The 72,089-nt window shown below is 35.6% G+C and overlaps 5 protein-coding genes across 5 annotated transcripts; 4 read left to right on the top strand and 1 right to left on the bottom strand.

The window, feature by feature from the left end:
- The first annotated feature begins 919 nt into the window (after positions 1–919).
- On the top strand, positions 920–1,879 carry LOC114098443 (olfactory receptor 52Z1P). Its single transcript, XM_027942688.2, has one exon. The coding sequence runs from the start codon at positions 920–922 to the stop codon at positions 1,877–1,879; it is 960 nt and encodes a 319-aa protein (XP_027798489.2).
- Positions 1,880–8,669: 6,790 nt separating this feature from the next.
- Positions 8,670–9,608, top strand: LOC114098505 (olfactory receptor 52A1). Its single transcript, XM_027942756.2, has one exon. The coding sequence runs from the start codon at positions 8,670–8,672 to the stop codon at positions 9,606–9,608; it is 939 nt and encodes a 312-aa protein (XP_027798557.2).
- Positions 9,609–20,707: 11,099 nt separating this feature from the next.
- On the top strand, positions 20,708–21,655 carry LOC114098565 (olfactory receptor 52A5-like). The gene has a single exon (XM_027942810.1). It carries the CDS (start codon positions 20,708–20,710, stop codon positions 21,653–21,655), a length of 948 nt encoding a protein of 315 aa, XP_027798611.1.
- A 14,285-nt stretch (positions 21,656–35,940) lies between these two features.
- Positions 35,941–36,894, top strand: LOC114098566 (olfactory receptor 51L1-like). Its single transcript, XM_027942811.2, has one exon. The coding sequence runs from the start codon at positions 35,941–35,943 to the stop codon at positions 36,892–36,894; it is 954 nt and encodes a 317-aa protein (XP_027798612.2).
- Positions 36,895–36,907: 13 nt separating this feature from the next.
- LOC114098568 (olfactory receptor 52A1-like) lies at positions 36,908–44,852 on the bottom strand. The gene is made up of 3 exons (XM_027942812.2): positions 43,927–44,852; positions 37,888–37,973; positions 36,908–36,996 (listed from the first exon to the last, which is right to left on the bottom strand). Exons 1-3 carry the CDS (start codon positions 44,850–44,852, stop codon positions 36,908–36,910), a joined length of 1,101 nt encoding a protein of 366 aa, XP_027798613.1.
- Between the last annotated feature and the right edge of the window lie 27,237 nt (positions 44,853–72,089).

A 72,089-nucleotide genomic window follows, 5' to 3' on the forward strand; every position in this document is an offset into this window, starting at 1 on the left:
TTTGGAGCTAATAATCAGCCATTTTTCTTCCTTCTTTTGTTTAAGGACTGCATTTGCTTTCTAATGTGAAAATACTGAATTATTTGCTGCGATGGTGCACTTAGTCATATAAAGAACATTGTCTAATTTTTAATCAGTGACCTAAGTGTAATAGAATTTAATGCTTTTTCTTTATCACATACTAGGCACCTACATGTAAGAACCCAACTCAGCTTGGTATTGCAAATCTTTTAGATTTGTAATGTCTCATTCAGTTTTGAGGAATGGATTGATTAGCAGACAGGGATTAGTGTAATTCACTGTGTGTTATCAATGACTGGCATAATGTTTATCATCAAGACAGTGGTCAATCAATGTAAAAGAGGGCATATATGCTATATTGCTTGAAATCTGTGTTGTCAACCTAATTTACTTTTTTACAAGCAGCAAACTCCATTTCATATCTATTTTTCTCAGGGATATGAAAAAATTGATTCTATATTTTTATATTTTGTTTTATTTTTAAAGGCAGTAGACAATAGTGGTTAAAATTAAAGCTTTTAGATTTACCTGATCTGACAGAATCCAGTAGGAGCTATGGTAAAAGGATAAAAGAATGAGGAGCACCTTTTTCATATGTATCTGTGTTATGGATTATTGCAGAGGTGTTTTCAAAAGGCCATTATAAAGACTTAAGTTTATGAATGTGTAATACTATGTCATGTTGGGCAGTTATTAAATGATAATTATTTTCTGAGATGCAAGAATTAATTAGGTTAGAGGAGAAATAGAATTTTATGATAGGCAATCCATCTTACTGTCATTTCATGCAGATGAAAATACTGGGAAAAGTTAGATCAGATGACATTCAGCCTAAGGTGGTGCTCCTGAATCCTTAACCTTGCATTCTCCTTCATTCAAGGGAAACTGAACAGCACAGATGGATTCTTCCCTTTACAACCACACCAGCCCCCAGGATATGTGGTATGTTCTGACTGGAATCCCAGGACTGGAAGATGTGCATACCTGGATCTCCATCCCTATCTGTTCCATGTACATTGTGGCTGTAGTAGGGAACCTCTTCCTGCTCTTCCTGATTATAACTGAGCGCAGTCTCCATGAGCCCATGTATCGCTTCCTCTCTATGCTGGCCTTAGCAGACATCCTTCTCTCCACAGCCACAGCTCCCAAAATGCTGGCTATCTTCTGGTTCCATTCCACAGATATATCCTTTGGTAGCTGTGTGGCCCAGATGTTCTTCATACACTTCATCTTTGTGGCAGAATCTGCTATCCTCCTGGCTATGGCTTTCGATCGTTATGTGGCCATCTGTTACCCACTGAGATATACCACAGTCCTTACCTCCTCAGTCATTGGTAAGATTGGCATTGCGGCTATGGTCAGGAGCTTTTTCATCTGCTGTCCATTCATCTTCCTGGTATACCGACTTTTATATTGTGGGAAAAACATCATTCCTCATTCCTACTGTGAGCACATGGGCATTGCCAGATTGGCATGTGACAATATCAATGTCAACATAATATATGGCCTGACTGTGGCCGTACTCTCTACAGGGATGGATATAGTTTTCATCATTATGTCCTACATAATGATACTTTGCACAGTGTTTCAGATCCCTTCCTGGGCTGCCAGATTTAAGGCCCTTAACACATGTGGTTCCCACATCTGCGTCATCCTTATGTTCTATACACCAGCATTCTTTTCATTTTTTGCCCATCGCTTTGGAGGCAAAACCATCCCTCGCCACATCCACATCCTAGTGGCCAACCTCTATGTGGTGGTGCCCCCTATGCTCAATCCTATCATCTATGGGGTGAAGACCAAACAAATTCAAGAGCGAGTGGTTTTGCTTTTCTCCTCTATGAGTACATGTTGTTAAAATGATAAATAGCGTGCAATACAGTATATTTCCAAATAAAATGTTTTCTTTCTTAAAAATATCTTTCTGTGAGGAACAGAAATAAAAGAAATCTATGAAAACACCACAAAATCTTAAAAAGGATAGTATCTGTCAAAAATTTACACTAAGTTACTGAAGGTAGTCAAATATTTTGAAAACTACTTTTTCAACATTTCTAGAAATCTTACCATCATGCATTTCAACTTATCCTAAGGACACAAAGAGAAACTGTTAAACTGGAAATATTTGGGGTGGAGCAAATACAGATGAAAATACTGGGAAAAGTTAGATCAGATGACATTCAGCCTAAGGTGGTGCTCCTGAATCCTTAACCTTGCACTGTCCTTCATTCAAGGGAAACTGAGCAGCACAGATGGATTCTTCCCTTTACAATCACACCAGCCCCCAAGATGTGTGGTATGTCCTGACTTGACTATTCCTATGTAGATCTAGGAAATGGAAGTGGAAAGTCATTGAATATTGTTATAGTTAATATGAATTTTTGCTGAAATGTAAACCACTTCTACTGCTAGAAACAAATACATCGACCAAAGACAGGAAAGCACCATATTATAATTATTTTGCTATGACATATTTCTTGAATTAAAATATTATGTCTAAATGAGACATTGTCTGATTCATGGATATCTTAGTTTATTCTATGGCATAAACATAAAATATATACACTGAATGAATACATAATGTTGAATATAAAATAATGAATAACATTAAATTAACCCACATGGGAACACATGAACGATTTAAAAGCTATTTTCTCCTACTCATTGGGGATGTTAGGCCAAAATCATCAAAGGAACATCCTGGTATCTAACAGAGGGTTTATTAAACAAGTAAATGGTTTCCATACCTAGGAACAACAAAAAATATTTAGAAAAACTAAAAATAAAATCCAATAGAATACTATCTAGAATGTTGCAAAGAAAATTGCATTTAAAGAGGATATAATCACACCAGAAAGGTTAAACTTGTTTAAAGTAATTTTTTTATCATAATAATAGTTATTTTATAATTGCCTAATGCCATTGGACACTGTTTGGGTAGAGATATATCTGACTTATGCAGGTATCATTCTAAAACACTTATATTCTATTAGCTTGTCTCCAGACTATACCCAATTCCTTCAGAACAATTTACATTTAAAAAAAAAAAAAACATTTATTGGTTCTTTTTAGTTATACACGACAGTAGAAATCATTTTGATACAATTGTACAAGCATGGCATACATCTTATTCTAGTTAGGACCCCCTTCTTATTGATGTACATGAAGGTGGATTCATTATGGTATATTCATATAAGTACATAGAAAAAATATTTTGGATTCATTCTCTGTTTTTCCTTTTTCTATCCTCTTCCCTTTCCTTCATTCCCTTGTGTCTAATCTACTGAATATCTTTTCTTCAATACATATTTTTACAAACTCTTCTCTAAGGCCTAAGACATTCTCTCGGAGTTACATATATATATAGATATAGACATATCTATCTATCTATCTATCTATCTATCTATCTATCTATCTATCCACACACTCTCTCCCTATAGGCACACTTATTTTATTTACAAACACACAAATATACAACAAAAAATGAAGAAAAGCTGTAAATGGACTTTTCTATATTATTTCCATTGCTAGAGCAGACTAAAACAGAAAGACTATTAATTTTTACCACTCATACTTTCCTCTACCTTTGCACGCTGCTCAGATATATTTTTAATATAAAAATATTTGGGTTTCACACCACATTTAAATTCAAAGTAGTTGATTTTTTCTTCTACTATGCTTTAGGCATTCTGCCATGAAACTTATACTCCTTCACAACAATTTTAAAAGGTTATTTATATTTAAATGTGAGTAACTGTACCTGAATTTCATAGGCATTGAATCTACAGGTAAATTCCTCAAGTTCTTAGAGCAAGTGTCAATAGAAACTAAGGTCTATATATTTTAAATATTAATATTTTGGTATTCAAAGCATCACTGAGTTATAACTTTAGAAAATATGAAGAGAATTTTTTATTTTCTTTTGTCTCCTTGACGACTAAACCTCTTTCAGCTAGACACCACCCCCCAAAATTAGAACACCATAAAACTTGGGGAGATTTAAGAAAATGAACATACTCTCCCACATAGAATTAACAAAAGTAAAAACAAAATATTCTAAGATCCTGAGATTGATAAAGTGAGAACAGAAACACACATGAGTAAGAAGCTGGACAGTATTGCCAAAATCTGAGAATCAGAGAGTCAGAATAAAGTTTACTTCTGTGACTTTGCTCTGCCCTCAGTGACCTAAAAAATGATAAAACTCTGTGACAAAGACCACAAAGACTTCAAAACAACTCATCTCCCTAAGTTTCTTTCCATTTTTTATATCTGATATTAATACAAGTCTTGGTTTTTAATTGATCTTCTCCACAAATCTCCCCATCAAAGTTTGCTTCCGAGACAACTCAATCTATAAGGAGCACAAAACTAACAAAAATAGCAGAATTACAACAAAATGCAAAATTGTAAAATGTAAATTAGGAAAACAAACATACATTTAGAAATGAATACAAAATTAGGTGGGGGGGATAGTTAGGAAAAACAAAGAATAAGGAAAGCGCATTTAGCTCAAATTTGTCTTTGCATAAATTATAGGTGAAAGAGAGAAAGGAGATAATTAGATAACAAAGGAAGTAAACATTTCTTGTTTTTTTAGATATAAATAGTAGTGTAAGATGATATTTCATAAACATGTTGAATCTCTTAGCAAAATTAATCAGTGAAGTAGAATTCATCATTACTATAATCTTTTCAGGAACATAAGGTCCTGGTGTTGAGTCATGCTCTTCTATGTAATAAAACACTGTGGAATAAATGAATATATTTCTGATGTCCTACTTCAGAGAATAAATCATTATTAATAATTTTTACAATATTTTTATTTTATTTGCTTATTTTTATGCCATGTTAAGGATTGAACCCAGTACCTCATACATGCTAGGCAAGCGCTCTGCCATTGAGCTACAGCCCCAGTCCCCATTTTTACAATATTTTTGAATGACATTTTCTCTTTTTAAAGAGGAGAGAAATAAGTTTAATGGATTTTACTCTGCTAAAGATTTAGGATGTCATATGGGTCTATGCTTCAGAATGAATGCATACCCATGAATTCTAGGGAAACAAATTAAGATTGATGCTCCTTTAAAGAATGAGCAAAATCATTGTATTGTCTTGAGCAACTAATAAAAAATGAGCAGTACATTAATGAAAACATTATTAAAATGGATAGGTATTGGTCCATGAGTGAAGGTGTTTTGAAATTTTACATATAAACTGGAATTAATTGATTGATTGATTTTTGCCTACTCTGGAGCTAAATGGTCAGTGACAGTTTTTCAAACAATGAAGTCATGAACTGAAATTTGGGTAGGACATGCTGGCCTACCCAAAAGAAGGAAAAAAATCTGAGCTGGAAATACTGTTAAGGGGATTAGTAAAATGAAAGTAATAACTAAATTATTTTGAGCAGGTGGAATTACTAGCAAGTTTGTGAAGTTTAAGAGGGAAAAGACTCAGGATAGAACTTTTAGGGTTCCAAATTTTAACTAAAGTAAAAAGAACAGAAGAAGAGGCAGGAACCAAACTAGCCTAAATTATTTGTTGATGATTTAAGAAGTTCAGGATTGGCACAAATGCCAACCTGTTTTTATGATCAATTCCATTCAATCTAAACCAATACCATTCTTATTCTTTCTTCACAGAGGAAATTCTGGAAAGACCTTTATATTGTCATCCTTCTCTCTTACACTTGCTGAAATCCACTGTGAATGTCATCCACAAGACCATTCTTACTAAATTTACAAATGTCACCACATTACCTCAAGTGCTCCTTAGTTAGCTAAATGTAGGATAATGTAGAAACTTAGAAATTGTCAAGGAGAAAGATACCATGTGCATTCATCTCTTAAATTTCACAGAAGCTTTCATGATAAATGACGTGCCAACTTGTAGCCCCACAGAAATAATAATGTGAAGATTGTGCCATTTGTTTGTTTGCATCCACAGAACATGGCATGATTTCCTCACAATTAGGAAGTATATCACAACTGCTTTTTGAAAGAAGAGAAGAAAGAAAAGTAGCAAAGAAAAAGGGGTAAAAGGGAGGGATGAATAAAAAAGTAGTGACGTGTAATAATTTGCTTAGAGTTCTACATGGTAGAACTTAGAAATGTCTGTTCTGGTAATGTTATTGAATTTACAAAAAAAGTTTCAGTAAAATAAAATTGAAAAGAATAAGACTTAAGACAAAGAGAGAAATACATGATAAAAGGTAATTAAGTATAAATATACTTTTCTTTCTAGAAAGAATGAGAAGAACTTTGCTTTAATGAAAGGAAATATCACAAGGATTTGTAAAGATAGAATGGAATTGGCATAGGAATATGTAAGCATTTAAGAGGACTTTGGATTTTTTTTTTTTAAGTAAGGACAGCTGAAAAGGAACTTTGTTTAAAGGAATAAAACTTTTACATGTCAATTTCTTTGCACTTAACCTATTGGGAATGAAATAAGAAGAAAATGAGGTGATTTCTGCAAGTGTAGAAATAATTGCAGGTATACTGAGTGTGCATGAACCCAAGAGGACTGACTTAAAATTCACTAGCTCTCTCAAGGCTTCAACTAGGGATGAGGAAATCCCTCAGGCCATGTTTATACCTCCACCATCTTCAACATACACTTGGTAGAGAACAGTATACTCAGTATCCAGGAGCTTTCTTCTACAATTCAATCTCAAGAAATTTATACTGTGCCTCAGAATGCTAAAGAACTTGCTATGAGTTTTGTAGGAGGATGGACACACAGCCATGGTCTCAGACAGATGTAGAGACAGAGAAATGTATCTGTATTGCAGAGACAAAAGAAAAGTGTGAGAAACCATCCCAGAGATGTCTACAATATGATACTGGCAGATGACCCTGGCATTGAATGGTTTAGAGTTCATGACAATAACTGTTTTCTGTCACGCAGAGCACAAAACACAAAACTCAAGGGAATGAGATGAATCCATGGAGGAGAAAAAATGACGAGCAATGAGTAACAGTAATATGAAGAACTGACAATACTCTGCAGGTACCTGGTAAGAGTACAGCCATCTCACAACAAGTAGAGAGGAAGCCTCACTATCCTCAAGCTATCTCATACTATTTTGTTACCAGTGTTTCCAATTACAATAGCTCCATTTAACAAATAGGTACTTATATGCTCCCTTGCCCACCACCCCTCTATCTGTACTTGTCAGGAAATGCTCACACATTGCCTCTTTATTTTTGAATAAGTCAGAGACACTGTTATTGCTCCAGGAGAATTCATATTCCAAATGATTATCCTTGGAGAAGAAAAAGGTTGTTCAAATTGAAAAGCTGACTGTACAAAATGTTGTCATAGATTTAAGAATTGCAAAACTGTGGAAATCACTGTATTGACTGAACTGTCTAGTTTCTCCCAAATGCATGTTCTCTGATGAACTCACTTTTGACCAGAGAATCAGCACCATTAACCACATATGCTTTATGAATTTCTGGCATATTGTGATATTTAGCATAGGAATAAGTGATGATTCATGGGTCTGCTAGCATAGTGAGTCATTTTGGAAAGTCTAGGGGAAAAAGAAGAAAGAACCTAAATCTATTTTCATGAAATCCTAAGTATTTTTTCAATATATAACTTGAGATTTTCTTGATTCATGCATAATTTTTAAAGTGGCATTTTTGAGATTTTTTTTTTCTCGAGATAGGGTCTTGCTAAGTTGACAAAGCTGGCTTTGAACTTACAATCCTCCTGTATCACCTTCCAAAATTGCTGGACTTATAAGCATGTGCCGCAATGTAATGAGAACTTTCATATAAGATGTCAGGGGTCAAGTTTGGAGAAAATTCAGTCATCAGACTAAATAAGTCCTTAAATTTTCTTCAGTTATTCTATAGACCTCTTCTGAATCATTTCTGTTATCTCAAAGTCTGTCTTCCTTGTCTAGGATATTATTTGATTCCTTTTTTAAGAAATCTACTTTTTATCCCTTTATTTTCAATTAATTTCTTTTAACTGAGATCACGAGATAATACAAATTTTCCAGATGATGTAAAATCATTATAGTATATTAATATATTGTGCTTTTGAATTTTAAATATATCTATTTCTAGTCTCTTCTGCAGACTTCCTTTTACACTAATATTCTGGCCAGAATCTTAGAATTTACTAGACCAAAATGACTATTCCTCACCTGAAGGCAATTGAGAATAGAGCTCTGGAGGAGTAGCTGAAAACTGGGATAAGTAGGGACTCACCAAACTCTGATTAAATGTACATTTCCAATCAAAATAAATAAATCTATATTTTTTTCTTTCTTTTTCTTTCCTTTGTGTGTGCATGTTGGGTGGGGGGTGTCCAGAGTTCTGTCAGGGAAATAACAGACAGTTCAGTAGTTTAATCCCATAACCAGGTGATTTTGCTGATCCTAAAGCAATAGTCCTGCCAGGCTTCTAACCTCTTATTCTGGCACAGTACCCATAAATGCCCTTACTGAAAACAGTGATATGTCTCTATAGAGGTCAGTTCTCTTCAGTAATAGGTGGATGATATGATCTTAGAGTCCTATCATAAGTAGAGAGAATCAAAATGATGAATTTTGATAAAAGCAGAAAGTAGAGTGCAATAGCACTGACCAAGAAACTTCTTTTGTTTCCATCAGGAGGCTCAAGAGCACAATGTTCCTCTCCAACGTGACAGTCTTCATGCCCTCTGTCTTGACACTAATTGGGATCCCAGGCCTAGAGACTGTGCAGAGCTGGATTGGGATCCCATTCGGTGCCATGTATATCCTGGCCATGATTGGAAATTCTTTGCTTCTGTTTATCATCAAATCAGAGCCCAGCCTCCATGAGCCCATGTACATTTTTATAGGCATGCTAGGAGTCACAGATATTGTACTTGTTAGCAGCATTATGCCCAAGATGCTTGGAATCTTCTGGTTTCATGCACAAGAAATCTATTTTGACTCCTGCTTGCTTCAAATGTGGCTCATCCATACATTTGAGTGTATAGAGTCAGGCATCCTTCTAGCCATGGCCCTGGACCGGTATGTGGCCATCTGTTATCCACTGAGACATACCACCATCTTTACTCACAAGCTGGTTGCTCAACTAGGAACTGTTGTAGTACTCAGGGCTGCCATTCTTGTAGCCCCATGCCTAGTATTGATAAAGTATCGGTTTCAATTTTATCACACGAGAGTCATCTCCCACACGTACTGTGAGCATATGGCCATTGTGAAACTAGCTGCAGGAAATATCAAGATCAACAAAATCTATGGTTTGTTTGTGGCCTTCACTGTTTCAGGGTTTGACCTCACATTCATCACTTTTTCCTACAGCCAGATATTTGTCACAGTTTTTCATTTGCCCCAGAAGGAGGCTAGGTTGAAAGCCTTCAATACCTGCATAGCTCACATCTGTGTCTTTCTCCAGCTGTACTTCCTGGCCTTCTTCTCTTTCTTCACACATAGGTTTGGTTCTCACATCCCCCCTTATATCCATATTCTCTTTTCTAGCATGTACCTGCTGGTCCCTCCATTTCTAAATCCACTGGTCTATGGTGTAAAGACCAAGCAGATCCGTGTTAGTGTGGTAAAAATGTGCTTTCCATAAAATCTACCTTTATTGACACCTGCATCCTTTCCTTTTTGTTCACTAGTAAAAGTCTCTCAAAACAAAACAACAAAATGCCATGTTATTGAGATACTTGAGTTTTTCCCAGTTAGGTGGTATTTAAAAAGATTGCTGTACTCTAAGTCAACCTGGGTTGTGAATCCTACTTAAGGAATGAGAGTGAGACAAGCAAAAAGAACAAAATAGTTGATATTTGAAATATTTTAAAAATTTTGTCCCTGGTTGAGTTCTTCTCCTAAAAGTTATTCTCTGGAATGATTGAAATGAATTATGTATCTGTCACCAAATTTAAATGCACACAAGGCTTATTGTTCTAGAGTGTGCAGGCACTCATTAATAACAAGTTATTCATTCACTTCTATTTACTCTCCAAGTAATATGTAAAAATTGAGGAAGTATATTTTAAATGTTTACTTTAAAAAAAATTATAGATCTCATGAGATAAAGTATAAAATTCAAATATTTTCCCAGGGTCATATGGACGTTACAGGCACAAAGACCATGGGAATGATGTGTTGCATTTTACACCTCTCTCTTTCTATTTCTCTCCATAGATATATATGTATGTGTATATATGTTTGTGTTTTGTGTTTGTGTGTGTGTGTGTGTGTGTGTATATATATATATATACACACATTTGGAGGTGTACTGGAAATTTAACCCAGGGAAGCTTTACCATAGAGCCTTTGTCATGTTTTATTTTTTGACAGATCTTCTTAATTTGCTTGCTTACTAACTCTCTGGGGCTGGCCTCAAACTTGTGATCCTCCTGCCTCATCCTCCAGAATTCTGGGATTACAGGTGTGCACCACTGCACCTGGATATACATCAATATTTTCTCTGCTATTGACTTAATTAATTTCTCTAATTTTATTGCTAAAATTTTCTGAGTTTATAATTGGGTATTTATGGGAGAAAGAAGGAAAAGAAGGTAGGAAGGGATGGAATGAGGAAAAGATAGGAAGGGGAGGAGATAGAGTTGTTTTTAGTTAAGTATTGTGATTCTTAGGAAATGACAAATGAATGGCCAAGAAAATGAAGGTATACTAAATCAGGTAGATAACTGAAGATTTCAAATACAGACTGTAGTTTAAGTTAACTGCACAGACTTTTCAGACATTTCAAATTTTTCTTTGCAAGATACAATGTGGGGAGACTTGGAAAATATGATTAAGAAAAAATAGCCACTTATGTTGTGCAAAGTTGTTGGTCTTTTTTCAGATATAATGTGTCAGTGGAAGTTTTATCTCTATAACACTCATACATGTATGTATCTACTGCATATGTGACAGCATACCCTCTCAGCAGATGTAAAATATTATGCTTTTATGTTGAAAAGATTATGGAAAATACTGATGTCCATAAATTGATCTGCCAGTTTGAAATCATTGTATGTGTAAGAAATATTGTACTGTATGTCATAGAGCTCATGGACACTCTGGCTGGTTTTATGCATTTGACTATTTTATTGGACATATGTTGCTATTGAGGATTACATTCCAAAATACAAAAACTATCTTTGGGAAATCTGTGAGAATAAAAATTGAAATTTATTGGAGCTCCTTGGATTGGATTATCAACAGGGGCAGTTTTTTTTAGATAGTATAATTTCTTAAAAATAGAACTAATATAGCATTAGGATTAATGTTGTCATGAGGATTCAGAGAATTTTTAAGTAAAAGTTCAAGTAAAAAGTAGCTGAGGATTTGTAGGCATAGAGTCAAATTTGAGAATATTATTCAATATATATAAAACAAGAAAGAAAAAATTTTCTTCATGAAATTAAAAAATAATTATGGAGCATTTCCTGTAATATAGATCTATTAAATAGAAGAATGCAAATCACTTTTTATTCAGTGCATTCGCTAGCTTAAGTGCAGCTAGAAGTTATACTATATCAGTGATTCAAATATTCATCTGGAAAACCCATTTTAGCTAATGGGTGATATATAAAAATAGGAAGTAGAGCAGATTTGGATAGTCCACAATAGTTCTAAGCATACTTTAAAAAATTATTTTTTGTAGTTGTAAATGGACAGTATATCTTTATTTTCTTTATTTTTATATGGTGCTGAGTATCGAACACAGTGCCTCACACGTGATAGACAGTGCTTTGCCACATAACTATAGCCCCAGCCCCAGTTCTAAGCATATTTGGAGAAGTTTTGAAATTGAACTAGCTCTAACAATCATCCTTAAAAATGAGGAAATATAAGAGTTATATAAAAAGTACAGTGAAACTACAAAACATTTGTTTGTCAAAAAAATATCTAGTCTAGATTCCGATTATTGAAATGTTTCAGAATGACTTAAAATTGCCAGGACTAGTTTCAAACTGACTTAAAAATTTTAAAAAAGAGTGAAAAAAGGGTTACTGCAAGGAAAAGAGGGTAACCACGACTTTATATCAACTCATGAAATGAATCAAGACAATTATAAAATAAATTATTAGACATAAACTGAGAGGGAAGAATGTATTTTATAAACAATATTTTTCAATAGGAATCCTAAAATTGAAGCCCAAATTTATTTCATCAGTTTCAAAACTGACTTAAAAAAGTGTTTGCATGGATTTTCAATAACGCTGATGACTATCAATGTTTCTAACCTTCAACAATCTAATAGCTGAAATACGATTCTCATATAATTGGCATTTAACAAAGAACAAGCTATTCATATTGTGGGTTTTTTTTCTTTTCTTTTTAGGCCTCTTTCATTCAATACTGTCTTCTTTCCCTTCACTCATTTTAAAATCTGTGTCCCTTTTTTTCTTCTTCATTTATAAATCTGATGAATAAAACTCTATTTATTATTTTCAAGAGTCATTCTTCAAGACTGCACAACAGGCCTTCCATCAGGCTAATGGTGTTTCCTAGTAAGGATTCACATGGTGGTTTTCTAACTAGTAGGGGCAGAATTGATTCTTTTCCCTTGTATTGTTGGCTTTCAGGTGAGGGAGCAATAAAGCTTTGACCCTCCTATGTTTCTGCTGCCTTTCATCTAAATTGACAGTTTTGAAAGAATACCTTGTAAGTTTCGTGTATCCCCACCTTTCTTTACTTATATAATGTTCTAAGAAATACAAAGCTAATCCAATGTAGAAATTTTTAAAATTATTGCTTTCTTCTGCAGAGGAGGGAAGGGACATTTTGAAGGGACATTTTGTTTAAGGAAAATCTCTTTCTCCTGAAAGAATAATGAAAAGAATATGTCAGAATATAAGCTTAAGATCTGCATATTTTTATGACATTACACAGTTATAAAAGGTAGTACAACTAAAAAAAAATCAATAAAAATATATAATTCTAAAAAAAGCTAAACATTTGTTATGTTTGCTTTTCATCAGGATATTGACTGGAAATATGCAAATTATTTGGTGATTATTATAGGCTTAAAGAAATGAGAAATATTGAGGATAATTAAAAATAATTTCCATACTATTGAAGAATTGCTTTTATAAAAAACTTTGGGACCAAAACGAACTTTAGGGATTTGAATTTTTTCAATGGAGTTGTATGGATTCATTATTTTTAATAGATATGAAAACATAAATCTAGTTCTATAGCTGTATGTATGTGTTAATTTCTGCATGTGTTTCCTACTTCTGTCCACTGATAGGAACCAAAAGTAGTGAACAAACAATGGTGATGAACAACATTCCTTTCACAACCTTGGGTTGTTAGTAAGTTTGTTTGCTAAGTGATGAGGACTCATTATTTTAATTGATGTGTAAACATAGATCTAGTTCTATAGTTGCATGTATGTGTTTATTTCTCTGTGTGTTGTTTAACTCTCTCCAATGATAGAAACCAAACGTAGTGACAAACAGTGGCATGAGCAGCATTCCTTGCTCATCTTGGGTTGTCAGTAAGTTTGTTTGCTAAAAGAGATGAGGACTCCTTGGAAAAAGAACTACTTCTCTGGCTTGGGCTAGAAAAATAAAAAAGTAATTTGAAAATAAAGCAGTTGGCCAGAAAGTAAGGGGTGCCCAAAGTATGATGGGGACCTGTTTAAATATTAGGGGACAGACAGATAAGGATGGTAGGAACATGAGGTCAAGAGATTAATTTTATAAAATGGGCCCACTGTGCTGACCCCCACATGCTTTTTTGCTTTTTTTTTTGCCAAAAAGCAATTTATCTATGGCCATGCCTGGACTGAATGGACAGCATATGTCACATTTCTCAGAAAATTACCTGTTTTCTGCAAGGAAATTCAGGCAAGAAATAATGTTGGCAAGAGGAACCCAAGTTACTTGGAAGTGAGAGACCTTTTTGACCCTTTTCACATACCAGATTCTGGAAGATAAGGAACTCCTCCTACTTTTTAAAACCTGCAAAAAATGCTTAAGAATCAAATTAGACTTGATCTGCCTGGGCCAAGTGACATAGAGTTGCCATGGCAGTGGGGGTTGGAAAATCTGATGTCACCCTGCTGTCAGTTAACAGTCAAGAAGTGTACCTGGGCAGGACTCTCTGGAAACTTCCCTGGGATCCCCCAAAAAACTGGAGTGCCAGAGAGGCACATTGTCTCTCTCCTCTCTGAGAAAATCCACTTTCCTCCCTTGAGAGTGTCCCTTTTCCCTTTTCTTTCAATAAACATATTCTTGTTACTCTGAGCAATGTGTCTAAAGTCTTTCTGACTTCATCACAAGAATCAGGATTTTTTTATGTTGATATTTCGGATATTTCTTATTTGTAAGTCTTTTAAAAATATTTTTCAGGCTACTTTTTTCCTTCTTAATAAAAAGCAACCAACAGCAATACTCTGTACAAGTATAAGAAACATTAGAAATACACATCATTTTAAAATAGTTACAAGAAAATTTCAGTTTAGAGTCCGCATCAAGATGTCCTGTTCATATGTGCCCCCAAGGGGGAAAAAATAAAACAAACAAACAAACAAAAACTATAGTATGTTAAACACACAACTGCTACACTACTGTGTAGTAGTCTGAAAACTCAGAAATTTGGACTGTTGAGGCAAATCAACATCAGTCACCAAGACTTTGTTCACCTTAAAAAGTGCAATCAAGCATTGCAAAAAAATAAAATAAAAACAAGCCTTTTTCATCCCAAATGAAATATAAATAAAAGTCAACCGCATAGTTGACCCCCACTCCACACCCACACCATCGCCTCTGAAACCTCTGACTTTACAAAACAGATCCAGTGGAATCGATTGTGCTGAAGTCTGGCTGGAGGTCACTTTTCACAGGTGCCAGTTGTGACTAGATTCAACTTTGGAGGCATAAAGTTTTTGCTCTTGGGAGAAAATATCAATGGCCCAAATCCCCTGAACCAGCTGATCACAATTGTCAACCCTTTCATGCACAGTAAATCCCAGGTTAGTTGCTTTCTTATGTGCACCTGTCAAATACTGAGCAGAAAGCTCAACCCACCTCCATGGTTCCAAGGAACTCTCCAAATTTTAGTTCATTGTTCCTGGGAGGGCTTAGGGCAGAAGCTCAGAAGCACTTTCCTCTTGCCTTGAACTCACCCCCAGCCTGTCCTTTCTATTTACACATTAGTCTTTCCTTTCCAATGACTATGCTGTAAATACCATGGCCACCCCCAGTGGCTCTGTCCCCAGTCTTCTCCATGATGCAGAGCAGCAGCATGACATTCATGTTTCCAGCTCATTTGGAACTCCAAATCTCTTTAAGAATCAGTGTTTGAAGAGGAGACTTTCAAGACTCCTCTGTTTCCCAGAAGCCCTCAGCTCTGTAACAAAAGCATCCATTATCTTCTGTGAGAAGGCTCCTCTAAATTAAATTTAGGAAATTTGGAGCTACAAAAATGAATAATAATGGTAATTGATTATAGCCCATCATATAAAGTCATATTCTAAATGTCACTCAGATGAATAAAGCAATACATAATCAAATGACTGAAGAACAAATCTTTTCTTATACTCTAATGACAACAAATAAAAATATAAAGTATGATGAATTGAGAATTTCATTGATAGAATAAAAAGATTTTAGGAGGAGTAACTATTTAAATAGTTTCAAAGTATCTCCTCACAGATTTTCATGAATTACAAAGGGAAGAATAATGGCATTACAATAAAGTAATAGATGACACTCATTAACCAAGTGATTGAAACTAAGTTCATTAAATTTAGAACATGTAAATATTACATGATTAATGATGCAGTGAACAGAGAAATGATATATTATTCTGTGGTATTCAATTAAAAATAAATCTCATATAACCTAATCCATATTCATGAGGAAACATTAAAGAATTACAAATGATGGACAGGCTATATAATAAATGATACGTTATTCAAAAACTTCACCATCAAGAAAGAAAAATAGTTAAGTATTGTGGAGCATTTTGTAGTTTCAGCAGCTCATGAGGCTGATACAGGAGGGTTGTTATTTTAGTCCAGCATGGGCAACTTAGTGAGATCCTGTCTCAAAAATAAAAATACACTGAGCATGTAGCACAGTGGTAAAGTTCTCCTAGTTTCAATCCCCAGTACCAAAATAAATAAATAAATAAATACAGATGAGTATTCAAAAGGTATAGTCAAATTTCTTTAAATGCAAAAGAGAAGGTCTGTTGAATCAGACCAGATGCAATGACACAAGACGAAAGCTGTGTCTGTCATATGTCATCATTGTGTCTCTCAAAGATTTGCGTGCAATCTAGTCTTGGTAGCCCATTTCCTGTACTATGCAGAGAATGGGAATATTCCTTCCCCTTTTTCCTCAAGCTAAAGGTTTAAATTCCTTTTATTTTTTTCTTAATTGACACATAAAATGTGTGTAAATTTATGGTGTACAGTGTGGTATTTTAATCTATGCATACAATGTGTAATGGCTACACTGAGATTTCTAGCATGTGTATTACCTCAACTGTTTTGTAGTAATATTACTTACGATCTAGTCTTAGCACTTTTCAAGTGTATAATATATTGTTATTGACTGTACTCACAATGATGTACCACAGACCTCTTGGAAATTTTGTGCTTACCTGAAATTTTCTTTGAACCTACATCCAAAAGATTCGGCTGGGTGGGGGCCACCCATCCAGCCTCTCTGGTAACTGCCATTTTCCTCTTTGATTCCATGAGTTCAGCTCCCAAAGTTCTTTTTCTAAGGTACATATTCTTCTTTCAACTAAGTAAATAGAGGCTTCAAGATTAGGTCTGAGATTATAGATATAATAATTGACAATAACATTATTGAAGATACATTTTTTTAGGTCAAAATTATGGACATAGCAAGAACAACTTGGTAAGGGCTGGTTGAATACAGGAAACATTTATGTTACCCATGTTCAAGTAAAAAAAATTGGAATCTGAAAGAATTTTGGGGGCCCTGTGGTGTACTTTCTAAAGCCAGACCCTTTCATGGGCCTTATAAGAAAAATCACTCTTTGTCACACTGGAATTAAAAGATTCCTTTTGTTTCTCAGTCAGCAAAAGTCTTCCCAGATTAATCTGAATGTCAGAAGTTGTTTCTCTTTTCCTTTACAGCTCATTATTTTTGTAAATAAGTGCCTTGTTTTATTTTGTGTCATTGAAAGCTGACTTTCCTTATAAAGTTTTAAAAGGTCAGTCATTTTGGTTCCAAGTTTCAAAGTGATATCTGAGTTTGAGAGGAAAATAAAACAGACACACAACCCCTATGAGACAAGGAATTTTCTAAGTTCATAACCATGTTATTCTTTCATTTACAGATCACAAGGGATTAGAAAAACCCAATCCCACAGGGGCACACTATGGTGTAAAACACTGATTCTTCACTGCCTGAAACATCGAAAAATTCTGCTCTGTGGGTTCTGTTTATTCTTCCGTGGATAGTCCCTGATAAATCTGGGGGCTGGAGATTCTGTAAGGTGAGTGGGGAACTGACAGATTTGTTTCTAAAAGAATACAAACCCTATATGACCCCATATGAGGGCAGGAGGATAAAAAAGCAACACTGTCTTGTTTTGGAGGGTTTCAACTCTAGAACGATTTTGTCTCATAGTAATTCATGCTTTCCAGAATATTTCTCAAGGAGTTAATAAAAAATAGTGGGGCAAATTATAAAGTCTGACAAGTTGTAGGAACTCTCCAGAACTAGATTAATATATGAATGTAAAGCTTGTCTGCTAAAAAGGTCCAGAGATCATTCATGCTTAGACTGGAGGAGATTCAAAGGAAATTCTCACTGTATCTTCAAACATCTGAATTGTTTCATGGGAAGGAGAGAGTAGATTTCTATGGGTTAATATCTGGCATTATAAAAGAGAACAGTACATTTCATAATTCTTTCTAAATGGTTGAAATTATCCCCTTTCCACAGTCATCCTCTAATGCATTTCTGTCAGAGTTTTCAATGGTTAAAGAAATCTTTCCTCCTTCTTTTAAGCACGTACATATGGACATAAAGTGCTTCCCCCGGTTGCCTTTTGCCATCCAGTCCAGTAATTTTCAGCCTGAGAGTAATTCTCAGTCTCTTCTTTCTAAATTTCTCCTGCATCATATCAGTGAGTCCCATAGATTTTTCTGCCTTGTTATTCTTTCACTATTTTTACATAATTTCATGATGGGGTAGCTTTTCACTAAGTTATTCCTATCCAGTATTTTCAAGCTCTTCAGTTTATTCATTAAGCTGCTAACACATTGGACTTTTAATGGGAAAAAAATTCGTCCTACCACCTGCAAGATTTATTTAGTTTAAACTGGTCACCTCACTTGGTCTTCTTCCCTACTCATTAGCCACAATTCTTATCATTCCTGCTTATCAGACAATGTTCTGCTTATGCTAATGCTAGCATATATCACGTCTGCAATTTTGAACCACCTATTTTCTTTCCTTGGAATTCTCTTCTTTAATTTTCCTAGTTAATATCTACTGAAAAATTACTCCTCTGGATAGCCAGTTTTATTTTTCTCAATTTAAGTTATATAAGTTCATCAATCCTTATTCAACAAAAGGCTCCTCCCCTTCCCTTGTTTAAGACTCTTGAACAAAGGTTAGCACCCCTCTTTAGCAAATCCCTCCCCAAAAGTCCAGGGGACATTTGGCAATGCCTGAGGTAGTTTTGATTGTTGATTCTGATATCTAATGGGTAGGAGAAAGGGATGCTGCTAAATATTAAAATTACAAAGACTATCCCCACAACAACTGAACATGATTTGGCCTAAAATGTAGTTAGGCTGACATTGAGAAAATCTGCCCTTGAAGATTATCAGTCAGATGCCGTGAGACTCGGAAAAGGAACATTATCAAGAAACAAGTTAATTATTTTCTCAACATAATCCATGGTCTTTTAGACTGAACATATATTTTTTTCTGTTTTAATTACTTGCTATTTTGTTTACTTGCTTCATTCTTTTTTTTAATATTTATTTTTTAGTTTCGGCGGACACAACATCTTGCTTCATTCTTATACATTTTCTCTCCTTCCTTTGATTGCTTTATATACACTTTGTCAGAGTCAGCTTCTATCTTAATTCCAGTTATTCTCCAGGTCAATTATCCGTCATATGGCAATATTAAATTTCCCAAACTAACATGATAAAAATCGAAAGTATAATTTTTAGATAAATCACAGATTTTTTTTTTTTTTGGTTTCTACATGATGATATTCTATGGGATGTGTGGTCATATATCAGATAGGCAGATAGAAACTTTAATCATAGCGTGATAACCTTAAAGAAAAGGAAGCAGCAAATGCTCCTCCAGTTGACCTCATGTGGATTATAGTGGCCCTTTCAGTTTATCAGGGGAATGGAAAAAGCGACAACAAACACCTCTGTGGAATGATGGAGAAGGCGTGTTTTCAGGCCACCCTCACTATCTCTATCAATTTTATGTTTCACTTAAATGGTTTCAGAAAATGGCTGTTGCAATTCCTAAAAGAAAACAAATTCATCGTGTGAATTATTTAACATTTAATGTATTTTGAGGTGAAATTATTTTTAAAGGAGAGATAAACACAGATTGCAAGCAAACATCAGACAGGAAAATGTCCTTAAACTTAAGAAGATGTAGGACAAAGTCCCTCTATGCCGAAGCAAATCCCTTGGTAACCAAGATGGAGGCTCTGGATGTCTTCAGTGTCATGGATAGGGGTGACCAGTGAAGGGCAGAGACAGAACAGGATGGAGAGAGTCCTATGGAAAACACTGTGGAGAAGAAAATTTCCACCTTTTTGGAAATTGTAGTTTGGTTGGATAGAAGATCTACAAGGTTGTAAAGAAAACAAAATACTTTCTTATAAGTCATTCCAAGTTATTTCAAATGGTTAAAGAGAAATAGCTGTTCATTCTTAGAAAACTAAGATTATTGCTGAAAGAGAGCAAGAGAAGCAGAGAACATGGGTTTGCACTGATGTTAAATACAATTGATGTGCTCATAGCAGGTCATGGAAGGTGAGAAGAAGTTCTGAAAGTGTTGGGTTGACTTTCTCAGAGGACAAACAGAACAAAGTGCAAAATGAATGATTGGGTTTGGGAATATTGGAACTTTGAGAAATGAATTTGAATGTATTCTGAGGGAATTTATGACAGAAGAGAGTATAAATAGACTCAGCTAAAGAGCTGCAAAACTGGAGAATGTTCCTGGAAAATTTGTCTTCTAAATTTGAGAAAACTGTGTACTATTTTGTCACCTCTGAATTCTTTATCAGGTGCAGGTAGAGCTTAGTTCTTGAAGTATCTTTATAATTAAATAATTTCTGTGCACATTCCAATTCGCAAGTCACAATAAAACCATACATGATTAGTAGCAAACACAGATAAAGGGAATCCCCTTGGTTCAGTAGTCATGAAGCAGAAATTTAATAAATTTAATTTAACTAGAAGAATCTAGTAAATTTAATTTTTCTCATTCAATATGATCATGGTTATGCAGAAACATGAATCCTGATGGTTGATTTCTAAATGACTTTGGAAAAGAAGATAGAAAAATAATTAGAGAGGAGTTGTTGGAATGAAAGGGTTAATCCTAATCTAATGGCAGTATATTTTTCTAACATAAATTATTTCCTCCTCATTTTCCATTCATCCAGTCTTGAGATGGATTAGAAGATGAAACAGCAGCAGCACCACGTGGCTCTTCTGACCAAGTCACCATGCTCACATTCAATGGCTCCTTCATGCCTTCTGTTTTTACACTAGTTGGGATTCCTGGCCTGGAGCCAGTGCAGTGCTGGATTGGGATTCCATTCTGCGCCATGTACGTCATCGCGGTGATTGGGAATTCCCTCATTTTGGTTATCATCAAAAAAGAAAACAGCCTCCACATACCCATGTACATATTTTTGGCCATGTTGGCAGCCACAGACATGGCACTTAGCACCTGTATTCTTCCCAAAATGTTAGGCATCTTCTGGTTTCATTGGCCAGAGATTTCTTTTGATGCCTGCCTGCTGCAAATGGGTCTTATTCACTCATTCCAGGCAACTGAATCAGGCGTCCTGCTGGCAATGGCCCTGGATCGCTATGTGGCCATCTGTAACCCCTTGAGACATGCTACTGTCTTCTCCCAAAAACTCTTGACTCATCTTGGAGTTGGGGTAACACTGAGGGCTACTTTTCTTATATTACCATCCCTGCTGCTTATCAAATGCAGACTTAAACTCTACCAAACTACAGTTATTTCCCACTCTTATTGCGAGCACATGGCCGTCGTGAAACTGGCTGCTGAAGACATCAGAGTCAACAAGATATATGGCCTATTTGTTGCCTTTGCCATCCTAGGATTTGACATAATCTTCATTACCATGTCCTATGTTCGAATATTTGTCACTGTCTTCCAGTTGCCCCAGAAGGAGGCCCGAGTCAAGGCCTTCAATACCTGCATAGCTCACATCTGTGTCTTCCTACAGTTTTACCTCCTGGCCTTCTTCTCTTTCTTTACACACAGGTTTGGTTCTCACATACCACCCTATGTTCATATCCTTTTGTCAAATCTTTACCTGTTAGTCCCACCTTTTCTCAACCCTATTGTCTATGGAGTTAAGACTAAAGAAATCCGTAGGCATGCCTGGAAAATGTTTGTCTCCTTCCAAAACTCTTGATTGTTAACTACTCCCTGCATAGAAGTTTTAGTTTGGTTATTAGTAACAACTTCACTGAAGTAAAAATTCATGTCTTCTTCAAATAAGTATATGTTAAAAAAAGGTTTATATCTCAGATGCTCATAATTTAAGCAGGTATTCAATTGATTGGCTAATACATAAGGAACAAAATCTCTGTTGTGTTGATATTTCAATTTTTTAAAGTCATTCTTCTGTTTTTATCCTTTCCATTTAAATTCAAAGCTTCCTCTTTGGCACCATCTAGAGCTATACAGAAAATAAGATTTCAGAAAACAGCACTTGATTCTAAATAAATTTGAAGGACATATGAACATTCTTCAACTGGTAACCAAAAACACACTTAATAATTCTGACCATATTCCATTTCCTAGTATTTGTTTTTATTTTTTTTTACATTTCAAAAATTTGTTCTTTTCAGTTCTACATTAACAGTAGAATATATTTTGACATATTTGTAGACACATAGAATACATGTTATCTAATTAGGATACCAGTCTTATGGTTGGAAATGAGGTGAAGATTCATTGTGGAGTATTCATCCATGTACATAAGAAATTTATGTCAGATTCATTCCACTGTCTTTCCTATTTTTGAATCTATGTTTTAACAAATTTGGAATCAATTATATTTATGGCATTATAATTCACAGTAGCCAAGTTATGGAACCAGCCCAGGTACCCATCAACAGATGAATGGATAAAGAGAATGTGGCATACATACACAAATGGGTTTTATTCAGCTGTAACAAAAAATGGACTTATGGCATTTGCTGGTAAATGGTTGGAACAGGGGAACATCATAGTAAGTGAAATAATCCGGATTCTGTAAGTCAAGGGCTGAATGTTTTCACTTATATGTGAAGGTTACATTAAAGGAGAGGGGTGGAGATCAGTGGAAGAGATCAGTGGAGTAGAGGAAGAAGGCTGAGGGAAAGGGAGGAGGGAAAAGAAAAAGAATGTATGGTGGAATGAAACAGAGCAAATTATTCTATGTACACATATGAATGTATCACAGTAAACCTTACATTTATGTATATCTATAAAGCAACAATTTAAAAATGTAAATAAAGGAACACTAGTGGAGTAGAAGAAGGGCAGTGGTGGAGGGAGAAAGAGAGGAAAAGAGGAAGTACTAGGGACTGAAGTATATTCCATGCATGTATGATTATGTCAAATGAACTATAATAGTATGCACAACTATAATACACTAATAGAAACATTCTGAAAGTTAAAAAGAATCATGTTGGTCGATAGGCAGACAAGATGAAAAAATGTTAAGTGAGATAATGAAGACTAACAACTAAATAATTCATTTTAATTCTGCATTGAAGAGTTAGATATTCCAGTATTTGTGGGATCAATAACACAGAGTGAATAATTGATGAGGAATCATTCTCCTAGAAAAATATGTGCCAAATATACAAATTCTTTCATAAAGTTATTATACACGAAAATTAAAGAATAGAGAGAGTACATATATAGTATTTCCAAATAAGAAACAAAAACAAATAGAATATAATGATAACTACCATTTAATCATGAACAAATTAAAAAGTGAAATTCAATATATCAAATATAAAATATATCAAAGTAAATAAATCAAATTAGAAAAAAAATGCCTTTTTGGAAGAAATCAACAGAAAATGTAATAATCCAACCTTGTTGCATCAGAAAAAATGAAACCCGTCATGTACCCCTAGGAATTCATGTTTTAATGTTTTGTATGGAATATGAAGGAAGACAACAAAAATCTTAAAATACACGTATAAATTGGAAAAATAATTTTTAAAATGAAACTCTTATAACATCAGAATTAACTATGGGAAAATATTTTAGGTTGTAATAATTTAGCAACTATTTTCTCTATATAAGATAGATTAGATTTAGGTAAATTTGTAAGAGAAGATAGTACAGAAGGAAATACAAGTGTGGTAAAAGCCCTACTTTAACTATGAATAAGTAGTTGCAATATGAATTTACGTGATTAGAAAAAAGTAGGTAAATAAAACCACTGGTGGAAGTGGTTTTTGTTTTCTTTTTTATTTTAGTTCACAAACATAAAAGGGGAAAACTTATCATAAGGAAATGACCATGATATTACAATCTAGGTGAAGAAATAAATCATTATTCACTATCAATATGTCCTTTAGTTGTCCCTTATTATCACAAACTCTCACTTCCCCTAAAAGGGATAAACTTCATTGTTATGTCTAATATAATTATTTCCTTTTTTTTCTTTTATTCTATATACTTTACAGCCTATGCAGGCACTCCAATGTCTTATATTTTAGTTTTGCTTGTGTTTGAATTTTGTATGAATGGACAATATATATTTTGTGTGTCTTCTTGTAAACTTTGTCCAAGTTGTTGGTTGTACTCTATTTTGCTCATCTTTCCTCCTGAATAATATGCCATGGGAAAAATACCATAATTTGTTGACCTTTCCTCTGTTGATGTGCATTAAGAAAGGTCAATTATGAGTAATATATTCATATCTAAGTGTCTTTGTGCACTTTGAATGCTGATTGATGCATCTAAGAATCAAATAACCAATTCATAATATCAACATTGGTAGATGTTTTTAAACATTTCTGAGATGTGTCTATGAACTAAAATCACTTGCAAAGTTTAAGAATTTTGTGTTGCTTAACATCTTTCCTGAAGCTTGAGAATGGACCTGTGATTTTAGGCATGTGTTATACAAATAGTAGAAACTCAGATTTTTTAAATACTTATCTTTTAGTTGTAGTTGGACACAATATTTTTATTTATTTATTTTTATATGGCGTTGGGGATCGAACCCAGGGCTTTGCCTGTGCTAGGCTAGCGCTCTACTGCTGAGCCACAACCCCAGCCCAGAAACTCTGATTTTTAATTGACATTTGTCTGAAAACTAATGAAACTGCATCATATTTTCACATATATGGACTGCTTGCATATTCTTTTGTATAAATTTAATAATTTTTTTCCATTTTCTACCTGAATTATCAAATTATCTGCATTAGTTATTATATTTAAGAAGCCTTTATATATTGTGTGCAATAATTTTGTGTTATACATATTGAAAATATTGTCATCTTTTCTGAAATGCACCGTTGATGCAGTTTTTAAAGAACAGATATATTTGTTTCAATGTAGCCCAAATTATCAAACACTAAAGGCTAGTACTTTCTGTGCTGTATTTAAAAAAATCTTCCTCATATGTTCCTATTAATGCATTCATTCTATCATCTTTCATTTTAAGACATAAAATAAATTCAGAATCACATTTTAATCATAGAAGTAGTAGATACTGTATATTTTTACAACTTTATTATAAAAATAACATATGATTAACTGTACATAAAGTATATAATGATCAGTTTTGACAGACACATAGGTCTATAAAGCCATTACCTCAATCAGGCCATCAATCACCCAGATTTCAAGTGCATCTGTGATTCTTCCCTCCATTTATCACCATCTGCAGGCAACCCTTTGCTTGCTATTAGTAAAGATGAATTTTGCACATTGTAGATTTTGATGCAAATGTAATGATAAAATATTTAATTGTGTTTTTTGTTTATTTTGATTATGATAGATTACTTTTAAGTTTTTCATCAATTGTTCATTTTCCCTTGCTAAATAATATTCCCCTATATGGACACATTACAATTTATTTGTCCATGGGCATTGGGTTCTTTCCAATTTGGGGATGGGATAAATAAAGCTGCTGTTCACAGTCATTTATAAATCTTTTTCGATCAGTGTTTTATTCAGGGTACAAACCTAGATGTAAAAGGGCTAGGTCATTAGATAGTTGTGTGAGAGGCTTCAGTGATCATCTACCCAATTTAGATAGCCCCTCATGAACCAAACAACTTCACATCACCTTGGAATTCAGGTGGAACACTGCAGTGCCTGGAAACACACACTGAAGAAGGTAGGAAGAAAAGAGCTATCAGGGTCACCCCTCCTCCAACCTCAAGGAGCCCAGTGTGCAGAGAGTTGCAGGAAGCAGAGATTAAGTCCAGGTTTTGGACTTGAAACCCAGTGTGGTCCCCAACAAGGGAAACTCAGTGCTGGACAGGGCTCGTAGACTCTACCGCCCAGCTGGGCCTCTTGTCCCTCTTAGTAGGTGGCCAAGGTACTATGCCCATCACCCCTCCTACAACCTTGGACAGATAATAAGGGTCAAAGCACCAGTTCCTGTTGATTAGGACAGGAAAGTGAGCATAAGACCTTGTCTTAGAACTCAATATGGGGCTGGTAAAACCCAGCACTGTGTGAATCAAAATAGTCACCCTCCCCAGGACAGTGCCTCTGGACCCATCTGTGTGCCTGTTGGTGACTCACAGACCCAGGTACACAGACTAATATCCCAGCCAGCACCAGCTGTGGCTGGTTGTAGCAGTCTTGGGCCATGAGTCCCCTGCAGTAGTAGACAGGCCATACATAGCAGAGTGTATGCTGGTCCATTCAGTGCTGCACTGTTCCTGGTAGGTTCTGGGCTCAGGTCTGTGATTGTATCCCGTGCCCATGGGACTACCCACTCCTTCTTTCCCCCAAACAAGGTTGCACCACACAGATAAAACAATTGTCTCTTAGGCGGAGTAAAAGAAGGTAGCTGTGAAGCCACTGCCTATTTGCTGTGTGCTGGTCTCCTCACAATAGGGACCAGAACCCAACAGAATCCTGTGGCACTTGACCACAGGAGGAGGAGTGTGGCATATTCTCCTACTAGGTAGGGGATGTGGGGATGAAGCATCCGATTTAGAAACTCCCCCAGATCTTTTGGAACACCACAAAGAGGTTTTGGGACAGGAGTGGGCTTGGGACGCCCTCTAGTGCTGAAAACAGTAACACTTAGCAAACCTGGACTTAGGGGACCATACAGTGCTGAAGTAGTAGACATGTCCAGAGAGGAAACAAGTGGTCTGCTTACAGTTTTTGAAAAGATGGACCCCAGAAATGCCAGATTCTAAAGATTTGAATTAAGATCTAATCCTTAATGAAAAGACAAAATGGTACACCAACAAATACCAAGAACTTGCCAGGAACCATGACCTCCTTAAAAAACAAAATAAGGTGACAGAATCTGACTCTATAGCCACATATAGAGAGGACTGAAACTCTCAGATGTTAAATTAAAATCCACAGTTTTAACAAGAACTAAACAGACTTCAAGAAAACACAGAAACAGTCCAATATACTGAGACAGAGAAAGAATTTTATAAATAAAACATAAATCCTTAGCTGAAAAGGATACTCAGAGAAATTAAAATTGTGAAAGAAGGCATCAAATAGCAGAGCAAACCAAACATATAATAGAATCAATGAATTTAATGATGGACTATTTGAAAATATACAGTTGGGGGGGGGGAAGAAATGATAAGAATAAAGAAAGCTTATAGGAACTTTGGAACAGCACTGAAAAAGAAAATATTCAAGTTAATGGTGGTTCAAGAGGGTATGGCATATACCAAAGGGGTAGAAAGTTTATTCAAAGATATAATACCAGAGGTATTTACATTTCTACAGGGGGATATTGTAGAAGTCCAGCTCCAACAGGGGGTCTCAGGAACGAATAGTGAGGAGTCGGCGAAAGCGGGGTGGAAAAACAACTCAGACACCAAAGTGAAGGTGCTGAATCCCAATCTTTACTTGTGAAGTTGATCATATATACTTTTCATTTGGCAGGCTCACAGTACTTTGTGGTTACAAAACAGAAATCATTATTCAAAGAAACAAAATATTACCTAGCTACAATTAGATAAAAAGATTGTCTCTTGGCTTAGGCATAAGCAAGCATTTTTACTTTCAGTTCGCGTTTTGCTTTGAGCTGTTTCTGCTTAGTTAGCTTTTAATAATAGTTAGAAATGTCCCAGACTATTGGCCTATTCCTTGACTATTCTTTCTTGACTTACTGACTGGAACTGGTGCCATGGTTACAGCAAGTGGTTAACTTGTTATTAATTTTAATCAAACAAGAGTAAGAGCACAAACCATTGTGCACAGGAACAAGAACAAGTTGCCCAGTACTAAGCACTAATCTGTCTTTTTTTTTTTATTCCTTACTTATTCTTATTCTTTGTTATGGTAGTAAAAACACTTAACAAGGAATCTACCACTTAACTTTTTAAGTGTGAAATATTGTCAACTACAGTCACAATGCTGTCTTTTTTTTAATCCATCTTTTTAATCCATCTTTTGTAACTGAAATTTTATAGCCATTGAAATCCCCACTTCCTTTTGCCTCCTGCCCCAGGCACTCACCATTCACTTTCTGTTTCTATGAATTTGAATATTTCAGTGGAATCATGCGGTATTTGTCCTTCTGTGATTTCTAGATTGCTGATAGGGATTAAAATAGCCTGCCATTTTGGAAAGCAAGAGATCCCCACAAAATTTAAAAGATAGAACTATCCAGGGATCCAGTATATATTCAAAATGATTGAAACCAGGGATTTGAAGAGACTTCTGCCCTTCCATGCTTGTTATAGCATTATTCACCATATTGACAAGACATAGAAACAGCCCATATAATCACTTAGAATGAACAAATAAAGAAATTATGGAGTACATACATATAATGAAATAGTAAAAAAAAAAGATGGAAATCCTGCCTTATGGGACAACATGGATGAATCTGGAAGGCATTGTGCTAAATCCTTATGTTCCTATCAGACTCCTCACCTATCCTTCAGATACAACCATTAAAATTTTGTCACATTTTCCATATTTTCTTTATTGAAATATTCAAAGCCTGAGATATTTTAAAGCAAATCCTCAACATCATAACATTTCATCACTACCTACATTCATATATGTTTCTAAAATGCATGATCATTTTCCTGCCATTACCCTGAGAGACATCAGGTTTTCGCATCTAATGGAACAAACACTAACAAAATTGACAATAGAATAAAGTAATTATCTATGTAACCCTATTGTCTACAAAATGTTTGCATGACATTAATTCTTCTTCTCTAGATTTTAATTTAATTTCTCAAAAACTTCCTTGACAGGAATACAGGGAGTTTTTCATTAGACATTAACAATTTACGTTCCACAGCTGAATCATTGCATTTAGAGCAAAAAGATCTATTCTTTAGAAGTAGTTGCATTAATTGGGAAAGTCATGTTTTTTCCTTCATACTTAATGGTCATATGAGAAGTCGCAACTATACTTATTAAAGGAATACAAAAACAAACCAGCCCATTCCCAGAAACATACTGCGCTCCTCCAGAGGATGGACGCCTTGCGCCATCCACCTCTGTAGGGCCTTGTCATTGCCTGAGTCAGGGGAGGGGCGCAGCAGGATATGTATATCCAGGCACAGGAAAGCGAAAGGACCATCAAATTAAAGTAGACCAAGTCTACCTAAGACCTACTATTAAATTCAATCTCTTCATAGTTAGGAATAAAGACAGAGTTCTCAAGGCAGCAAAAGTAAAGAAATAACACAGAGGGTGTCACCATTAGCGTAACAACACACTTAGCAGAAACCTTATAGGCCAGTAGTGTGTGGGGGGAGATTTGCATGATACCTGCCAAGAAAAAACACTGTACCCAGCAAAGCTGAGAAAATTTAATAGCATCAGACCTATTCTAAAAAATGATAGAGTTCTTTACGCTGGAAGAAAAAGAGGTTGAAGAGTAAAAATAATATAACAGATGATAGGAAACTCACTGAAAAGAGTAACTACACAAACATATTCAAAATACTCTAAAGTAAACATGATGTTTAAACCATTCATATTTTTAGTATGAAGAGTAAAAAAAATTAAAACTGCAATAATATATTATGAGACAGGCAATATAGAAAGATGTAAATAGAGACATCAAAAATTTGAAAGGTGGGGAGCTATTGAAAGAAATAAAAAACAATGGAAACTATACAAATATATAAAAATGAAGTAACTTACTCATGAACAACCAGTGGATCAAGGAAGAAATTAAGACAGGAATTACAAACATTCTTGAAACAAATGAGAATGGAAACACAGCATACTAAAAGGCATGGAGACAAAGCAAAAGTAGTATCAAGAAGGAAGTTGATGGCACTCTCTGTGTGTGTGTGTGTGTATAGTCACATATATGTCCCATATAAATATAATGTTACATATTATATGAACTTATATAAATTTTGTTATCACTGTATCTCAAGGAATTAGAAAAACAAAGTCATATCAAATATGACTACTGAAACCGAATTTGTGAGATGAAACTTGATTACCTGCTTCTGCTGGTGGGTGGAGTCTATGTAAAGTCACAGGCCTTTGTAGCCCAGAAGTGTTGCAGCATTTTTTAAAAAATATTTTTAGTTGTAGGTGGACACAATACCTTTATTTTATTTATTTAGTTTCTTTTTATGTTGTGCTGGGGACCAAACCCAGTGCCTCACGCATGCTAGGCAAGCGTTCTATCAGTGAGCACAACCCCAGCTCTTAATGGTGGCCCATGCCCTCCAGTATTGCAGCAGACTCTAGCAGATCATTGTCAATTTCTTCTGTCAGGGTTCTTCTCTCACAAATTCAAAGAATGAATTTCACAGACTAGGATGAATGAAGGTAAGAGTAGAAGATATTACCAGGATGAATGAAAGTAAGAGTAGGTTCTAAGTATCATTGCTTTCTAATCCTACTTTAAATACAGGTTGGAAGTGTTAGCCCAATTTATAAGTCCTTTAGATTGAGGAAAAGGAACAGGAACAGAACTCCTGCACTGCAAGAGGGGACCCTGAGCAAATTTTCCCATCCAACTAGGCTAGCTAGTCTAGAGGTTTATATTGGGTCACTTCTATTTGCTGAGAGCCATAGCCAAGTAGGAATGAGGCATGGCATTTTTGGTTGAAAGGTGACCCCAGCAAGCCATTGAGATGAAAATGATTATGTTAAGTTGCATTCAATTGGAGATTAGACCCCTGCTGTCCACCTTGGCCTGCTACTTTGGATCTCTCATGGGACTCATGGGACTCCCAGAACTCACAGAATTCCCATTGGTTGGGGAAGTGCGATAGGAGGGAATTCCGGAGGAGGGATTTCCTGTTGGTGTAGTGTGTCCCCAGAGAACGCTGAGTGCGTGGTTTGCGGGAGAATTCCTGGGGAGCGTGTGTGGAGTGTGCTGGTGGAGTTCAGAAATAAAGTTTGTTCTTGCTTGAGTGGCTCGTGATTTTGTGCCCAGCCAGACTGCGGCACTATTGGTCCAAACTTATACTATTTAGAGTTTGGAAGAAGTACCAATGCTATTGGTTCAAACAAATGCCAATTAGAGTTTGGAAACTAACACTATTGGTCAACTCTCTATTTCCAATTCCATTCAAGTCTGCCCCACTTCCATTTTTTCTGGGCTGGTCCAGGAAGCTGGAGGTTGAGATGGTGGGATGGTGTGTGTTTGCAGGCTCATGGCTGCAATACTGGGTGGAGTGGGCTTGCATAGCCTACCATGTCCAGTCCTGGCAGCCAAAGGATTACAGGTTGGAGTCAGGGGATGGGGGCGGATATGAAGCCTGTTGCTTGGTGGTCTAGGTAGTGCTCTACCTGTATCTCTAAAGGTGGGCATTTGCCCATCAAGTTCTTCTCATCTAGGATAAAGATGAGACATAGAGGATAGAGTTTACAACCTAGGTTGCCTGAGAAGTTGCCAGTAAAGGGTGGTACAATTGTTTTTCCCCTCCCATTGTATCCTGAGAAATTTATAAACCATATGGCAAAGGTGCATATTTATATTAACTAATGATAATCTTTAAAATTAGGAATCCTTGATTACATCAAATTTAGATAGTTTCAGTGCTATTTAAATCAATATTAAAATAATTAAAGTACCAAAAAATTCTTAGGCCATCCAGTGCCAGTGAATGCCCTAAGAACAAATCATTTACTTGGTAATTTCACAAGAGGAGGTATAAAGATGGAGATGAGAAGGTTTTCCACATGGTAAGGTTTAATATCTCATTTTCATAGACTATCAGTGGATGTTGAATTTCTTAATAATTAACAAAATTTTCTTTATGAGAACTGTAACTTCTCCTAAGGTCCTGAGTTCATGGAAAAAATAAAAATAAAAAACAACTATTGGTTTAATGCATTGAGTACAGTAGCATCTGAAGATTAATAAGCTTAGACACTAAGCTAGTTCCTGTACTAAGTGGAACTGATATTATAATTTAAATCCCCACTCTTGATTAGATATTTTTATCAGTAGTATACCTGCCAACTCTACTACATGACTTAATCTGCCAACAGGCATGTGGAAGTCAGTATTATTAACTGAGGATTTTATTCATTAGGCAAACCTGCCATTTATAATCAGCTAAATTTGCTTAATCTATTTTCTTGAGAACTCTATAGCACAGTGAAAAAGGTAGCACACTAGAGAATCAGGAAATTGAGTGATAACATTGACTTTATTGATTATTTTATGATTTTGAGAAAGGCAAGTCAAATATCTGAGCTTCATTTTTACTCAGTATTGTTATTATATAGAACTGTACATAAGTCATTTACAGCTTTATGCCCCTAATGGTATAAATACCTAATAGTCCCTCTGATTAGCTGTACTATATTGAAAATTCTTTATTATCCTCTCATATTATGTATGTAAACTAGTAGTTCATCTCTTGTGTATTAGATCATGTGTTTCAGACAATGATGCTAAAGATATTTGATCATCTTCAAAACATTCTTTTCTCTGTACTTCTAAATTGCAGTGTCCTGTCCTGATGCAATCTGAAAATGGTAGAGAGAGGATCTCGGGAAGGTCCTAAACTTTTACTACTGGCAAGGTGGCAACCACCGTCCTATGTTTATCCTGGGGCCTCATGTCTCTGAGGACCAGAGAAGGAAGCTTTATTAACTCATCCCGCTTGCTCTGAGAAATAGAATATTGACTCACAGCAAGAGGAACTACTCCGCCAAGTATGTGAGACCTGGGGAAAACAAAAGTGGGAGGAAATAGGAAAACTCAGAGGGTAATAGGAGAAGCAAAAGAGAAGGGCAGATGTCAAAAGTGTGAGGACACAGAAACTAGGTCAGGGAAGGAGCAATTATAAGCGTGGTGAAGGACATGTCACCAAAATATCTTTATTGTTCATATGCATGCCTGGAATGTCCAAGTCTGACTCTGACTTTTCAGAAGGGCTTCCTTAAAATATCCTAGATGTTAAATGTCCATGGAAGTGTTATTTACACAGGGTGAAGTTCTGTTTTCAAACAACAGAGAAGGCATTTCAGAATGAAACTGGAATTTCACCAGATAATCTTCAAGGCCCCTTTTGGTCTTAAGTATCAGTGTTTTCTAATCTTACTTTAAATACAGCTTGGAAGTGTTAGCCCTAATTTATAAGTCCTTTAGATTGTTGAGTTAATAAACTAACTCCCCAAACTCATTCTCCTTTTCTGAGGAAGGTAGGAAGACAACACAAGGCCATGAGGATCAGTTTGAAAATATAACATCAGCAGCAGTAGGAGTCGTATGGTGGAAATGAAGCAGTGCTACAGTGTAAGGGGTTGTAGAACAGCAGGAGGACCAGTATTGCTCAATATAGATGTTGTACAGTGAATACATAAATTGTGGGAACTTCAGAATATGAATGTAACTGTTGATGTTCATTGCTCACAAACTCATTCTTTATTTAGGTGGAAATTGCTATTCTACCCTGGACACTGTTTCTCCCCCACCCCCACCCCCCAAAAAAATTAGCACTGATTGATTAGAATGAAAATCACATAGGTAGGCCCATGATAATTATTACAGGAATTTGGAATAGGGGAAAAAAGATTAAGAAGTGATTCACATCTCTGGCTATGTTGGGACTTCACTGGGTGAAACTTAACCTTCTCACCACATGGCTACCTTGATCACTTTGTAAGATGCTCATGCATGCTGCTCATCTCTGTGAGAGGACACTGCAGATGTACCCATCTCTTCCACCCTCCCATTAGGTACCACAGGACTGCTGCTGCTGCCGCTGCTCATTGCCAGTATTGTCAGCAGCAGCAGCAGCAGCAGCAACACTTTGTGGTTACCCTGTAAAGGATATAGTCTAAGTATTTTACCAGCAATACATCCTTTTATGTTGTATTATAGTTTTAATTGATATGTTTTAATGTTTCACCAAATAGAAATGATAAATGTTGGAGGCAACAGATATGCTAAGTGCCCTGATTTTATCATTCTGAAATATCTCCTTTCTTAGGTTGCTTGTATCTTGAATCTACAAAGGAGTCAATTTTTTTTTTTTTTTTTTTTTGGAACAAGGCTTGAAACCAGGGGCACTTAACCACTAGGCCACATCCCCAGCTCTTTTTATATTTTATTTTGAGACAGGGTCTTCTTAAGGTTTTGCTTAGACCCTGGCTAAGTTGCTCAGGCTTTGAATTCATAATCTTCCTGCCTCAGACTCTTGAGCCACTGAGATTACAGGCATGCATCACTGTGCCCAGCAGGAATCAACTTTGTGCAGATAAAGATTATTTGTTCTCTATTAAAAAATAAGCAAGCATTGAAACCAGAATATAAACTAGGTGGGTGTTGACTGCAGAGCCAGAGCAGCTGAGTGATAATGAGGGATACACTGGGGACCTTAAAGCCTCAAGAAAGTCCCTGAGATAACTAAGCAGGAATAAAAGTGGTCTTCAACTCAAATATCTTTCAGCCTTCAATTTAACTTCATATTTCCTTCTTCTTGGCAGTGAAAGAGGTTTTAAGATCAGAAAAATGGCCTCAACTGACTGAGCAGAGAGATGGAAAAGACAGATTTCTTAGATGTGATTTTGGCTGAGAGACTGGAAAGGAATCAAGAAGAAAGGATCAGATCTGGAAAGAAGGGCACTGATAGGGATTAGGAGTGTGAGCATAGGAAGAGGGACAGGCACACAAGCCCAAGATGAGAGCAGCATGTGGGGAAGTTTTAAGGCAGATAGAGAGAAGAGAATAGCAGGGCTCTAAGTACCAGTGGATACAATATGTGGATAGAATTTGATTACAATATGAACAGTCAGCAAGACTGAATTCATTTCTGGAATTTACTTGTTTGATTTCTTGTTTATGGATCTTTCATTTCCTAGAAAACTGCCATTATTAAACATTCCAGGCAAATATCTGCTGCATTTAGCGCTCATCTTCATGGGATTTAAGGAGATTGAAAGGGAATTGAGAGTCTCAAAGGGCCTAAATATACTTCACAAGACAGGAGGATGTTGATTTATTGATTATAATTGGAAGTAATGTGTCCCTTGGAAGGTAAATTCTTAGGCCAGTATTTGGTGAGCATGGATGTGTGCAAATGATGCACAAGTAGAGTCTTAAGACGCAGATCTGTTTATTTCAGAGATTTTTTTTTCTTATCATAGAAGTGGGGAAAATATTTATCCTTTGGCTTCACAAAAGATTTATTATCGAAGTCAGATGTTGATAGACTCATTGTCTCATTTATTTCTAATATATATAAAATTTTTTTGTTATTTTCTTTTCTGTTGATTTTTCTTTTAATTATAAGTTTCTAAACAAGTTCCAGTTCTGAAACAATAGGAAACCATGATAGTCGGTTCTTTATTTAAATTACATATTGTACACTTTACTATAAAATTTTCTTTAAAATTCATATATTGTTTACATTATGCCTTTATTGCCCTACTTAACTCTTGGGGATGACAGGGCAAAACCAAAACTGTTGTCAGTTGTCTGGAGGGAGAAGGACTATGTCATCAATCTCATCATTGTGGGTAGATAAAAATAGGAATCATTCTATTCCAAAACAGCTTGAATTCTCTAAATGTACCTTGCCTGGTGTTCTAACATTATGAAAGAAAATACCAAGTTTAGGAAGGTAAAGGGATTTAATATGAATGAATGCAATAGTCATTTTAAAATATGGCTAATGTATGACCAGCATCATAGCCAAGCAATCTCCTAAATAAATTATAAAATTAAAAATGTGGTGTAGAATTTTGTGTGTATGCTGCTATGTCTGCAAAATGTCTTTGGAAGGAGATCACTTATGTTTAAAGGGAATATTGAAGAAGTTTGCATCTGGGAAGGAGAAGTAAAAGTCCTGGTGTTTATAAAATGAATATTTTACTTAACTAAGAATATTGGCAATGAAATGGAGGAAATGAAGCAGAAATTTAGGGATGGATTAAAGGGTGATTAGAAGTAAGCACTGAGGTTTTGTTTTCTTTCTTTTTATTTCCTCAGTTTTCCATGTTGCAGATGCTGGTCTTATCAATGCTTTACCCATTGAAGTGTCTGTGGAATTGGGTTCTAGTTTAAAAGTCAGCCCTATGGGAGCCTCAAACTCCACCAGTACACTGTCCTCCACATTCTTTCTCACAGGGATCCCTGGCTATGAAGAATTCCACCACTGGATTTCCATCCCCTTCTGCCTCTTCTACCTTGTTGGAATAACAGGCAACTGCATCATCCTGCATATTGTCCGGACAGACCCCAGGCTCCATGAGCCCATGTATTACTTCCTGGCCATGCTCTCCCTCAGTGACTTGGGCATGTCCCTGCCTACAATGATATCACTCTTAAGGGTGTTGTGGTCCATTTCCAAGGAGATCCCATTCAATATCTGTGTCATCCAAATGTTTTTGATTCACACTTTCTCCTTCACTGAATCATCTGTGCTCTTGGCCATGGCCCTTGACCGGTATGTAGCTATCTGTCACCCCCTGCGATATGCTACTATTCTCACCCCAAAGCTTATTGCCAAGATTGGAATTGCAGCCCTGCTCAGAAGTGCTATTCTAATAATTCCACTCCTGGCCAGTCTGGCCTTCTTTCCCTTCTGCCACTCCCATGTCCTTTCTCATTCCTACTGTCTGCACCAGGACATCATCCGCCTGGCCTGTGCTGACACCAAGTTTAATGTCATATATGGGTTGATTGTGATTACCATGCTGTGGGGCATGGACTCTCTGGGTATTTTAGTTTCTTATGTCTTCATCCTTCATTCAGTGTTGAGGATTGCATCCCGTGAGGGGAGGCTTAAGGCTCTTAACACGTGTGCGTCCCACATCTGTGCTGTGCTCATTCTCTATGTGCCCATGATAGGCTTATCTATTGTCCATCGTTTTGCAAAACATTCCTCTCCCCTTGTCCACATCTTCATGGCTCATATCTACTTAATGGTTCCACCGGTGCTCAACCCAATCATCTACAGTGTGAAGACCAAACAGATCCGCCAAGGAGTCCTTCGCCTGATTCTCCCCCAAAAATCAGTTCTACTGTGATGTAGGCATGTCCTCAAGGCAGTGACAGTGTCAGTACTAATAATACAAACCTGTGGTGAATGGTCTGCTCTAAGAATTTGTAAACACAGTTGTCAACAAATTCTACCAAAGAAAAATAGAAATAGAGACAACAAAGCATCATGAAGAGGCTCTGAAGAAGACAGTGCCCACTGGGACTAGACAGCCTGACTGAACACTGCTTCATCATTCCCCTTTATATTGAATACAGTGCAGAGGAATAGGTTAGAGATTTCCATGCCTTTTCTCCCTCCTCTGTCTTTAACCTTTATTCATGGCTGCTTATCCATGAAGTTTTCCTTCATGATATCAAGCCCGAATATCTTTGGTTCTTGATATTCTATAATATTTGCCATGGAGTGCTATACTACCTTTTTGTTTTATTATTATTGTGTTTGTGAATGTCTTTATTTTATCTTTCTGAAAGAGGGTGAAAGCTTTCTTTGATATAATAATCTGGGTAGAAGTTATCAGCCCTTGTGGTACATCAGCATCACCTTTCAGATGTTCATATGTGTTTCTCCTGATATGAGGTTTAGTTTTTTTTAGGAATATAAAAGAGAAGATTCATATGTTTTTACTTTTATTTCATTCATGGAAATAATTTTAATCTTATAGAAAGCCCATACGTAGTAATTGTTGAAAACTCACAGGTAGCATCAAGAAAGGCCAGTAAAATACATTGTTTAAAATGTATCTTAAATCTGGGCATGGTGGTGCACCCTTGTAATCTCATGAACTCAAGAGGCTGAGGCAGGAGAACTGCAAATTCAAGGTCACTCTCAGCAATTTAGCAAGGCCCTAAACATCTTAGCAACACCTTGTCTTAAAACAAACAAACAAAAGGCTGTGGATGTGCTTAGCATCCGTTTAGTTTAATCCTCATTACCAAAACAAACAAAACCAAAAATCAAACAAAATATATCTTTAAAATGGGGTAAGCCCTTTATTTAGATACCAAAAAAAGTAGCTCACTGAAGCCTAATAAGTTTGTGGTAGCAGGAAACAGAAAATGCAGGTCTTTTGGGTTTTGTCTGGAATTCCTTTTTAATACATAAAATCTACCTTTCCTGTATCTTTGAAATCATCTAGCATATGATTTTGTATAGAGTTATATAATAATAATTGCAATGTGAATGGCATTTTCTTAGTTCATGTGTCTATGATTCAAAGAAAAAAATAAACCTAGGAAAAAAATAAAACTTTAAGTACGCTTTATGGGTCCTAATCTATGTATAGGTTTCAATAATAAGTAATATGCTTTCATATATATTTTCTATCAAGGAGAAACTAAATCAATTAGCACTATACTCATTATATAAGAGGTGTTCAAAATTTACTTAATGTATAAATTAATATGAAATAAATAATAAATTTATTTGCATATACACTTTTTCAATCCTCAAGATGTGAGCCCAGTTATCTGATAAACAGTTAATGCTTTTAATACAAGAAGCCCTCCTGTTTCTGCCTTGAATTTTTAATGGTATGATAGAATCTTCTATTGCATTTGGATGTGAATTTATAAATTAGAACACAGTATTAATCATATTACCTTGCAATATAATATCATGAATTCATTCTTGCCTTCTGAATTTACTCTTTGCATTCCTGTATAATCTGTATGATATCCAGTAACCCCCTAAAATTCTTCAGTTTTATATTCCAATCACCTACCTTTAATCAAAAATACAATGCAATTTTTTTATTTTTCACAATGTCAAATGTTATCCTTTTAATTATAAATTCATCATCTTTATGCCCTGATGATGATGATGATGATAATGATAATAATAATAGCAGAGAAGATCACTAAATGCAATAGTAGTGTCAACAGAGCACCAACTAAATGCTTGACATTTTTATTTTTTTGTAGAAAGCATTGTTAAGAACACTTCATTATTTCACTTAGACACTCAGTCATTCAACTAAAGAACTTAAACAGTAAAAAGTATTCAAAAAACTCTGTGGAGCCATGCATAGTGGCACATGCCTATAATCCCAGCAACCTGGGAGGTTGAGGCAGGAGGATTGCAAGTTCAAAGTCAGCATCAGTAACTTAGCTTGGCCCTAAGTAACTTAGCGAGAACTTGTCTCAAAATTAAAGCAACACCACTAACAGAATGGAGATGTTTCTCAGTGGTTAATCACAGCTGGGTACAATTCCTGATACAAGGGGAAAAATTTGTGTATAAACATCCAATTATACATCAAATCTAGAAACAGCCACATCTATCTATGAAGAGAAAAATGCCAATATTTTTTAAATGAACTCAGTCCAATTAATTAAACTATCAGACTGTGTGTTTGTTTGTGTTATGTAAAATGGGGTATCAAAAATACAAAACATAGGGAAGAATGAAGTAAAAGTGTAGTTTTTGTATTAGTATATTTTCTCTCATTCTTTTTTTTGTTTCTGTTCTTGTCTTTAAGATCATGTTAAGTCAACAGCATTTCAGAATAACTTATTATAATAAAAAGATATTTTTGTAAGCCCCATGGTAACCACAACGCAAAAGTCTTACAGAAACAGACCAAAAATAATAAAGGAATCAAAATAGCCTTGATAAAATAATTTAATAACAAAGACTAAGAAAATGAGAAAAAAAGAAAGCAATTGCAACAAAATAGTAAACAATTATCAAAATGTCAGCTATATGAGTATATCTATTGATAATTATCTTAAATATAAATGGACTCATGTTCCAAATTAAAAGACAAAGAATGACCAAGAGGCTATACAAAGAAACAAAAACTTAATAAGACCAAATTGCAAACTGTTCAAAGTAACTCACTTTAATTCTAAGGTCATGTAGAGATTGAAAGTGAAGGCATGTAATAAAATAGTCCATGCAACTGGAATCCGAAAGAAAGCAAGAGAAGCTCTATGTTCATCAGATAAAATAGACTTCAATCAAAAGCAGTTCAAAAAGGAGACAAGGGAGGTCAGTATGTAATGATAAAACGATCAATTCAGCAAGATAATGTAATAATTCTTCACTTATATGCTCCCAATTTTGAAGCAAACCAATAAACCTAATGGGAGAGAGAAACTTCAATACAATAACCATAAGAGACCTTAAAATACCACTTTCAGGAGTGGACAAATCATTCAGATAGAAAATTAGAGGTGAAAATGCAGAGTGTTATGGTTTATATATGTGATGTCTCCAAAAACCTCATGTGTGAGACAATGTAAAAATGCTTAGAGGTTAAATATTGGGTTATGAGAATCCTAACCTAATCAGTGCATTAATACCCTGATAGGAATTATCTGAGTAGTAACTGATGGCAGGGAGGGAATGACTGGAAAAGATAGGCATTGGGGATGGGATGTGTCTTTGCTAACACCAGTGTGAAGTGACATTTGGTGTCTGTTCCCCTTGACTACATTGTGATCTCCAGCCAGACTTCAGCACAATTGATTCCACTGGATTTGTATTTTGTAAAGTCAGAGGCTTCAGGGGCCAGGGCGTGGGGGTGGAGTGGTGGTCAACTATGCCGCTGATTCTTATTTGTATTTCATTTGGGATGAAAAAGCCTGGTTTTTATTTTTTTTTTTTTTTGTGATGCTTGATTGTGCTTGTTAAGGTGAACAAAGTCTTGGTGACTGGTGTTGATTGGCCTCAATAGTCCAAGTTTCTGAGTTTTCAGACTATTGTGTAGCAGTTGTATGTTTAACATACTGTAGCTTTTTTCCCTTGGGGGCACATATGAACAGGACATCTTGATGTGGACTCTAAACTGAAATTTTCTTGTAACTATTTTGAAATCATGCATTTTTCTAATGTTTCTTATACTTGTGCAGAGTATTGCTGCTGGTTGCTTTTTTAAAAGGAATAGCCTGAAAAATATTTGTTAAACACTTACAAATAATAAATGTACAAAATGTCAACATTAAAAAAAAACCCTGATTCTTGTGATGAAGTCAGAAAGATTTTAGACACATTGCTCAGAGTAACAAGAATATGTTTATTGAAAGAAAAGGGAAAGGGGACACTCTCAAGGGAGGAAAGTGGGTCTTCTCAGAGAAGAGAGAGACAATGTGCCTCTCTGGCATTCCAGTTTTTGGGGGGATTCCAGGGAAGTTTCCAGAGACTCCCGCCCAGGTCCACCTCTTGACCATTGACTGACAGCAGGGTGACATCAGATTTTCCAACCCCACTGCTATGGCAACTCTATGTCACTTGACCCAGGCATATCAGTTCTAATTTGATTCTTAAGCATTTTTACAGGTTTTATTATAGGAGGAATTTTCCTTATCTTCCAGAATCTGATGAAAAGAGTCACAAAATCTCTCACCTCAAAGTAACTTGGGTTCCTCTTGCCAACATTATTTCCTGCCTGCATTTCCTTGCAGACAACAGGTAGTTTCCTGAGGAATGTGACATATGCTGTCCATTTAGGCCAGGCAGGGCTGCAGATAAATTGCTTTTTGGCAAAAAAGCATGTGGGGGTCAGCACATTTTATAGAATTAGTTTCTTGACCTCATATTCCCACCATCTTTATCTGTCTGTCCCCTAATATTTCAACAAGTCTCAATCATACTTTGAGCCCCTCCTTACTTTCTTTATTTTCCAATTACTTTGTATTTCCTAGCCCAAGCCACAGAAGCTGTTCTTTTTCCAAGGAGTCCTCACCTCTTTTAGCAAACAAACTTACTGACAACCCAAGATGTGAAAGGAATGCTGCTCATGCCACTGTTTGGTCACTACTTTTGGTTTCTATCATTGGACAGAGTTAAAAAACACACAGAGAAATAAACACATATATTCAACTATAGAACTAGATTTATGCTTACACATCAATTAAAATCATGAATCCATACAACTTCAATGAAAAATCCAAATCCCTAAAGCTCATTTTTGTCCCAAAGTTTTTTATAAAAGCAATTCTCCAATAGTATGGAAATTATTTTTAATTATCTTCAATATTTCTCACTTTTTCAAGCCTATAGTAACCGCCAAGTAACTTGCATATTTCTAGTCAATTTCACTGTGAAAAGCAAACATAAGAAATGGTTAGCATTTGTTTTTTTAGAATTATATATTTTTTATTAGTTTTTTTTAGCTATACTACCTTTTGTAGTATACAATGTCAGCAAAATATGTGTCTCTTAAACTTATATTCTGACATTTTTTTTTCACCATTCCTTCAGGAGAGAGAGAGCTTTTCCTTAAACAGAATTCCCTCAAAATGTCTCTTTCCCACTCTGCAGAAGAAGGACTAATTTTTAAAATTTCTACTTTGGGTTAGATTTGTATGTTTTAGAATATTACAAAAATAAAAGAAGGGTGGATATGTACCAAAGTTGCAAGGTATTCTTTCAAAATTGAACAATTTACGTGAAAGGCAGACACATAGGAGGGTCAATGCAGTATTGCTCTCTCATCTGGAAACCAATAATTAAAGTTAAAAGAATCAACTTGTGTCCCTATTAGTTAAAAAACCACCAGTGTTAACCCATCTTCCTTTCTTGAAATCACTCTTACTAGGAAAGATCAGAAGCCTGATGGAAAGCTTATTGTGCAATCTTGAGGAATGGCCCTTGAAAACAATAAGTAGATTTTTATGCAACAGATTCAGAAATGAAGAAGAAAAAAAGGGACACAAATTTTTAAATGAGTAAAGGAAACAAGAAAGTACTACATTAAAAGGGCATAAAAATTTTAAAAAATCCCACAATATGAATAGCTTATTCTTTGTTAAATGCCTATTATAGGAGAATCATATTTAAGCTATTACATTGTTGAAGGTTAAAAATGTTGATAATGATCAGTATTATTGAAAATTAATAAAAGCAAGTTGTTTTAGTCAGTTTTGAAACTGATCAAATATTTTTGGATATTAATTTTGGGATTTTTCTTGACAATTATTGTTTATAAAATACAATTATTTCCTCTCAATTTATGTCCAGTAATTTATTTTATAATTGACTTGATCTATTTCATGAGTTGATAGAAAGTCCTGGTTATCCTCTTATCCTTGCAATAACCTTTTTTTTTTTTCTTTTTTATTTGTAAGTCTCAGTTTGATATTACTCCTGGTAATTTTAAGACAATTTGGACTATTTCAGCAATTGGAATCTAGACTACATATATTGTGAGAGATCAAATATATTGTAGTTTCACATTGTATTTTTATATCAGTCTTCTATTTCCACAGTTTTCAGGATGATTGTTAGAGCTAGTTCTATTTCAAAACTTCCCCAAATATGCTTAGAAGTATTGTGGACCATCTATATCCACTTTATTTCCTATTTTTATATATTGCCCACTAAAAATGACTTTTCCAGATGAACATTTAATATTATATTACATATTATATATATATATATATATATATATATATATAAAACACAAACCATATGTATATATATGCATGTATTATGTATATATATGCATGTATTATGCATATGTATGTATGTGTGTGTGTATGTGTGGAAAGGAGAAGGTAAAATGCAACACATAGTACTAGTGGTCTTTGCACCTGTAATGTCCAAATAACCCTAGGGAAATATTTAAATTTTATACTTTATCACATGAGATCTATAAAAGTTCAGTTTTTGAAAAAGGATACATTTAAGATATACTTCCTTTGTATTTATTAATTATTTATACATTAAATAAAAAGTGAGTGAATAACTTGCTTTTAATTTGTGCCAGTACACTCCAGGGAAATGAGACTTGGGTGCATTTAAGTTTGGCAACATACATAATTCATAAATCATTCCAGAGAATAATTCTTATAAGAACTCAATGAGGAACTAAATTTAAAAAAAATATTTAAAATATTTCTATTTGGTTCTATTTACTTATTTTACTCTCTTTCGTTAAGTAGAATCCACAACCCCATTGACTTGTATTACAGCAATTTGTTTATAAACCAATTAACTTGGAAACTCAGGTATCTCAATAACATGGCATTTTGTTGTTTTGTTTTGAGAGATTATTACTAGTGAACAAAAAGGAAAGGATGCAGGTGTCAATCAAGGTAGAATTTATGGACAGCACATTTTTACCACACTAACACGGATCTGCTTAGTCTTTACACCATAGACCAGTGGGTTTAGAAATGGAGGGACCAGCAGGTACATGCTAGAAAAGAGAATATGGATATAAGGGGGGATGTGAGAACCAAACCTATGTGTGAAGAAAGAGAAGAAGGCCAGGAAGTACAGCTGGAGAAAGACACAGATGTGAGCTATGCAGGTATTGAAGGCTTTCAACCTAGCCTCCTTCTGGGGCAAATGAAAAACTGTGACAAATATCTGGCTGTAGGAAAAAGTGATGAATGTGAGGTCAAACCCTGAAACAGTGAAAGCCACAAACAAACCATAGATTTTGTTGATCCTGATATTTTCTACAGCTAGTTTCACAATGGCCATATGCTCACAGTAGGTGTGGGAGATGACTGTCGTGTGATAAAACTGAAACCGATACTTTATCAATAGTAGGCAAGGTGCTGCAAGAATGGCAGCCCTGAGTACTACAACAGTTCCTAGTTGAGCAACCAGCTTGTGAGTAAAGATGGTGGCATATCTCAGTGGATAACAGATGGCCACATACCGGTCCAGGGCCATGGCTAGAAGGATGCCTGACTCGATACACTCAAATGTATGGATGAACCACATTTGAAGCAAGCAGGAGTCAAAATAGATTTCTTGTGCATGAAACCAGAAGATTCCAAGCATCTTGGGCATAATGCTGCTAACAAGTACAATATCTGTGACTCCTAGCATGCCTATAAAAATGTACATGGGCTCATGGAGGCTGGGTTCTGATTTGATGATAAACAGAAGCAAAGAATTTCCAATCATGGCCAGGATATACATGGCACAGAATGGGATCCCAATCCAGCTCTGCACAGACTCTAGGCCTGGGATCCCAATTAGTGTCAAGACAGAGGGCATGAAGACTGTCACGTTGGAGAGGAACATTGTGCTCTTGAGCCTCCTGATGGAAACAAAAGAAGTTTCTCGGTCAGTGCTATTGCACTCTAAATTACTGTTTTTACCCAAAGTCATCATACCGAGTCTCAATTTTGATAGGACTCTAAGATCATATTATCTACCTCATTTCTATTATTGAAGTGAAAAGAGAGCTCTATACAGACAGATCACTGTTTTCAGAAAGGACAACCATGGGTACTGTGCCAGGATAAGAGATGTTACATGTGTGGCAGGTCCATTGCATTAGGATCAGCAAAATCCCTTCCGTATGGGTTTAAACTACTGACCTGTCTGTTATTTCCTTGCCGTATCTCTGGACACACAAATACACACACACACACAAAAGAAATAAAAGAAAAATATATAGATTTACTTATTTTGATTGTAAATTTGCATTTAATCACAGTTTGGTGAGTTCCTACTTATCCCACTTTTCAGCTATTCCTCTAGTACTCTATTCCCATTGCCTTCAGGTGAGGAATAGTCATTTTGGTCTAGCAAATTCTAAGATTCTGGACAGAATATTAATGTAAAAAGAACTCTGTAGAAGAGACTAGAAATATAAATATTTAAAATTCAAAAGCACAATATATTTATGTATCTATAATGTTTTCACATCATCTGGAAAATTTGTATCATCTCATGATCTCAGGTATAACAAATTAATAGAAACTAAAGGGATAAAAAACTAGATTTCTTAAAAGGAATCAAATAATGTACTAGACAAGGAAGACAGACTTTAGGATAACAGAAATGATTAAGAAGAGGTCTATAGAATAACTAAAGAGAATTTAAGGACTTATTTATTCTGATGACTGAATTTTCTCAAAACTTGACCTCTGACATCTTATATGAAAGTTCTCATTACATTGTGGCACATGCCTATAATTCAAGTAATTTTGGAGTGTGAGACAGGAGGATTGCAAACAAAGCCAGCTTTGGCAACTTAGCAAGACCCTGTCTTGAGAAAAAAAATTCTCAAAAATACCACTTTAAAAATTATGCATTTTGAATCAAGAAAATCTCAAGTTATATATTGGAAAAATATTTATGATTTCATAAAAAAATAGACTTAGGTTCTTTCTTCTTTTCCCCTAGACTTTCCAAAAGGGCTTATTATGCTAGCAGACCCACGAATCACTTATTCCTATACTCAATATCAAAATATGCCAGAAAGCAGATGTGGTTAATGGTGCTGATTCTCTGGTCAAAGAATGAGTTATCAGAGAACATGCATTTGGGAGAAACTAGCCAGTTAACTCAATACAGTGATATGCACAGGTTTGCAATTCTTAAATCTATGACAACATTCTGTAAGTCAATTTTTCTATTTGAGCATCTTTTTTCTTCTGCAAAGATAATAGATTGGAATAAGAATTCTCCTGGAGCAATCACAGTGTCTGACTTATTCAAAAATAAAGAGGCAATGTGTGAGCACTTCCTGACAAGTACAGATAGTGGGGAAGGGAGCATGTAAGTACCTAGTTAGTTAAATGGAGCTATTGTAATTGCAAACACTGATAAGAAAAAATTGTGGGGTAGCTTGGGGATAGTGAGCCTTGCTCCTTACTTATTGTGAGATGGCTGTTCTCTTACCAGGTATCTGCAGAGTACTGTCAGTTCTTCATGTCACTGTCACTCATTGCTCATCTTTTTTTTTTTCTCCGCATTCCAGTCTCATGTCCTTGAGTTTTGTGTTTTGTGCTCTGTGTAACAGAACACAGTTAATGTCATGAATTCTAATCCATTTGATGCCACTGTTATCTGCCAATGTGATACTGTGGACATCTCTGGGATGGTTTCTCACACTTTTCTTTTGTCTCTGCAATACAGATACATTTCTCTTTCTCTACATCTATCTGAGACCATGCTGTGTGTCCATCCTTCTACAAAACTTATAGCAAGTTCTCTAGCATTCTGAGGTATAAATTTCCTGAGATTGAATTGTGGAATAAAGCTCCTGGCTACTGAGTATAATGTTCTCTATCAAGTGTGTGTTGAAGATGGTGGAGTTATAATCTTGGCCTGAGGGATTTCCTCATCCCTAGTTGAAACCTTAAGAGAGCTAGTGGAATTTAAGTCAGTCCTCTTGGGTTCATGCACACTCAATATACCTGCAATTATTTCTACACTTGCAGAAATCACTTCACTTTCTTCTTTTTTAAAAACTTTTATTCCCAATAGGATAAGTGCAAAGAAATTGATATTTAAAAGTTTTATTCCTTTATACAAATTTCCTTTTCTTACTTTCTGTCCTTACTTTAAAAAACATCTAAAGTCCTCTTAAATGCTGAAATATTCCTATGCCAATTCCACTCTATCTTTACACATCCTTGTGATATTTCCTTTTATTAAAGCAAAGTTTTTCTCATTCTTTCTGGAAAGAAAAGTGTGTTCGTATTTAATTACCTCTTTATCATGTATTTATCTGTTGGTCTTCTGCAGTTTCATTCTTTCCAATTTCATGTTATTGAAATCATTTCTTTTGCTAACTCAATGACATTACCATAATGACTAATTATAATAGACATTCTTCCATGTAGAACTCTGAGCAAGTTATTGCACAAGTCACTAATTTTTTTATTCGTACTTCCCCTTCTCTCCCTTTTTCTTGCTACTTTCCTTCCTTCTCTTCTTTCAAAAAGCAGTTTTGATATACCTCCTATGTGTGAAGAAATCATGCAAAGTGCTGTGGATGCAAACAAAAAAAAATGGTACAATCTTCAAATCATTAGTCTTAGGGACTACAAGTTGGCATGCTATTTATCATGAAAACTGAGAAATTTAAGAGATGTATGCACATGGTATATATCATTCTCCTTGACAATTTCTCACTAGGTTCTATACTTTCCTGCATGTAGCCAACTAAGAGGTACTTGAGTTAATTGGAGACATTGGCAAATGAACAAGAAAGTTAATGGTGCGTAACATTTACAATGGATTTCAGGGAGCATAAGAGAGAAGGATGAAGATATAAGTCATCTGCTCTGCTCTTTCCAGAATTCCTCTGTGAATAAATGGAAATGAATGATATTTGTTAGGCTGAGCAGAATTGACTCTAAAAGCATATTGGCATCTGTGCTAATTCTCAACTTCTTCAATAATCAACAAATAATCTATATTAGTTGGTTCCTTTCTCTTTTTTCTACTAATTTTATTTAAATGTCTGGTAAGCCCAAAATTCTATTCTGAGTCCTTTCACTCTAAAACTTCTAGAATTTGCTAGTGATTACATCTGCTCAAAATAATGTAATTAGGGGCTGGGGTTGTGGTTCAGCAGTAGAGTGCTTGCCTTGCATGTGTGAGGCACTGGGTTTGATTCTCAGCACCACATAAAAATAGATAAACAAAATAAAGGGATTGTGTCCATCTATAACTAGAAAATATATATGTAAAAAATAATGTAATTATTACCATTATCATAATTCCTATAACATTATTTCCAGTTCAGATCTTCTCCTTCTTTATTCCAGGTACAAAGGGTCAGCATGTCTTATCTAAATCTCAGTTCATGACTGTATTCTTTGAAAAAAGTCATTTAGGACTTCATTTAGCTTTAGAGTGGGTTAAAAAAATCAGTTTACATGTAAAGTTTGGTAATACCTTCACACATGGATCAATGCCTATATATTTCAATAATTTCAACTAATCTACTGCTCATTTATAAAGGGGCATCAAACTTAATCTGTTTCCCCCAAGTACATACGTATGTATTCATTTTGAAGCACAGACCAATCTGACATTATAAGTCTTTAGCAGAGTAAAATCTATTAAGCCTATTTTCTCTCCTTTTTTTAAATGAGGAAAATTTCATTTTAAAATATTGTAAAAATGGTGATAAGTTGAATGTCCATAATTTATTCTTTTAAGTGGAACATCAGAAAGCTATTCCTTTATTCCACAGTGTTTTGTTACATAGAAGAGCATGATTCAACATCAGAACTTCATGTACTTGACAGAATAACAGTGACATTATAATGAATTCTACTTAAGTCATTCATTTTGCTAAGAGATACAATGTTTATGAAATACAGTCTAACACCAACTATTTAGATCTAAATACCAAGAAATGTTTGCTTCCTTGCTAATTATCTTCTTTTTCTCTTTGATCATCTAATTCATCTAAAGAAAAAATTGATCTGAATGTGCTCTTCGTATTCTTTGCTTTTTCCTTATTACCTGCCTCAATTTTCTACTCATCTCTAAATGTATATATTTGTTATACTAATTAACATTTTACGATTTTGCATTTTGTAGTAATTTTGCTATTTTTGTTGTTGTTACTTGTGCTCCTTATGGATTGGGTTGTATGGGAACCAAACTTTGATAGGAAGATTTGTGGAGAAGATTAATTTAAAATCAAGGCTTGAATTAATATCAGTAACAAATGGAAAAAAAAAACTTAGGGAGATGAGTTGTTTTGCAACCACTAGAGTGTTCTGAAGTTGAATGCAATGTATCCCAAGTTGGGATAAAGGGACTAAGTCTTATGACCTCACATACAGTCACTGAATACATCATTGTAGCAGAAAAGGTAAACATCCCAATCTGTAACTGTCAGAATGGATCAATGACCCATTCAGTTAGAGGCAGCCCAGTGTAGTCAAATAAATACCACTAAGTAGCCTGTTTGCCTCCCTAAGGAATTATACCAGGTCAGGGTCAAGCTGGCATTCATACACAGGTGTAGCTGGACCAGCATGTCAAAGTTGAGCTGCCAGGACCATTTGTGATCTCCACCTTTGCCATCATGGCTACACCATTTATAGGTATATTATACAAACATCAGTGTGTTTAATACCAGTATCCAGAGACTATCAAATTTTAATTCTGTTTATCTACAGTGGTTTATCCTTCTTCCCATTGTCTTCTCTTTCATAGAATGTCCTCTGGTTGTCAAAAAAAAGCAATAAGAAAGTATTCACACTTAGCTTTCACTCCCATAAACCTTTAATATCCATACAATCAAATGCCTTCTTTATTGTCCATTTTTTCTCTTTCTAAGTCTCTAACTTGCTTGTCAAATAGTTGCTGCTTCCCACAAGCCACTGCATGCTATAACCAGTGGTCCCTTAATTTCTCACTAAATTCATGACCAGTTGCAATGCTGGACATTATGTCATTGGGAAGATTTTAAATATCCAAGGTCATTACTAATCAAAGAGAAAGCATGCTTTTTTAAGTTTTCATGCACAAATTAAGCTAACAAATTAATGAACCAATCTTTAGAATTTTCTTTCTCTGTCATCTGTTTAAAACAGATCCTATATGTGACCAAAAATGTGAGTTAATGCAAAGTTGTTATAACACTGAGAGATAACATAAAAATTGGGCTAATGCTTTTGCAAATTGACTATGCCTAACAAGCATGGTTAGGGTTTCTATTTTTTAATATACTGTTTTCATCTTGTGTAGGAGTTTATACCATATTGTTTATGACATATGTTGAAAATTGGTGGGTAATCTTCCTATATTATTCATTTGTGTTCCATGTTGAGAATAAGTAACATACTAGCAGCTCTTTTTTATTAGTTTTAATTACTTATACATGACAGTAGGCTGCAGTATGATACATCATACATATATGAAGTATAATTTCTCATTTTTCTGGTTGTTTATTATGTAGAATCCCACCAGTTATTTAGTCATGTATATATATATATATAGGATAATAATGTCTGATTCATTCTATTATCCTTCCTACCCCCATACTCCCTTTCCTCACTTCACTCCCCTCTACCTAATCTAATGTAACTCTATTCTTCCCTAGCCCGCTGCCCTTATTGTGAATTAGCATCTGCATATCAGAGGACACATTTTGTCATTGTTTTTTGGGGATTGGCTTATTTCACTTAGAATGATACTTTCCAACTTCATCCATTTACCAGCAAATGCCATAATTTCATTCTTTTTTAGGCTGAGAAACATTCCATTGCATATATATATATATATATCACATTTTCTTTATTCCTTTATCTGTTGAAGGGCACCTAGGTTCATTCCATAGTTTAGCTATTGTGAGTTAAGCTGTTATAAACATTGATGTGGCTATATCACTGTTATATGCTGATTTTAAATCCTTTGGGTATAAGCTAAGGAGGGGGATAACTAAGTCAAATGGTGGTTCCATTCCAAGTTTTCTGTGTCTAGCGGCTCTTTTTTAAAAACAAGTATAATTTCCACTGTAAATGTGTGTCCATGCTCCAGAATTCTTATTTTTCTGCATTACAATTCACCAAATGGTCATGCCATTTCTGTCACATGGCACTTTTTCCAATCACTAATATGTCTGTCTCATACTATAGAATATACTAAATCATGTTATTTGAGAGGGATGCTGCTTTTGTGACACCCTGAACCTGCATGAACAACCTTTCCTATCTGGATCACATTCAGCATTTTATGTCACTTGTTATATAATCTAAATCAATTGATTCAGATATAGAATATGCTTCATAATTAACTCAAAAAAGAAAGAGTTTTGTTTTCCTCTTCATAGTGGAGGGTAATAAATGCATTCCTTTTTCTTTTCTTTAATTTGGGGATTTTCTTTCTTTTTCTTTTTCTTCTTCTTTTTTTAGGTTAGTCCTGCTTTATTGACATGGTAGTTCTCACCTGTTGTTTTTTTTCCCAGCAAAATAATTGTTTTTTTCTGATTTATGTAAGTTCACAGTTCTCTCACTATGCACAAAACCTAACTCAAAGTAGATAAAGGAACTAGTAATTAAACCAGAGACTCTGCATCTAATAGAAGAAAAAGTAGGTCCTAATCTTCATCATGTGGGATTAGGCGCCAACTTCCTTAATAAGACTCCTATAGCACAAGAATTAAAACCAAGAATCAATAAATGGGATGGAACAAACTAAAAAGTTTCTTCTCAGCAAAAGAAACAATCTGTGAGGTAAACAGAGAGCCTACACCCTGGGAGCAAATTTTTACCCCTCACACATCAGATAGAGCAATAATCTCTAGGGTATATAAAGAACTCAAAAAGTTAAGATCCAAAAAAACCAAATAACCCAATCAGCAAATGGGCCAAGGATCTAAACAGACACTTCTCAGAAGAGGATAGACAATCAATCAACAAATATATGGAAAAAGGTTCATTGTCTCTAACAAGCAGAGAAATGCAAATCAAAACTACTCTAAGATATCATCTCACTCCAGTCAGAATGGCAGCTATTATGAAGACAAACAACAATAAGTGTTGGCGAGGATGTGGGGGAAAAGGTACACTCATACATTGCTGGTGGGACTGCAAATTGGTGCAGCCAGTATGGAAGGCAGTATGGAGATTCCTTGGAAATCTGGGAATGGAACCACCATTTGACCCAGATATTCCTCTCCTCAGATTATACCCAAAGAACTTAAAAACAGCATACTACAAGGGCACAGCCACATCAATGTTTATAGCAGCACAATTCACAATAGCTAAACTGTGGAGCCAACCTAGATGTCCTTCAGTGGATGAATGGATAAAAAAAAAATGTGGCATGTAAACATAATTCTGGGATTTTTCAAAATACTCCTGGGCAATTTATATCTAAAGAATTTACTTATTTTATGAACACCTAAGTTTTTATAGGTTTGTTTTTCTCCCTTCCCAGGAGGAAAACATATATTTTATTAAGGCCCCCCAATGCCACCTATTTTTATAAGTCCAGTAAAACTAGTATGGTATTACTAATAAAGTGGTCAGTATAGTGGACTGTGGAATGTTGGGCCTCTCCAGGTTTTTTTCAATGATTTGTGGGGAAGAAAGGTAACAAAGCTTTTTAATGAGAAGATAAATATATTATCTTCTCTGTTTCACATGAATATGAACTGTACCTCTTCCATATAGCAAGGATCTATTCTTTTCAAACAAGATCACACTCTTACAACAGATGACCTTCAAATGCTGGGAATTTAGCCTTTTGTGAAGCTTGTTTACTCTGGCCATTAAGTCTTAGGCTTGGTTTTAGCTTTCTTTGTGCCCTTGCTACAGGGGACAGAAGCCTTTTATTCTATCAATGAGATCCAATGGAAAACATTTTTAGCTTTGTAAGTTTTTATTTTCTAGTTTTAAAAATAGATATTATTTTATAGTAGCATTAGGTTAAAATATTAAAAAAAATTAAAAAATACAGAAAATTCCCATTTAACCCCTATACTAAAGCACACAAAGTTTTCTCCACTAACCATGCTCTGTGGCAGAGTGGTAAATGGTTTAGTTGAAAGATGCCCCCAAAGGAAGACTCATCAGCCTAAATCCAGGGTTTATATTAAGTATAGTTGAATATTCTGTATACTTTTGACAAATGTATAATGGCATGTATCCATTGTAATATCAGAATTATTTCACTGATCTGAAAGTCCTCTATGCTCCAACCTAGGTGTCCTTCAACAAATGGATAAAGAAATGTGGTATATATGAACAATGGAATATTATTCTGCCTTAGAGAAGAATGAATATTTGTAAATTATAAGTGTTTATTTACCTAATCTAATGTAACTCTATTCTTCCCTAGCCTGGCTGCCCTTATTGTGAATTAGCATCTGCATATCAGAGGACACATTTTGTCTTTGGTTTTTTGGGTTTGGCTTATTTCATTTAGAATGATATTCTTCAACTCCATCCATTTACCAGCAAATGCCATAATTTCATTATTTTTTAAAGCTGAGTAACATTCCATTGCCAGTAAATGAATGGAACTAGAGACTACCAGGTGAAGTGAAATAAGCCAATCCCCAAAACCCAAAGGTTGAATATTTTCTCAGATATGTGGATGCTAATTCACAATAAAGGGTAGGAGCTAGGGAAGAATAGAGGTACTTTGGGTTACACAGAGGGGAGTGAAGGGATTGGAGGGGATGGGGTTGTAAGAAGTATAGTAGAATGAATCAGACATTATTACCCTATGTGCATATATGACTACATGGCCAGTGTGATTCTTCATAATGTACAACTAGAAGGGTGAAAAGTTGTACTCCATTTATGTATTATGTGTCAAAATGCATTCTAATTAGAACAATAAAAAAATCAAACTTAAAAAAAAATTTTGCACAGACTGGTAGACCAATCATACTGATTAGAGGACACAGAGACTAACCCACATAATTTATCTTATATTAGACAAAGGTGCCAATAACATACATTGAAGAAAAGATAGCCTCTTCAACAAATGGTACTGGGAAAACTGGAAATCCATAGACAACAAAATGAAATTAACCCATATCTCTCACCATGCATAAAACTCAACTCAAAGTGAATCAAGGACCTAAGAATTAAGCCAGAGACACTGCACCTATTAGAAGAAAGAGTAGGCCCAAATCTCCATCATGTCGAATTAGGCCCCAACTTCCTTAATAAGACTCCTATAGCACAATAATTAAAATCAAGAATCAATAAACGGGATGGACTCAAAGAAAAAAGCTTCTTCTCAGCAAAAGATACAATCAATGAAATGAACAGAGAACCTACATCTTGGGAGCAAATTTTTACCACTCTCACATCAGATAGAGCTCACATCAGATAGATAGCCTAGAGTTCTAGGCCATATAAAGAACTCAAAAAGCTAGACACCAAAAACCAAATAGCTCAATCAATAAATGGGCCAAGAATCTGAACAGACACCTCTCAGAAGATGATATACAATCAATCAACAAGTACATGAAAAAATGTTCAACATCTCTTGCAATTAGAGAAATGCAAACTACTCTAAGATATCATCTCACTCCAGTCAGAATGGCAGCTATTAAGAATGCAAACAACAATATGTACTGGTGAGAATATGGGGAAAAGGCACACTCATACATTGCTGGTGGGACTGCAAATTGATGCAGCCAATATATAAAGCAGTATGGAGAATCCCTGGAACACTGGGAATGGAACTACTATTTGACCCAGCTATCCCATTCCTCGGTCTATACCCAAAGGACTTAAAAACAGCATACTACAGAGACATAGCCACATCAATGTTTAAAACAGCACATTTCACAATAGCTAAACTGGGGAATCAACCTAGATGCCTTTCAGTAGATGAATGTGTAAAGAAATTGTGGTTTATATATACAATGGAATATTACTTAGCAATAAAAGATAATAAAATCATGGCATTTGCAGGTAAATAGATGGAGTTGGAGAATATAATGCTAAGTGAAATTATTCAATCCCCCCAAAAAACAAATGCCAAATGATATTCTCAGATATAAGGAGAGTGATTCATAGTGGGGTGGGGAGGAGGAACATGGATGGATGAGACGAACTCTAGATAAGGCAAAGGGATAGGAGAGGAAGGGAGAAGACATGGGGGTAAAAAAAAAGAAGATGGAATGACATAGATATTATTACACTAAGTACATGTATGAAGACACGAATGGTGTGAATATACTTTGTATACAACCAGAGATATGAAAAATTGTGCTCAGTATATGTAATAAGAATTGTAATGCATTCTGCTCTCATATATAACAGATTAGAATAAAAAATGAATTAAAAATGGTGCACATATAAGAGGAGACAAGAATTTTACTGTTCTAGGGTTGTAAACATATTGAAATATTTTATAAATGACTCACAGAATATTTAGCCATTGTGGACTTTATAAAAAAGAAGTATTTTTAAGGGATTTTGGATCAACATCTAACAAAGATTGTATGAAATACAGAAGTACAAAATCCAATAGAAAAGGTCAGAATGGGATATTAAGACCATTTTGTTAATTTTAAAATGTAAGAACAGAATAAGTAGTAAATTAAATGAAAACAAATTTTGAGGTAGTAGAATTTAACCAAATCATACTAATAATTACACTAAAAATAAACTAAGCATTTCAATTCCAAGATATACAATGGTCCTCTTATCTATACATAATACATCCTAAGATCCCCAAGTGATGCCTACAACAGATAGTACTGAATCCTATATATACAATGCCTTCTACTATACCAGCAAACCTATGATAAAGTTGACTTTATAAATTAGGTACAGGAAAATGAATAATAATTAATAAAATGATAATAATATACTCAATTGGGAACATTGAGTGTTGTAAGGTTTACTTGTATGAAAGCACTGTGATACTGTCACAGCCATCAGATTATGAAGAGTGTGTTTCTGGAATTTCTCATTAAATATTTTTGGACCACAGTTGACCACCGGTAACCAAAATTTCTGAAAGCAAAACCATGTATAAGTAGGACCACTATAGATTATTAGACTGAAAGAAAAAACAACATTATCTTAAAAAAACAAGAAAGACATATAAAACTCATTGATAGGATAAAGTAAATAAAAATGTAATAACTAACAAATGCTAATCAAAAGAGATGAAGTTACTATGAATATTAAATGATACTTTTATATAATTAATACAAGAAATAAAAAGAGACATTTTACAATGATAAAAATGTCTAATGACAAGAAGACAAAATAATCCTAAAACTATGTATTTAATAATACATTTTCAAAAAATATGCAACCCATAGTGGTAAAACTCAAAGGAGGAATATACGTGAAAAGATTCTTTTTTTTTATTGTTGGTTGTTCAAAACATTACATAGTTCTTGATATATCATCTTTCACACTTTGCTTCAAGTGGGTTATGAACTCCCATTTTTAGCCCATATACAGATTGCAGAATCACATCAATTACACATCCATTGATTTACATATTGCCATACTAGTGACTGTCGTGTTCTGCTACCTTTCCTATCCTCTACTATCCCACCTCCCCTTCCCTCCCCTCCCCTCTTCTCTCTCTACCCCCTCTACTGACCTTCATTTCTCCCCCTTGTATTATTTTTCCCTTTCCCCTCATTTCCTCTTGAATGTTCTTTTGTATAACCCTGAGGGTCTCCTTCCATTTTCATGCAATTTCCCTTTTCTCTCCCTTTCCCTCCCACCTCTCATCTCTGTTTAATGTTAATCTTCTACTCATGCTCTTCGTCCCTACTCTGTTCTTAGTTACTCTCCTTATATCAAAGAAGACATTTGGTATTTGTTTTTTAGGGATTGGCTAGCTTCACTTAGCATAATCTGCTCTAGTGCCATCCATTTCCCTGCAAATTCTATGATTTTGTCATTTTTTAATGCAGAGTAATACTCCATTGTGTATAAATGCCACATTTTTTTAATCCATTCGTCTATTGAAGGGCATCTGGGTTGGTTCCACAGTCTTGCTATTGTGAATTGAGCTGCTATGAACATCGATGTAGCAGTGTCCCTGTAGCATGCTCTTTTTAGGTCTTTAGGGAATAGACCAAGAAGGGGAATAGCTGGGTCAAATGGTGGCTCCATTCCCAGCTTTCCAAGAAATCTCCATACTGCTTTCCAAATTGGCTGCACCAATTTGCAGTCCCACCAGCAATGTACAAGTGTACCCTTTTCCCCACATCCTCGCCAGCTCTTGTTGTTGTTTGACTTCATAATGGCTGCCAATCTAACTGGAGTGAGATGGTATCTTAGGGTGGTTTTGATTTGCATTTCTCTGACTGCTAGAGATGGTGAGCATTTTTTCATGTACTTGTTGATTGATTGTATGTCCTCCTCTGAGAAGTGTCTGTTCAGGTCCTTGGCCCGTTTGTTGATTGGGTTGTTTGTTATCTTATTGTCTAATTTTTGGAGTTCTTTGTATACTCTGGATATTAGGGCTCTATCTGAAGTGTGAGGAGTAAAGATTTGTTCCCAGGATGTAGGCTCTCTATTTACCTCTCTTATTGTTTCTTTAGCTGAGAAAAAAGTTTTTAGTTTGAGTAAGTCCCATTTGTTGATTCTAGTTATTAACTTTTGTGCTATGGGTGTTCTATTGAGGAATTTGGAGCCTGACCCCACAGTATGTAGATCGTAGCCAACTTTTTCTTATATCAGATGGCGTGTCTCTGATTTGATATCAAGCTCCTTGATCCATTTTGAATTAACTTTTGTGCATGGCGAGAGAAAGGGATTCAGTTTCATTGTGTTGCATATGGATTTCCAGTTTTCCCAGCACCATTTGTTGAAGATGCTATCCTTCCTCCATTGCATGCTTTTAGCCCCTTTATCAAATATAAGATAGTTGTAGTTTTGTGGATTGGTTTCTGTGTCCTCTATTCTGTACCATTGGTCCACCCGCCTGTTTTGGTACCAGTACCATGCTGTTTTTGTTACTATTGCTCTGTAGTATAGTTTGAAGTCTGGTATCGCTATACCGCCTGATTCACACTTCCTGCTTAGCATTGTTTTTGCTATTCTGGGTCGTTTATTTTTCCATATGAATTTCATGATTGCTTTCTCTATTTCTACAAGAAATGCCGTTGGGATTTTGATTGGCATTGCATTAAACCTATAGAGAACTTTTGGTAATATCGCCATTTTGATGATGTTAGTTCTGCCTATCCATGAACAGGGTATATTTTTCCATCTTCTAAGATCTTCTTCTATTTCTCTCTTTAGGGTTCTGTAGTTTTCATTGTATAAGTCTTTCACCTCTTTTGTTAGGTTGATTCCCAAGTATTTTATTTTTTTTTGAAGATATTGTGAATGGAGTGGTTGTCCTCATTTCCATTTCAAAGGATTTGTCTCTGATATACAGGAATGCCTTTGATTTATGTCTGTTGATTTTATATCCTGCCACTTTGCTGAATTCATTTATTAGCTCTAATAGTTTCTTTGTAGAGCCTTTTGGGTCTGCTAGGTATAGAATCATATCATCTGCAAATAGTGATAATTTAAGTTCTTCTTTTCCTATTTTTATGCCTTTAATTTCTTTCGTCTGTCTAATTGCTCTGGCCAGCGTTTCGAGAACTATGTTGAACAGAAGTGGTGAAAGAGGGCATCCCTGTCTTGTTCCAGATTTTAGAGGGAATGCCTTCAATTTTTCTCCATTCAGAATGATGCTAGCCTGAGGCTTAGCATAGATTGCTTTTACAATATTGAGGTATGTTCCTGTTATCCCTAGTTTTTCTAGAGTTTTGAACATAAAGGGATGCTGTACTTTGTCGAATGCTTTTTCCACATCTATCGAGATGATCATATGGTTCTTATTTTTAAGTCTATTCATGTGGTGAATAACATTTATTGATTTCCGTATATTGAACCAGCCTTGCATCCCAGGGATGAATCCTACTTGATCATGGTGTACAATTTTTTTGATATGTTTTTGTATCCGATTCGCCAGAATTTTATTGAGGATTTTTGCATCTAGGTTCATTAGAGATATTGGTCTGAAGTTTTCTTTCTTTGAAGTGTCTTTGTCTGTTTTAGGTATCAGGGTGATGTTGGCCTCGTAGAATGAATTTGGAAGTTCTCCCTCTTTTTCTATTTCCTGAAGTAGCTTGAAAATTATTGGTGTTAGTTCCTCTTTAAAGGTTTTGTAAAATTCTGCTGTATACCCATCTGGTCCTGGGCTTTTCTTAGTTGGTAGTCTTTTGATGGTTTCTTCTATTTCCTCGATTGATATTGGTCTGTTTAGGTTGTCTATATCCTCCTGACTCAATCTGGGCAGATCATATGACTTAAGAAATTTATCTATGCCTTCATTATCTTCTAATTTATTGGAGTATAAGGATTCAAAATAATTTCTGATTATCTTCTGTATTTCTGAAGTGTCTGTTGTGATATTGCCTTTTTCATCCCATATGCTAGTAATTTGAGTTCTCTCTCTTCTTCTCTTCGCTAGCATGGCTAAGGGTCTGTCGATTTTGTTTATTTTTTCAAAGAACCAACTTTTAGTTTTGTCAATTTTTTCAATTGTTTCTTTTGTTTCGATTTCATTAATTTCAGCTCTGATTTTCATTATTTCTTGCCTTCTACTTCTTTTGCTGTTGTTTTGCTCTTCTTTTTCAAGGATTTTGAGATGAAGTATGAGATCATTTATTTGTTGGTTTTTTCTTTTTTTAAGGAATGAACTCCAAGCAATGAATTTTCCTCTTAGAACTGCTTTCAATGTGTCCCATAGATTCCAATATGTTGTGTCTGTGTTTTCATTAATCTCTAAGAATTTTTTAATTTCCTCCTTGATGTCTTCTATAACCCATTGATCATTCAGTAATCTATTGTTCATTCTCCAAGTGATGTATGCTTTTTCCTTCCTTCTTTTATCGTTGATTTTCAGTTTCATTCCATTATGATCAGATAGGATGCATGGTATTGTCTCTACTCCTTTATATTGTCTAAGAGTTGCCCTGTGACATAATATATGATCTATTTTTGAGAAGGATCCATGTGCTGCTGAGAAAAAAGTGTAACTGCTTGATGTTGGGTGGTATATTCTATATATGTCTATTAAGTCTAGGTTATTAATTGTGTTATTGAGTTCTATAGTTTCCTTATTCAACTTTTGTTTGTAAGATCTGTCCAGTGGCCAGAGAGGTGTGTTGAAGTCTCCCATGATTATTGTATGGTGGTCTATTAGACTCTTGAACTTGAGAAGAGTTTGTTTGATGAACATAGCTGCACCATTGTTTGGGGCATATATATTTATGACTGTTATGTCTTGTTGGTGTATGGTTCCCTTAAGCAGTATGTAGTGTCCCTCTTTATCCCTTTTGATTAACTTTGGCTTGAAATCTATTTTATTTGATATGAGTATGGACACTCCTGCTTGTTTCCGAAGTCCATATGAGTGATATGATTTTTCCCAACCTTTCACCTTCAGCCTATGTATGTCTTTTCCTATCAAATGCGTCTCCTGTAGGCAGCATATTGTTGGGTCTTGTTTTGTGATCCATTCTACTAGCCTGTGTCTCTTAATTGGTGAGTTTAAGCCATTAACATTGAGGGTTATTATTGAGATATGGGTTCTTGTTCTAGCCATATTTGTTTATTTATGTTACTAAACATGGTTTGTTTTCCTCTTTGATTATTTTTCCCCCCTTTACTGTCCTACCTCCCACTGTTGGTTTTTATTGTTATTTTCCATTTCCTCTTCCTGTAATGTTTTGCCGAGGATGTTTTGAAGAGATGGTTTTCTAGCTGCATATTCTTTTAACTTTTGTTTGTCGTGGAAGGTTTTAATTTCATCTTCCATCCTGAAGCTTAATTTCGCTGGATACACAATTCTTGTTTGGAACCCATTTTCTTTCAGTGTTTGAAATATGTTATTCCAGGATCTTCTAGCTTTCAGAGTCTGTGTTGAAAGATCAGCTGTTATCCTGATTGGCTTACTCCTAAATGTGATCTGCTTCCTTTCTCTTGTAGCTTTTAAAATTCTCTCCTTATTCTGTATGTTGGGTGTCTTCATTACAATGTGTCTAGGTGTGGATCTCTTATAATTTTGCACATTCGGCATCCTGTAGGCTTCTAGAATTTGGGATTCTGTCTCATTCTTCAAGTCTGGGAAGTTTTCTCGTATTATTTCATTGAATAAATTGCTCATTCCTTTGGTATGGAGTTCTGTACCTTCCTGTATCCCAATGACTCTTAAGTTTGGTCTCTTAATGTTATCCCATATTTCTTGGATGTTCTGCTCATGGTTTCTTAACAGTCTTGCTGAGCTGTCTATGTTCTTTTCAAGTTGAAATACTTTGTCTTCATTGTCTGATGTTCTATCTTCTAAGTGTTCTACTCTGCTGGTAGTATTCTCAATTGAGTTTTTAAGTTGGTTTATTGCTTCATGCATTTCTAGGATTTCTGTTTGTTTGTTTTTTATAACCTCTATCTCCCTGTATAGTTGATCCTTTGCTTCCTGAATTTGTTTATGTAATTCATTGTCGAAGTGATCTTTCATTGTCTGATTTTGCTGTCTAATGTCTTCCTTGATACTCCAGATCATCTGAAGCATATATATCCTGAATTCTTTATCTGACATTCCATCTGCTGCAGCTGTTACCTCTTCTAAAGTTGAGTTGACCTGCATTGCTTGTAGTCCTTTCTTTCCTTGTCTTTTCATACTGCTTGCGTTTCTTTCTTCTTGGTGAAACTGTTGTGTTTTTGAAATTCCCCCCCCCCCATATATTTATATTGCTCTTGTATAGTTGAAAAGTCTCCCTTGCAGGTGCGGGCGGGGGCTCTGCTCTGCCCCTCCTCCAATTGGTGTGAGGTGTCTACCACGCCCGCGGACCCCTGGGCCTGATCTGCCATTCTGTCGCAGGTCTGCCTACCTTGCAGGTGGGGGCGAAGGCTCTGCCCTGCCCCTCCTACCACGCCTGGGGACCGCTGGGCCTGATCTGCAGGTTGGTCGCGGGTCTGCCCACCTTGCGGGCACAGGTGGCAGTTCCGCTCCGCCCCCACTCCAATTGGGGTCACTTGACCACCACACAGGCGGGCAGGTCTGCTTACCTTGCCGGCGCGGGCGGCGGCTCTGCCCTGCCCCTCCTACCACGCCCGCAGACTGCTGGGCCTGATCTGCAGGTTGGTCGCAGGTCTGCCTACCTTGCGGGCGCCGGCAGCGGCCCCGCTCCTCCCCTCTGGCTCGACGACAAAGCGAGAGAGACTCGGGTATCTGTGACTCACCCTCCCTACCAGGAGACCAACTGTTTCCGTCGCCGCTGGCACCGATGAAGTTCTCTCCTCGGCCGCTCTCCGATGACATCAGATCTCTGCCATGCTGGCATCCCCTGTTCTATGGCTGAATCCCATTTTCTTCTCTTCCAATAGGCGGAGCTGTGCCCTCCGAGCAGAGCTTCTGCCCTCTATGTGCTGACAGAAATCCCTGTAAGGTGGCTCCTGGGAGTCTCTCAATCCTGTTAGTCCAGAGCCCTTTCACTTATCCGGCCCCTCCCCCTGTTCCTCCTCCCAGCCAGCCAGCCAGGTCCTGTTCACCGGAGGCGGTTCCCCAAGGATCTGATTACACTTGCAGCCCCACCGCGTGTCCTATATCCTGAACGATGAACACCCTCTCTGTCATTCATCTAAGCCCCAGTGCTGTGGTGGGGTGATCTGGGAACCAACAGTTTAATTTTTCCGGACCCCTTTGGTGGGCACGCCCCCAGAAACTGGCGGCTAAGATCTTGGGTGTCGCCGCTGGTGTTAAGGGGAGGTGGGGATCTGGAATCCCCTCTGCTTCCCTACAGACACGCCCCCGGAGAGATTCCCGAGGTTTCCTGGCTGCTTGTATCTGGAGGGGGTGGGAGTCCCACACCTGTTAACGTGGATTCTGCTGGGAAGGAATTCTGTCGGCGGAACTCTCGTGATGTTACCTCTCTGCTATGGCGGGCCCCAGGCTCCTTGCCGGAGTGTCCGAAGGGAGGGGTGGGACTGGTCTGTCTCTGGTTGGTTTCAGCTCCCGGTTCGCTATTTCATGAAGGCTTGGGGAGAGACCTCTTCCTAGAGTCCCTGCACCGCTCCTGCTGCGCTGCGCCTTGAAGGCTATCCGCCCTGACGCGGGGGCCGAGTGCAGGCAGCCGACAGTCGCCGAGTCACGCGGGCAGCGGCTGGCGGGTCTGGACCTCTGCGCTGCGTGGCGGAGATTCACTCATCTAGGGCAAACTGTCACCTCCAAAAATCCTTCCAATTCCCGGCTGGTCTCTCTTTATTGGAATTTTGCTAGGAGTTTCTCAGCAGGTTGAATCTAAGCGTATCCATGCGTCTCTCTGACCCCGTTGTTGAGGAGGTACTGAAAGCACTGCCTCCCCACTCGCCGCCCTGTTGGATCCCTCCAAGATTCTTGATATTTTAATATTCCTCTATCAGTAATTGACTGAGAAAATGATATTAAATATCTGAAAAACAAACAGAAATAGAAATAACCTTTTGGACACCTGGAAAATCCAATAATAAGGAATGGCAGAATATGCATTTATTTGACCCACAAATAAACATTCAACAAAATACATTACTTTCAGGGGACACAAAATGTTAAAAGTACATAAATTTACAATTATTTATTAGGTTATTTATTCAGTGCATTAGAACATAATTATTAACCAATGACAAAATGGATATCTCTCAAATATTTTCAAATTAAATAAAGTGTTTATTATAAAAAGTGACTACTCAAAAAATTTCATATGACCAGTAAGAAAATATTTTGTTCTGAATGATGCCAATAAATTACAATAAGATAAATTTTTTTATCTGGTGAAGAGATATATTATTTTAATGAATGTCTATAAAAGAAAAAAAATTAGATGTATATAATTTCAGAATGTCAATATGAAGGTACTGATTAAATTTATCCATACAAAAATACTCACATATCACAAAAGTATGATTATGTAAGTTTATGTGAGGAATATAAACATATTCAACATCAAACTCTCTACTTTGATTCATATTAAAAGGCATGGTGGGGCTGGGGTTGTGGTTTAGCTGTAGAGAGCTCATCTAGCACATGGTTTCAATCCTCAGAACCACATAAACATAAAAAAAAAAATGTCCAGCTACAACTAAAATAAATATTTTAAAAAGGTATGATAATAAATGGAGCATATATGGACACAAAAAAATAAGAGTTTTCAAATCAGCAGGAGAACAGAGAGACTGATTAATCTGCATATCAAATGTGAATATATATGTATCACAAGTAAATAACAAACAGGCATGGCCTAGGTGATTATGCAAAAATGAACTTATCGTATTTAAAAGTGAGTACAACTTGATATTTGTCATAAATCATATATAAAAAACAATACTACAGATGAATATAATATTAAAATGTTAAAGTTAAAAATGTCAAGGTAGAAGATAATGTAATAACATGACTTTCTTACAAAGTAAATCCCATGCAAGAATAATAGGTAAATTTTGGATGACTTTGTATCAAAATGGAGGGTTTATCAATTAGGAGAAGTTATTTGTAATATTTGAACTAAGAAAATTTAAATTTAAATATCAAAGAAGCACCTTCAAATCCATGAGAAAAATGGCGGCAATGATCATAAGACATACTTACTTAAATCAACAGCTTTCCATGTATGAAAATCACAAAGGACCCTCCAGCATGTGAAAGTATATTTAGATGCATTTGTAATAGAAGGAAAGCAATTTCTGACATATATGACAGCTAAAGTATTATGTAACTACTGTAGTAGACCAGAAAATGTCAGAAGCTAAAAATCCAGAGATGCAGAAACTGTAGCCACCTATGACCTGTTGGTGCTGTAGATGAGCGTGGCTGTTCTAGAGAACATCTAGTGCCACAGTAACTGAAGAAACTGAAGCTGCATTGTAGACTTTCAGTGCACAGGAGCACACTGGATATAGGAGGGAGAATCATGAAGGGACTGGACATGTGGAAATTGTGTTCCAATAAGATGGTATGAGTATAAAGTATAAATAAAATGAAAACCTTTAAATGGATCCTGAGTTTTAAGATCTTCATTTCAACATTATTTCCTAGGCCCTATGTTGGAGTTGAATGCTGCTAATCTGACATAGGTTTGCTATGCCTTTCTCTTAACTGTAGGCTACATCTCTTTACTACACTCATTAGGATGTCCTTATCTTCTAACAGCTTTTTCAATGGAATGAATCTAATTTGCACCCCAGTAAAATCAAGCACAATAAGCCTGTCTCTAGAGACTATATTTTCCAAAATAGAAATGGATGAGCAGTAGCCATATATCAGTTCTAGGAGCTTACAGTGTTATAAGCCAGCTTTCATTTCCAAAAGTCTATGTATCTTGGTATTATTTTTTTTCTCTCCATGTTTCTATTTCTCATGGGAATGAATAATCAAGGGCCCTCTGAGCCCTCCAAAGCCTGATGAAACAACTGACCTTCCTAATAGCCCATTACAGGGCTACCATAATTACCAACTTTCCACAGAGAACTCAATGTCTCAAAGCCCCTGCTATCATGTATTTTAACCAGGTTGGTGGCTTTTGGTGGGACACTGCAAAGGGAAAACAATCATGTGAGGATTTTCTGGGAGTAACAGTTTATGTTGTTTAGTCTGTGATCTATTCTTTGAGATATAGTAGTTGCATAAAATGAGAAATAAAGATCTGTAGGTAGAGAAATCATGATGCATGTTTATAAGAGACATAAGTACAGTTTGGTGTGATTTGGTACTTGAGACTAGGAAGTATATATTCTTGGTGCTTAAAAATCTATTCAGTCACTATCTTTCTTTTTATGCAAAAACATCAAATTTCTGTAGTATTCATAAAATGAAAAGAATATGTTCTAAGAAAAATTGAAGAAAACCTAGGGTAAAACATGATTATAGAAATACTGACCATTTCTTAGGAGAGCATGGTCTTACTTGAGCAGTAAGATAATTCTCTGAAATACTTGGGCTCTGGAGGGTATGTGAAAGCACAATTTTACCTTGGAATTTATATGGAGGGGGGCTACTATAAATTTAATTCAGGGGCATGTGGCCACTGAGCCAGATCCCCGGCTCTATTTTGTGTTTTTATTTAGAGACACAGTCTTACTGAGTTTCTTAGTGCCTCGCTTTTGCTGAAGCTGGCTTTGAACTTGCGATCCTTCTGCCTCAGCCTCCTGAGCTTCTGGGTCAGTACTTTGTTTTTCCTGATATTCAGAGACTTATGAAGGATACAAACATTGAAAGAGATACTAAATAATTTGGTAACATAGTGATATTTTCTTTCATTTTCAGGCAATCCCTCACCTACCCTGAAAAAAAGGAAATTTCCCTATATTCACAGGGACAATAGATTGTTGTTAAGAAATAGGAAATTTTCCGGTTTTCTTGGCGGGGGTGGGGGGAGGAGAGGATTGGAATAAGCAGAGAGCAGCAAGAAATGAATTGGTTTGTTTTAAAGCAGTGAGAAAGCCAAAAAGGCTGGAGGAGATTCTTCAATAGACCAGAGCCTACTGATACAGTGGAGCTTCTAAATAGATCAGGTCTGCCTTATTGTGGTGGATACTGAAACCTGGAGATGAGGGGATTTCTTTTATCTTAAGGTAGGAGTTATAAATTTGAGTGTTCATGTAAGAATTTTTGTAGGTAGAATTTGCAGTGAATTTGTAACTCTTAACAGTTTCCCTTCTAAGAACAAATACATAATTTCATATGAAGCAAAACAATAAGTAAAGGTTAATTAGATATCAATAGCTAGCATTTGTTGAGGGCTTACTATGTTCCTATCACTATTCTAAATGTATATTCTTATTTATATAAATACATGCTTTTTCAGATCATTTTACTGAGTGGTTTTATTGTTATTTTCATCATACTTATTCAGAAAGCAAGGCACTGAGAGATTAAATAATTTTGTGAGGTGAAGATCCAACACCTATTGGATAGAAAAACAAGGATTTATAGAGAATATAGTGAATTCCCAGCATAACTGGGGAATGCTATTTGAATTATATCTCTTAATAATAACTAAGACTTATTAGGTATTTACTATGTGCCAAGTAGTAGGCTACTACTTTGTATACTTTTTAGTTTATTTAATTCTTTTTTTGTTGTTCTTATCAGGGTTTGGACCCAGTGGTGCTTAACCACTGAGCCACATCCCCAGCCCCCCACCTTTTTTATTAAGATAGATCTTGCTAAGTTGCTAAAAAATGCATTTATTTTTATTATGTACATTTTAGAGTGAAGGAAACTGAAACATAATTTAAATGACACTAATCTCCAAAGCTTTATGATTTTCCCTAATAGTATTCAAGTATCCAGGTGCAGAAGCAAGAATTGGATACAATATTGGTGAGTTGCAAACCAGATGGAAAGAAGAGGGAAAAACAGATTTGAGTATGTTGACAAGTGAAAATATGAAGAAATGTTTCACAAAGTTCATGTCTATCAAGAGAGAAGGAATCTGTGCTGGGCGATAGAGGGTGGGAAAATAGGGGTCTGCAAACATGATTTTGTTGGTTGGAGTTATGTAATTAATATGTTGAGGAGGTAATTAAACATGTTGATAAATGTGTGTGGGATGATCCACAGGGTAAGGGAGCTAACCACTGTAACAAGGGAACAGGGATAGTGAGCAAATAGTGAGGTAGAAATGTTTCATTTCTCTCTCTCTCTCTCTCTCTCTCTCTCTCTCTCTATATATATATATATATATATATATATATATATATATATATTTATATTTCAAAATCATGTATTAATATAACACGTATGCCAGTAGAATTGTAAAATAATAGCCATGTGGGGATGTGTTCAATACATATGGGTCTGGTATTTGGATGCTATTAGATATCAAAGATGATATCACATGATATTCTAAGTTGGTATTCTAGCATAATGTAATGAAAAATAGCAATGAGATTTATAAGTTCTCCTGATTACAGCATTTTAAGAGGACATATTTAAGGGAAATAAGGGGGTTTATTTTATAACTTCTTTTCATTTTTAGATGGGAAGTGAGCAGGAATTTTACGTGATTAAGTTGAAATTATAGACACAAGTTAAGCTTTTTTTTTGTTTTTTTTTATGGTGAGAAAATGTATAATCACTTTAAAAAATATAATCAAATTTTCTTCTCAAGCTATAGAAACAACTTAAGGGGCTGAAAAAATAGATTTGGTGCACATAAGTTGTTCCACTATTTTAACATATTCAATTTATTTCTTGGGTGAAAGCAAAATGTGGAATAAACTCTGAAAGGAATTGATGAATATGCAGGTACACACACAAAAATAAGACATTCATATATAAATAGAATAAATGTGTTCTGGGCATATCTCTAATGGAAAAATGTACTCATGGAATATTATTCTCAATATTTCTAAATAAGTCTTTGTGTTTCCAGTTAGGAATCCACATTCAGGGAACTTTGAAGAACTACCTTTCCCCTCCACGCTATGCTGCTCCATGAATGGAAGTCCAATTAAGAGAACATAATATCTCTGATTATGAGATGAATGCATTTCCTAAAGAAAGGCTAATTAGGCAGCCTACGATCGATCACTTTTTCCTTATTTTCAAATAGAAGATAAGGTGCTTTCAAGATTTAAAGCCAGGGCTGGGGCTATAGCTCAGTGGCTGAGCGCTTGCCTGGCATGTGTGAAGCACCATCTTTAGCACCATGTAAAAATAAATAAAGGCATTCTGTCCACCTGTAAGTAAAAAAATTAAAGAAATTTAAAGATCAAAGCCAGTTTTACACTATTGTAATGCGATGTTACCATGCATAAAAAGGTCTCAGTCAAAATCATTGGCAGATTAATTGCTGCTCCTCTGTAAAGAACTGATGTAAATATGGGAAACAAATGGTCTTTTAAGATATTGACCCTTTATTTCATGTTTTATATAACAAGAGTATGTAAATGAATGACTACCATAAAATATATTATTTGTGGTCATTGAACTATTCCAAATATAATCTGATATCTTGAAAGTATTCTAATATTGCAAAGGAAAAGTCTTTTAACTATTTGAATAGAAAAGTTATGCAAGTTAAATTTCCATCATCGGGAAGGAAAATTCTAATGAGATATTTATCAAATATATAAGGAAGAGTACAATTAAGTCTAAGAGTAGAGTAGGTTTAGAGTTATAGAAAATTGATCTAGGAGCTTCTACTAGTTCTGGAGAACACTGAAGGGAAAGAGAGGCAACTTTGGAATAGGAAATAGGCAAAGGTTAAAAAGCACATTAACTTTCTATAGAAAAAGAAGAGTTTTTAATGACTAGATTTTAAGCAAACTAATATTTAAATAATGGAAGTGTGACTCCGATAAAATGGATTTTATAAGGAATTTTCACACACAGAAACAAGCAATTAGAAAGCAATTCCATGAATTGATTATATGGAAGTTAATGAATACCATAGCTAGAGTATAGAGATGAGATATACTATGTTTGGTGGATGGCAAATAATTGACTATAATAAGAGTTCATGGCTAGGAAATTTAAGTTACAAAGGGATAGGAAGAAAGGATAAATCTGAGACTTCTGGTCCAGATGACTGTGTGACTGCTGTTGCCAGTAAATGAGATTCAATCAGAGAGAGGGGAGATTTGAAAAAAAAAAAAAAACTGTATATTGTTTAAGAAATCCTGAAGTGAGCTTAAGACACTTCATAAACATATTGTATGACTGAAAATATAGAAAGTATCACATCTTCCACCAGCACCCTACTCTCTTAAGTGGCAGATTCCAGGAAATGAATTCTGTAAACAAACCCAAATGCAGGTAAGATGTCAAATGCCTAGAGACAGAGGGATCAGGCCATATGTTTCAGAAACAGACACCATGTCAGAACAACAGGAGGATAACAGGTTTGTCTGCTGATGGTTTATTAGACCTTAGAATGACCTTACTGATTTCATTCACAACAGGCCTGGGAGAAGACTGAGAAACCTCTCTAGAAGGGGGGAGTGTTGTACCATAAATGATGCTGTTGGGAGAGTTCTCTGCACTTTCCATCTTTAGGGAAGCTATCCTCGGGTTAAGGTAAAGTGGACTAACCTTAATCTTTCTCTTATTATTATCTTAATAATTAATTGGTGACTAATAAATGACATGATTGGTTAATAAGTAATGCATGTATCACAAGTAACTACCCTTGATTTTTACCAAAAGAAATTCACTTAGCTAGAACTTGGTTCTAATTCTATGTGTTTTGTTTTTCTGTATCCTTACTTCTGTGTCAAACAATCTCTTGAAATTTTGATTCTCTCAAAAGCAGAAAATGTCATGGAACATGGACAAAACTTAAAAGGTATCAAGTACTCCTTTTATTGAAACCTTTCTTTTTTAATTGATTTTATTTTTTTTAAATACACAACAGTGGAATGCATTACAATTCTTATTACACATATAGAGCACAGTTTTTCATATCTTTGTATATAAAGTATGTTCATGCCAATTCATGTCTTTATGAGTATAAATATACATGTCCCTTTTTGCATTACAATTCTTATTAACATATATATACCACTATTATTTTATATCTCTGTTTGTATATAAAGTAGGTTGACACCCAATTCGTGTCTTCATACATGTACTTTGGACAATGATGTCCATCACACTCCACCATCCTTGCTAATCCTCTGCCTCTTCCCTTTCCCTCAGTTTAGAGATTCCTTGGAAATCTGGGAATGGAACCACCATTTGACCCAGCTATCCCTCTCCTTGGACTATACCCAAAGGACTTAAAAACAGCATACTACAGGGACACAGCCACATCAATGTTTATAGCAGCACAATTCACAATAGCTAAACTGTGGAGCCAACCTAGATGCCCTTCAGTGGATGAATGGATAAAAAAAAATGTGGTCTATATACACAATATAATTTTACTCAGCAATAAAAAAGAGTAAAATCATGGCATTTGCAGGTAATTGGATAGCGTTGGAGAAGATAATGCTAAGTGAAGTTAGCCAATCCCAAAAAACCAAATGCCGAATGTCTTCTCTGATATAAGGAGGCTGACTTATAGTGGGGTAGGGAAGGGGAACATGGGAGGAATAGATGAAACCTTTCATTTTTTATGAGAGTATTATAGTTATACATAGAGATAGGGTTAACTGTGTCAGAATTATATATGCATGGGATTTTTATTTACTCCATTTTAGTCCCCATAACCCCTCTTCACTTTCTATTCTCACTCTCTCTATTCTTCCTCTACTTTACTGATATTCCTTTTATTCATTTATTTATTTATTTTCTATTGGTTCTTTCTATCTATACATAAAGGTGGATGTGTTATATATACATGTAAATATAAAATGATTTTGTTAAATTTATTCCACATTTCCTCCTCTATCCTTCCCTCCTCCCTCCTTCTCAATCTCCTTCCCCTTTACTGATCTCACCTATACCTTTTTAATCCTCCCCTCTTTTTTACATATTTTCTTCTTGCTTCTAGATGAGAGGAAAACATTCAGATTTTGCTTTTCTGAATTTGGTTTATTTCACTTAGCATGATAGTCTAAATTTCTATCCATTTACCCACAAATGACATAATTAAATTTTTATTTATGACTGAGTAAAACTCCATTGTGTATATATGCCACATTTTCTTCATCCATTGATGAACATCTGGGCCAGTTTCATAATTTGGCTATTGTAAGTTACACTTCTATGCACTTTGGAATGACTGTTTCACCATAGTATATTGATTTTGGTTCTTTAGAACTCCCAGGAGTGGGATAGCTGGGTCATATGGTAGTTCCATTCCTAGTTTTGTGAGGAATCTGAATACTGCTTTCCAGACTGATTGCACTAGTTTGTAGTCTTGCCAACAGTGTATGAGTGTATCTTTTATCCATATCCTCACCAGCTTTATTATTACCATTCTGAGTAGAGTGAGAATGAAATCTTAGTGTAGTTTTTATTTGTATTTCTCTGATTGTTAGAGATGTTTAACATTTTTAAAATATATCTGTTCGTTATTTGTGTTTATTCTTTTGAGAAATGTCTATTTAGTTCTTTTTCCCATTTATTAAT

Source organism: Marmota flaviventris, chromosome 9, assembly GCF_047511675.1.
Source record: "Marmota flaviventris isolate mMarFla1 chromosome 9, mMarFla1.hap1, whole genome shotgun sequence".
Lineage (NCBI taxonomy): Eukaryota > Metazoa > Chordata > Mammalia > Rodentia > Sciuridae > Marmota > Marmota flaviventris.

Coding starts and splice junctions, on each gene's coding strand:
- LOC114098505 (XM_027942756.2), top strand. CDS start 8,670: ATGTTCCTCTCCAACGTGACAGTCTTCATGCCCTCTGTCTTGACACTA.
- LOC114098568 (XM_027942812.2), bottom strand. CDS start 44,852: ATGTTCCTCTCCAACGTGACAGTCTTCATGCCCTCTGTCTTGACACTA. Junction 37,974..43,926: donor CGTGTTAGTGTGGTAAAAAT/GTGCTGTCCATA, acceptor CAGGAAAGGTAG/ATTTTATGTATTAAAAAGGA. Junction 36,997..37,887: donor CACAAACTTATTAGGCTTCA/GTGAGCTACTTT, acceptor TTTCTTTGGTAG/AATTTGTTGACAACTGTGTT.
- LOC114098566 (XM_027942811.2), top strand. CDS start 35,941: ATGGGAGCCTCAAACTCCACCAGTACACTGTCCTCCACATTCTTTCTC.
- LOC114098443 (XM_027942688.2), top strand. CDS start 920: ATGGATTCTTCCCTTTACAACCACACCAGCCCCCAGGATATGTGGTAT.
- LOC114098565 (XM_027942810.1), top strand. CDS start 20,708: ATGCTCACATTCAATGGCTCCTTCATGCCTTCTGTTTTTACACTAGTT.